The following is a 72,089-nucleotide window of genomic DNA, read 5'->3' as shown; positions in this document are numbered from 1 at the left end:
AGTGACTCGTCCTTGTTTTCCACTCTAAGAGCTGTGGACTTGGACAGGCAACAGAGGAAACCTTCCCTTCCCAGAAATTTTAACCAAGCTGAATGAATTTCTGTGAGAGAGCTGAAGTGGCTGACAGTGATGGGAAAGATAATCAATGCTAGGGTGAATGCTTTGCTTCACTGACTCAGACATTGCTCAGTTAATGTTACATTCATTACTTGCAAGATTCCAGCACAACCCTTGTGGCTTTCCCCACTGGTTTTCTTCACTGAATATCCATTCCTGGTAGGGCTGAAACAGGGGAAGAGAGGCACGCACCATCAGATGCAAGTAATATGGACCCCCACAACTGAGCTTGTGCTCCTTGATAAAGGAACAGCAAAAGATTATAAACTAGGCATGAATAAATTCAAGATGGAAAGTAGGAGCTGTCTAACTGTTAGAGTAAAGAGATCTTGCAACACCCTACTCATAGGAGCAGCAGGAGGCAAAACAACATGATTATTTTTAAGATGGAGCAACCCTGTTCTTGTGAAAGGGAAGTGTAGTAATACAAGGACCTGACCTTTGTGGTCCAAGAAATCCTAGTGCTCTCTTGATTGGTAGGAAAGGTGAATTTAAGAAAGCTTCTTATTCATACAGAGAAAAACAAAATAATTTCCCTTCATTTTGTAGATGCTTATAATGGATTCATGTAATGTGAATGAATGAGGAAACACTTGTAGCTTCAAATGTGGAGTACTTCCACAAAACAAGGAATGCAGCTGCTCCATTTTCTGAATTTGACTTGTGTTTAGTGAAGCCCTGGGAATATTTTCTTTGCCTAATTAAGCATTCTTTATAATCAATGTTTGATGAGAAGTGTCATGTTTCTAGGCTCTTTGTTTTTTACAAAAAATCCCAGCAACGAAACCTTTCAAAAGCAGATATGTTACACTCATCTGCTATTGGGTAAACAAGTATTGAATTTTGGGGTTTGTGATTTCGTGACCTGCTACCAGTGTCTAAGACATGTCATGAGGTTTCAGTTTGGCTCATACACATGTATAAAATCCACAAATGTTAAAAATGTGACTGCCAGAGCACTTACCGTTGTCTCTCATACTGCCAGCCCTGGCCCAATTTAAGAAAGGCGTCAACAACCTCCCCACATTTCTGTGTGAGTGTCCAACCAAACCTCTTTCATGTCTGGTGGGCAGACTGAGGGTGGTCTGCAGCTCCTGGGCTGAAAATTGGTGATATGTTTATTCTTGTCAGGGTGCATTTTTGGAAATTCAATTTATCTCCAATATGAAATATCAGTTAAAATGGTCCTTCTACAGAAGGTCCAACTGGTTGCTGTTCACCACAGTGATTAATTACCTTTCTATGAAATTTAATTTCCCATAGTTGTAGATTTTGTGGGAAAAGCAAAAGCAGTAGGTGTCATGCATCTTAAATATAACACTCATAAATAAGCTGGAGAAGCATGGTCAAGACAAATGGAGGATTCTGGGGTGGGGAAAATCTTCTAGAAAAACACATAATCTGTGGCATCAAAGGAATGCAGTGAGCAGAGTTTCACAGGGTGAAACTCTGCTCACTGAGTCTGATACGATGCAGTATTTCCAGGTCTGACCCAAAGATAGAATAAGGTATTTTACTAAATGTGCAAATAACACCAAGCTGGGGAGAAGTGCAAGGCTAGACCTCAAAGAAATCTTGCCATATTGGAAGGACATAATGGGAACAAAATGAAACAAAACATTTTTCAATGGGGAAAAATGTGGGGGGTGCAGACACTGAGTGGAAACCAAGGCAGCACACCAGTAGGAAATGGCCTACGAGCTGAACATGAGTCAACAGAATTGTAAAGCTACAAGAAAAATAAAAACTGGGCTCTGTAGAGGATGGCCAATAAGACACATGGATGGAAAAGCCCAAGCATTGTGCTACAGCACAACCACAGCTGAAACTGTGTCTAGCTGGGGGGCTTGCACATTAAGAAGGACACAACTACTTGGAAAGAGTACAGAGAAGAGTAATGACAAAAAGCATGAGCCTGGAAAATAAAGTCTTGGAAGAAAGACTGGAATTAGTTGTGTTTTTCCTGAAGAAGGAATGGCTAATCACAAGTTTCTAAACCAAGAAAAGCTGCTGATAAGGTGATGAGAACAATAAATTTTCATACTCATAGGGTAAGAAAAATGTCTATGGGTCGGACATCAGTTAGGACAGTCCTAGGATCATGGGAAGCAAAGAATGAGTAAATGACCAGAGGAAAAATATTTTGGAGACTGCTAGGAGCAGTTTGGTTAAATGCTGATCAGGAATGATGGAGCTAGAGCTGACCCAGTCATGGGACAGCAGAGATGAGTTAAGCAGCCCACTGAGGTGGAAATCACTGACGTGGTAAAACAGCAGTTGGAAATATGGGTGACAGCTCAAAGCTATTTTAAAAATGAGCTCATGCCACTTCAAAGAAACTACAGCTTCACAGCTCTATTTCATGGCTGCCTGGAAATTCTGGGCAGTTATACTCTGGGGAGATGGGGCAGTATGATGCCACTTGAGAGCAATTGACAGAAAGCATGCTTTAATGCTTGGCAATAAAACATTTTATTGTCTGGTTTAGTCACTCTCTTCTCACCATTGCAACATCACCAGGACAGCATTAATCTCACAAGCCTTAGCTTGCAATATTTCATCTTAAGATAGAGAGGAGCAGTGAAAAAGAGATATGAGTTTAATTTGAAGTGGTGTACATTGCAGAGTACATGCAAATTAAGGTACAGATGCTAAAAAGGGCACTGAACTGCACAGAAATATGCTTCTTAAGTAACTTCAGAGGCTGCCATCGAGCATTACCACCACTTTGGGTATGTTCAGTATGCTTGAGTTCCTTTCAGATACCATTCCATTTCGCATAAGAATTGCAAGACTCTTGGGGTTACAGGCAAAAAACGTGCAGGATCAAGATCCTGTGGTCCACTGAGCCAGGTAATCAAAGCTAGAGCTGCTCACAGCAACTCTTTGTGAGCTACTGTTTCCAAAGGTTTTGTTAGACAGGGCTCTCTCATACTGTGAAAGGACCAAGAGGGGAACATTTTCTTAAATCCCAGAAACACATCTTTTGGCCCATGTTTATGTGAAAAATTATATGTGACATGTAGTGAAACAGTGTCCCAAAAAGAGCAAATGTGCACAATGATGTAGCAGTGCAAGTTCTTTCTATCAAACAGCTTTTGATAATGGCTTGGGACAAAAAACAGTGTCAAAAATCTGTGGGGAGTTGCTGTGAAAAACAACACATCCATAACTTTTGGTTAAAAATACTCTGATTCTACATATACCTACTATTCTTTTATTCTATTTTGATGGTTTTACACATGAGATGCTTTGCTGAGGACTGGAATTGCTCCTTTGTTGAAAATTTATTAGACTATTTACTCATCAAGGTTTTACAAGGATCAATAAAACAACAAAACAACAAAAGTTGCGCAAAGATACAGCAACATGGAAGGATTTTGGTTAATCACATGATTACATAGCCTTGTGGTCTTCCTCATCCATCATACCAGAGCAGGCTGCTATAACAGAGATGAAAGAGATTTCCTGACTGGTATTAGCTTCAGTGTCAGCAAAATTATCAAATTACATCCTGCAGGGGAAGGTACTGCTGAAGTGGTCAAGATATTAAAGATCTAACATATTTACAGAGCTGCATAAGCAGGTTTTTACATAAGATTTCTAGACTGAGATGTGCAAATCCCTGGAATGCTTTCATTGCAACCAGATGGTACAAAAGATGGGAAATATCAAGTGTGAAACCATTAAGAGAAAGAGGTCAAATATCAGCCATCGAGGTGGTAACATCTGGATGTTCACTAAGCCTGTGTGGGAAGAAATTCAGAAGTCTGTTTGAGGCAGTATTTAGTTTTCAGTTTAAAGAAGTTCATTGATGATGGAAAAAACTCATTCCCTACTTGCACTAGCAAAATCAAGCAAGTATTTTTTCTTTTCTAAACAACAGTTTCTTTAATGAATAGCACCTTCTATATTCGAGTGTTGAAATTTTCCATCTCTTTGATGATTAACAGAATGAGGCTGATAAATCTGTCTTTCAGCTCCATAATGCACTCTGTGTCCTAAACCTTAGCATGGTGGCCTCTTTTTCCCTCAAATATTTCAGAACAGTCAAACCATAAAATAATGTTCACTGTTGTGTCAGCACCAAGTTAAAACTGCTAATGGAAAGAAACCTTATTTCACAGGGTTCTGTAAGAAGAAGTTTGAGGTCATGTGAGTAATTTTGCTTGGGCATTTATGCCAGTTTACATTGCTGCTAACAGTAATAATCCCTTGACTGCCCTCACTCAATGCTTGGAACTTGAGAACATTTTCATGTATTACACGACAATTTCTGTTGACTTTATTCTCCAAACATCAAGGCATGATGAAAATTGTTTCATCAGCTTGAAATCTGACAGTCGTTAGTCTGAGTTTCAGACCAACAAAAACTGGAAAAGTGATGATCAGAAGTGCATGGTCTTCCAGGCACATCTGGCACACTTCTATTTCATGTAACTTTTTGAACTTGCTGCAATACAGTTCCTTTGGGGTGCTCCTTATGTATGAAAGGCTTATTTTCTCTTTCTTTTCTTTTATTTTGGAATAATAAAAAAAATATTTGCAGAGAGTATTGTCTGGTTTATAAATGGGATGCTAAAACAGCAATCATTCACGTAATCTGCCACTGTAGATTTGGGAAGCCAAAAAAGAGTCTGAGTCAGCCAGGTCTCTGAGGTCCCAAATTGCATTTATTTTCCTAAAGTCCTGCTGAGCTCAAAAGGAGTTTAGCTGCCTAAATAATTTTTCTTAGTTTCATTGGTAAAATCTCCAGACTTTTTAAAACTCGTGTTCTAGATAATAAAACAACTATAAACCCATATTTTTATATTAGCACATAAACTGATCTGCAGATAATACGCTAGTAGTTGTTTGGATAGCGGCAACACTATCAGACAATAAATCCTTCATCGCAATTTCAGTTAAAATAATGCCGTTCGCCTAACCAATGCAAATGGAATTTTAAAAATAAATAAAACTCTCTGAGGGAGAGTTTTAATGCCTTGCTTGGATATGCTACGTTTCTCAATAGGAATCGGCAGGTGAAGCCCTTCCCTATAATGGACGGAAACAGGCACAACGAACAGAATGACAGAAAGAGACAAACTTGTCTAAGTAACTGGGAAGAAAAGGGTGCAGGGAGGAAATATTTTGTTGTCTTAAAAGGGTGCAGGGAGGAAATATTTTGTTGTCTTAAAGTTGGTTTGAAGCAGTTTTTGAAAACGTTTTATGCTTTAATAATATGGCTGGGGGAGTGGGGAGTTTTTGCCTAGAATAAAACTGGAAGAATGATTCACCACATGTCTGCAACTGTTCCTTGATCCCAGTTAAGTTTGACACCACTAACACCTATGAGTCAGCGGAGGCTCTTTGGGATGTGCTTTGCCTGCCCTGTTTTGAGACTGTTGCAGTAGGATCTTTACCCAAGGCTGGAAACTGGCTCCCAGCATTGCCTGTGTCAGTTTTTCCTACCCACTATCAAATACCACCAGCCTCCACCAAGAGAAGGGATCTATTACTACATCCCATGGTCTCTGCACTACAGCTGTACTAGTCTATACTTTACTGTCTATGACCAGGACCTCAATATTGTTTATCATCTCTCTGTAGCCAAGATAACACATGTTCCCATAGGGACTTTGGGGCACAATGTTGAAGATGAACATCTGGAGTGGTCAACATAGCCTAAAAAAGGACAGCTGCCATAACCAGCACTCCTCATGCCATGGGAAGGTTTTGTGTGTCACGCTTGGAGGCTCCTTTATTCTCCTTGAATATTCAGATACTCCGTGCTTAATGCTTAAGTTTAAAAAACTGTTCTGCTTCTAAAATTATATATTGTAATTTGGGGATTTGAGAAAGTAGAAAATAAGGGAGCTCTTCCATGTATGATGCCATGTTACAACCACATCTTATACATCTTTGTCTTGTTTGGTTCCAAGATTGCTCAATCTCTGAGCTGCTTCAGCTTTCTATCTGGACTTGGCCTACAACTCCTTAGACAACTTTTACCACATTTAAATTTTTGGCTAATGGACAGGCATCTATCTTCTGGAGCCATTTTCCAAAAAATGTCTTGAACAAATGGTAATGGCAATACTTGGAAGCACATTGGATTGTTGTGCTGGCTGGCTACATTTATGCAGAATTATAATATTTTACAGTAGTTTTCGTGACTTCCTTCAGTTGTATGCCTACACCTAGTTGCTTGTGGATTTTGGGTTTTTTTGGGGGGTGAGACAAAGCTCTTACCTATCTAACCAGTCTTATCTATACTGCAGAGAATGTACTAGTGGCTGCTCTGCAAAAAAAAAAAAAAAATCAAAATAATATCTCAGAGCCATTTTTCTCCAGCCACCACCTACAATCAAAATTATTTTCTACATATGGCACATGATCTTCTTCTTGGAAGAGAGATGTTAGAGAATATTACCAAATAATTCGATAAATGTAGAAGCAAGATTTACCAACAGTAATAGCAAGTCAGCCACAGATCTGGAACAGAGGACATGGTTTTTATGAGAAAGCAAGTATGGATTCATCTTACAGATTTCTCTTCAAAGTACTAATTTTAATGTGAACTGATGGACAGTGTTAATGAGTAGTCCAGATAGGAAAGTTTTCAAATAAATCCTCATGTCTGTAGTGCTTGCTGTGTAGGTACTGATTATAAGAAGTTGACACTTACTTAAAGTAAGACCAGCTGTGGAAAATACAGAGTAAGGTGTTTAGGAGACATTTGGCAGATGCTTAAAGAACTCCCCAAAACTCTTCAAAGGAAAGATCATCTCCTAAAATTTTCACTTTGCAAAATCTCGTGAGTAGTTTTCCATGCCAGTTGGTCTGAGTAAGCAATATCTGGCAGTGATATCACCTGGAAAAGCAATGATTGAGAGGTTAGTTAACATCCATGTCAATCACATAAAACCATTGTTGTTGGTGATCACAAGTTTCTAGTGCAGAGGAATGGTTTTGTTTCTCAGCTGTTTACTTTGGACTGATTTCTGTGATGCACTTCATCTACACCTGATGCTTTTTCTGAAGTGGGAGCCAGCACAGGATTCAGGTCATAGCTGGGTATGGAAGGCAACATCTTTCCATGGTACATCACATCCATATGCCAGGAACCAAAACACTCATCTGCTCAAAGTTCTGTACAGTTTTGTCCTATTGGGTTTTGTTTGTGAAGCCTGCAGCAGGGTTGTAATTATTTATCTTGGTCCCTGGCTCTTCCTGTGGCTCTTTGTTTTACAGTCATGGTCAGAACTGCATTCCTGTTCACTGATAGAGGATACAGTTTTCTTGTGGAGACAGGGGGAAAACCCACTGGTGTTTGGCTTTCCGGCTTTCCTGAAGGTACAGAGAAACTGCTGCATCTGACTTCAGGCTATACTGAAATGCTTTAGCTGCTGTTTCTTTGATTTATTATTGACTGAACAAAAACAGTGTCTCGAGAACAGATTATTTATTTTCAAAAAAACAGCACAAAACACCCATGTTTTTGAAAAGCTTATGTAAAGGATTTTTATTTTTCTTTTTTGTTTTTAATTGGCTTCAAAATTTACAATCTTGAAGGCTGACATTGAGCACATCCTGCCCTGCCTGAGTTTACACTGCCCTTGAACTTCAATCATGTCTTAAAAATTGAGGGAAAGGTACATCAGTTCCTACAGTCATGCTCTCTTTCATTCACTAACTCAAAAAATTTTCTAAAAATGACAAACGCATTGTTACTTAAAAAATAGGTATAAGAATGAATTCCATTTTGTCTACTCGCCACTTGTAGATTTAACACACTTAACTTAAATGATCTTTATAATCTCCTGGAATTCTAACTGTAAAGGTCAAATCTTTACCAAAGCATGGTCTTACAAGAAAAACTGAGGTCAAATTAAAAAAAAAAAATTGTTCCTGTACTGCAGTCTGGGACTCTTGTACTTCTTCAAGCCCACCCTCCCATTTCTCTACTCTTCTAGAGCTTTGATAGAAAAAGATTGGCGCACACTAAGCTAGAACTTTGGGAAAAGTTATTTTAACCTTTAAGGTAACTTTGTCAGTGTTGTAATTGCTGTTCTCTCAGGTTTTACTATGTGATAATTAATTTGCAGGAAATTTTGGATGTCTCAGTGTTAAAATATTGGTTTTGTTAAAGCCAGAGATCTCATATGATTGCTAAATTTGCAGAACAAAAAGATTCAACAAACTGGTTTGTTTTCAAAGAGTATGTAAAAATAAAGTTTAAATATTATCAAAAGGTTATTTGAGAGGAATTTAAAAATACTCCTGCCAAAAAAAATACATTTAGAAGCTGATGGCAAGGTCAATATTTAAAGTTCTTATTCTTTAACTTCCTTAGCAGAGTCTTTTCAGTACTACAAACAAAGATACCCTATAATTAACCATCCCCTTGGACTGTCCTGTTGGATTTTCCCTCTTGTAATTCTTAGAAATGATCATAAGCCTTCATAAAGGATGGCAATATTTTAATATGCCAAAAATTATATAAGAATGATGAAGGTGAAACACTCATTCCATTAGAGGGTCTTATATTATAAAAATAAATGGCCTTTTAAATGATGCACTAGAATTTCCTTTCAGTCTGGTCTTGTGAAATGTAGTGGCTTTGTCTCTGACGTGGTTTGGGTTGGAGGCCTTTTGGTAAATAATAAGTTTTTTTAGTTCTTGTCCAATTATTCCTTCAGATGCAGTCTAATCTAGGGATCCTTTTGGGGCAACAATAATACTGCAGTAAATGCTCTGTCTTCAGTGCAGAAGGAAATGGATTTTAGGAAAAGACATTCAGCTACATCTAACTTTTGCTCTCAGCTGACCTGCAACTATTTTTCCATCCAAGTGGGTCATTAAAAGAACTTCTAATTCAATACTTCATAAGTCCATAAATCTCCTTATAATGCTGTTGACAGGTGCAGTCCTTGAAGGCATCCCCAGCCATGGGGATATGCATGTCATTGCCAGCCCTTTGTGGACAGGTTACAGACCATCAGAGGAGAAGAAAAAGCAACCCTCCACAGGGTCATTGAAAGGTCCTTGTTGTCAGGGATGCTCAGCACTTAACATTTATTTTAAAGGTGTATCAGTGGTGGTGCTGAGACTGGAGACACTTCCTGCAAGGACCTGTATCATTCTTCCCATCTGGTACAGGCTTTCTGAATCTGGCATGATAAACATCCTAAGGCTTCATTGCAATTCTTTTATTGCTATCTGCAACCCTAGCACAAAGCTGCAAAAATATTGTTGCTGCACTGAAGAGTTGAAAAAGAAAATGTTAGAAATGTGTGTTAGAAAGTGTGTCTGTTTTGTACACAGGGACAAGAATTTATAGACATGAGACAAAAGTTGCTCTTGGTTTCTTGCCTTCCTGAGGATGATGGATCTACCCTGGCCAGAAAAGTTAGGGCTAGAGTTTATTGCTTTGTATTGTACAGTATGGCAACTTCTTAGGTTGTTGGAGGAAGTGTAAATTAAATCTGAAGAGAATTCTTGATTTACCTAATTATATATCCAGGTGCTTTATTTAGTTCAGAGGTAGGTGAATGATTTACTTCGGGTAGAGGAAAATATTTCCATTATAAATAATTATTAGTTATGAATTCAGAATGTGAATTTACATCAGCCACTGAGGTTATGTTTGGAAAAGCCAAAATTAAGGTTTAAAACTTTAAGTTTAAAAACTTTAGGTTTAAAATTAAAATTTGCCTGACTTTTCCGCGCTTCTGTTCTCTATACTCCCAAGATTTATACCACTTTATTTTTCTTTTTAAAGTTATCCATCGATTTTGAATATTTTAATAAAAAACTAATTGCAGCTTTTACAGTTTTGACTTAGCCAGCACTCTCAGGTGATTGAGGAAAATCTGTAGAGACATTGAGAAGTGATGCAGTTCATGCCTGTATACCAACCTTGGTGTTGTGTTTCTGTGTCTGTCACTATAGAAGTAAAAGTCTAAACCATAAACTTTTCTGCCTTGCTGCATCCAAAATTCGAGTATTTGCTGCAGAAAGTTGAAATTTCAGTTCTAGAGGATCTTGCTCAGTCTAAATGACAATGAAAACAAGTGAAGTAAATTGAAATTATTTCCTCTGTTTTCTGAAGGTGATCAACACTGATGACTGCATTTGTGTTTTGTGATATTTTGAAAATGTCATTTGAATTTAAAAGACCTGACTTTTTACCAATGTTTCTAAAAATGTAGCTGGTGCTGTTTAAGTTGTTTCCAGGATAGAATTATTCATAAAGATCCTCCAATAAGAGACCATAAATTACTCCTCATTTCACAAAGTCTGTCTACTGGTTTACCACACTATGTCTGGGGACTTCATCTATTGCAGATGCCTCTTCATTCTTTTATGTGACAAAATCAAAATAAGGTTCCCTTCTGTAACAGATCAACATTTCATTCCCAAATTCGCTTGAAAATTAGACAGCTTTGTTTCAAATGGAAATGACAAATATTGTAAAATTCTGATGAAAATATAAAAAAGTCTTCAAACCTTCAGGTTATTTGGTAATTAATTTGCCATATTCTCCATTCTTTCTACTACTTCTTTGAACACATTTGAGGGACACTTAGAAAGGGAACTAAGATGTAGGAGTCAATAGCTCAGACTTTGTAAACATCTGTAGGTGAGACAGCAAGGGTGGTAAAGACTAACATTTTGACACCCAAATACCCTTGGAGTTAGGAAAAGGAAGATGCTTCCCAGGATTTTGAGCTGTAGGAGCTTTTGGTGCACACCAGAACCAGCAGTCTCCTTGAGTGTCTGAGACTGAGAGCTACCTGTGAGGGCAACTGGCATCACTGACCCACCAAAGCGGTGATAACCTGTCTGAGCTGGAACATACAGAGGCAAAGAAGGATGGTGGCTGTCCTTCACTCCCTGAGGTCTGGTTATAGATCAGATTAAGCCAGGATCTCTGAAGTGAGATCCTTGAGTCAGAGAGCAACAGCTGAGATCTGCAGCAAGGCAGGTGCTAGCTGGACGCAAGGGGGGAAAAGATCCAATGGGTGAGCGGTGCAGCCCTGAGAGAGAGAAGGCTTCATCCTTGGAGATGCATTCTTTGGAGAAGCTCAAGACACAGCTGGACATGGCCCTGGGCACCTTGAATTCCTTTTGGAGTTAGCCCTGAACTGAGCAAAGTTTGACTTGGGGGCCACCAGCAGTCACTTCTAGCCTCAGCTATCGCATGGGAAAATGACTTTCATGTAAGACACCCAGGTAGGGTAGGTGCGCAAAAACTGAAAAAAAACATTCTCACACTTCAGAGAGATAAGGTGAAAGAAGAGAAATGGCTTCAGAAGAAGGGTTTAGAATAGAAATCTTGTTCAGATACTCTGGTTATAGAAAACAGTCTATAAAGTTCTCTCAAGGATGCACTTTTTCCAACATACAATGAAAAATCAGTTGTCTTCTGAAAGGATTTAATTCAAATACTTAAGTCAGCAGCTAACTGACAACAGCACTAAGCAGCTGAAAACTGTTGGGTATTCTGGAAGGTTATGCTCTTCCAGTTCATTATTATTTTGTGGGTTTCATTTTCATTTAAGAGAAAAGTTCTTGTTATAAAACATTCACTGTGTCTGTAACAACGATACTATAATAAGTTCAAATGAGTGCCATTTTTTTAAATCCTCAAAAATGTACTACCTTTTTTTCTCTGAAAATTATTTCCAAAAGTAGGTTTGTCGTTACTTTTACTTTGCATGTTGTCTCACAGAGGAAAAAAAAGTCATTGTAGTTAAATAGGAAGACATAAATCTATTTTTAAGTCCAGTGATTAACATTTTAAGGCTGAAAATATTTTGAAAAGACAGGCAATCCTCTATCAAACTATAGTATAAACAAGGCTGCCACAGTCTTCAAATCTGACATAAGGCTAGGCTTTATGAACATCAGTGGAGGCTTTCTAGCCCTCTACTAGATATGGCAACATAAATTATCAGTTTTCTGAATTTAAAGTCCCACCTAGAAAAAAGAAAATGTTTGGTAAAATCATGACTTAAATGCAAACTAAAAACTTGACTCTATGAAAGTGTCCATGAGTAATGATTTTTTATACTGCTTAGGTTTAAAATTCCTCAGAAACAGTGGTTAAAATGTTTTAAGTGCTAAATTACAAGTTAGCTTTCCAAACTAAATCAACTGGATGGTACAGGAGATTGCAAATCAAAGTTTGCATCTTTTCCTTGAGACACTGATCCAAAGCCTGTTGAAGTTAATTGGAATCTTTCAAGTGAATTCACTTTGGGCCTTGGAAGAGAAACATTATGTTAGCACTTTTACCTTTATAATACCTTCTAGTCGCATGCAGGATATGCAAACAAAGGGGAAACTAAGAATTGGATAAAAGCTGGGTGCTGTGTCTGAGAGGCAGTAGTGACACGTGGTAAATATTCCATTTCAGGGCTCTGGCAAACAAAAGTTCACAAAATCTGCAGACAAGCATGGCCAGCCACCTCTGCTGCTGTATGCACACTCCATCCTTTCAGGCTGGAGATCTTACAGGGCCATTGGGTCACCCTTTGCAAGGGCAAAGTCCTTCCTTGGGTCTGTCCCAAGCCTCCTGCAGCCCCCTCGCTCCCAAAATTACATATCTGTAGGAGACACCTGTAATGTGCCCAGGGTTAACTTTCTCTTACTGATACCTCTAGGTATCTGTGTGCTGAGTTTCACCTCTTTGCTTGGCATATTTGCACTGCTAAGCCTGATCCCAATATTTCCAAGTCATTAAAGTATAGTCCTACATCTTACCATGGAGCATAACAGTCTTAGCTCCATCTCATTCAGCCATCTGCAATGTGCTTTGAAATCAAAAGGCTACCTGAAATTAAGATTTTTTTGGTGCTCACTGGTCTTGTATGTACTGGTGTCATATGGGTATGAGCCGGATTTTCAATTATTTTCTTTTTGCATCAACACAGATCAATTTTACATAGGCAAAATCCCAAAGCATAAAGGGGACCAGGACAGAAGCTCTGGAGAAGCCAGATGCTGCTTCTGGGAGCAGGAAAGACAGGCAGAAGTGGGATTTATTGCTCCTGGGGAATGTCCTCTCCATCCACAGCCCAAGCACTGCAACTCTCACCTCTTGGTCAGCATTTTGCATTTCCATAGCATTTCACATCAGTGTGGAGCAGGGTTGAGTGTACTTTGGGTGGCAGGGTCAGAACTTGGTGAAGAATTTGCATCAAGTCCTGCCAAAACTTTTGCATTTGCATTTCAACAACCTCATAGTGTTGAAAAGTGCATTAAATTGTTAAATATTTTTGCAGGACTGGGGGCTACCAGACCCCATGCTGGGCATCTGAATCCTTTAATGGCAAAATTGCAAGTATAAGACTGTGCTCCTGTCTGCTCCTGTAACAATGAGACATTTCCCAATAGATTTCTGGGGATTTTGATCAAATTCAGTGGCAGCCTTGGTAATAGATGCTCTAATGTAGGTCAATGATTTTTGAAAACCTCTGCTGTGAAATGACTAGCTAGGGCACTGAAACACACCCCTGATCCTGCTTCTTGCATAAGAAACACTCGTGGAGCAAGGCCTGAGCCCTCCCTGCCACCTGCTGCTGAGCTAGCTGCTTCTTGGCCCCTCTGAAAAACTTCTCCCCTCTTTCTTAAAACAAAATTGATGGTTTGGCTTCTTTTGTCCACTTTGTTCTGAAGTTTAAACCAAGGGTTGGGGCACAATGGCACAAGGGTCCCTCAGAGTAAAATTTTGGTATAGTACCATTTGATTGTTATGCACAATCTCTAAATATTGAATACAATTCTTAGCTCAATCTAAGGTATATTGTTTTGTTTTGGTAGTTAACATTTTATGGTAGGAAACCTGAGCTTGGTATCTCAGCTGCAATGAAATGATGTTTATGGTAAACTTCCCTTCCCAAATTTCCTAATTTACCCACTCCTAAAAAGCCCAGACCTCTACAGACTAATGTTTTTGTGCAGACCTGGACAAAAACTGTCAGTGTAAAGCAACCTATACGATGAAAAATACATAATTTACAGCCTGAAACTAAATTTATGTTGCTTAAAACAACTATTTTCTGTTGGAGAGGTGGAGGTGCTAAAACTAATTACAGCCTAGTTTTGCCCCTTGTAAGAGGTCAAGACATGAGACAGACACAAGACTAATGTGGAAAAGTGGGGCTGTAACTTTACTGGAACTAGAAACCTGGCCATAGTCAAAATGCTCCCTGGGCTATACCTCATATGAGTGTATATCCTATCCTTGGATAAAACACCAAATCTAGATTAAAAGCTCCCCCTTGCTTCAGGAAGACAGCCAGAGAGATTAGGCTGGGTGTCAGGACCTACACCCAGCTGCTCACTTTGCTTGAGGGAGCCACGTGGTAAAGGCTCTTCTGCTGCAGGGCAGGATCCAGACCTCTCTGTGTAGAGATCAGCCCTTGGCACTGAGTCCTGGATTAAATATTAGCTTAAATTTTAGCTACCTGCCAGTCATACTCTTAGAAGCTGGCTTTTCAGGAAGATAAAAGCACCCAAAGCACCGAAGAAAAATCTACACTCATTGACAGTGGGCACATGGTCAGAGGAATGCAGTCTGGGCAAAATACAAAAGGCAGCAATAAAACGTCCTGCTGCTGTGAAGCTTTCCCATCCAGCCTCATGGAAACCAGCCTGAAGCCAGAGAACCCTGTCTGAGGGAGGTGGAAAATTTCACAAAGTGAGAAAAACTTGAACCTTTGTGAAGAATCTGGGTTCACCCTCCCAAGTTCTGCAGTAGGTGATAGCCCTGAGCATGGCATGGGACCTCATCTCCTCCCACTGGTGTGACCATGGGGTGTCTTGCAGCACCTTCACCAGCCCACTTCCCAAGGCAAGCCTAAGGAAAGGAAAATCCCTTTGGGAAACTTGTCCTCTTTGGCATGCAGGAGTGCCTGACCATGAGTTGCAAAGAAACAACTGTACATCCACTGACAATCTAACACACTAATTTTAGGGCTTTAACCCACTCTAATTATATTTGGGAGCATTTTTCTTGACATTTGGATGTTTGGGGCTGGCAAAAAAGCCTCAGTGGATGATATCTGGCGCTTCCTGGATTTTCCACACAAGGTAAGCCAACAGGCCTGAAGCAGCTGGGGCTGGCCAAGTCCTCTTCCCTGTTGTGCAGATTCATGATGTGCCAAGGAAGCTCCACAAGTGGAGGCTCAAAGGTGAGAAGACAGTGGGGGGAAATGAAACTTTGGCTACCCATTATTTCACTTCACTTCAAATGACTCTTAACATCCAGGAGGAGAAAATATAGTGAAAATCTCTCCCTGAATTTGCAGGACAGTAAACATGAGACCTTTCTACTGAAGACCCAAAGGTGGTCCTTTATTTGGATGAAACTTGTCTCCCACACCCTCACCACTGGTGATGAATACCCCCAGATTTATCCCAGAAGTGTTGTACCTGGCCATGTGGGAAAGGACAACTGTCTGCTGTGGAAAGAGCAGCAGATTGGGTTGTGGTTACTGATCCTGTCTGCGGCTGAGGGCTCGCTGATGGAGGAGCCTACATCCAGCCCTTAGAGATGCTCCTGCCTTCCAGAGGCGGCTGGCAGAAGTTGCTGATGTCTTTGGCTGCCCTGAGTGCCCCTCATTCAAGGTCCTGCATGGAATTCCTTTCTCTGCCAAGTGGTTTAAAAAAAAAAAAAAGGAAAAAAGAAGAAAAAAAATAATTAGACTTACACTTAAAAAAACAGTTTGGAAAATATGTTGCTTAAAATCAACCCCCATTTAAAAAAATTAGTTCAAGATGTTGTCACTTCCCGAGCCAGGAGACATTGGGAGCACAATGCAGGAAGCCAGTCCAGCCCCTGCACTGCTGTCCGACAGGGACAAGTTATTATAGTGTGGGTGAGATTAAAAAAGGTTCTGAGCACCCAGACAAAATTTTCCTTTGTCTCTGTGCAGTGTGCGTGTAACCCAGTCTGTGACCTGCACTGACCAGGGCATGGAAAAGAGGTTCAAGAGTTTTACCTCTATGAAGTCATTTGTTTCAGACAAATTGCAAACAGCAACACAGATCCATCTGTGGTAAAGACTATTTCTGCCATGTTGTCAGTGGGATGTTGCTAAACAGGGCTGCCACAGACTCTCTTCACCCCACAGGCCGCCCTCAGGACATCAAACTATCAGGAAGAGATGCAGTAGGATGCTGATGCCAAGCAATCACAGAATCATAGAATGGTTTTAGGTTGAAGGGGACATAAAAGATCATCTCGTTCCAACCCCCCTACCTTGGGCAGGGACACCTTCCATTAGACCAGGTTGCTCAAAGTCCTGTCCAACCTGGCCTTGAACACTTCCAGTGTCCACAGGTTCTCTGACAACAGGTTCCAGTGTCCCACCACCCTCACAGTAAAGAATTTCTTCCAAATATCTGATCTAAATCTATCCTTACCCTAATGCAGGAGGACGATGAGTCAGCTATGAGAGACACAGGAATAATGAAATCATTTAAGTGAGCAAGAACTGTGCTGTGTGTGTCTGTGTTTGTAAGGGTATGATGCACACACCAAAGGCACTGAGGCATAAAGATGCCTGCTATCTGTTATTCTGTTATCACAATATCTGTGTTCCAGCATGACCATGCAATCACATTCACAATTTATTTTAGAATTGGGAAAGGAGAGGAGGAATAGCTTTTTTCTCTTAAGCACTTCAGGACCAGATCCAAATCTCTTCAAAATCAATGGGCACCTTTCCAATGCTTTCATTAGGTTTCAGCACATACCCTAGCTGCAGTAGAACAAATAGGGATCATTATTTAGGCAGATAAACCTTCCACCACCTTCAACTAGCAATAAGTTTCAGTGTGACAGAGACATAACTCATATTTGGGAGTCAAAACATGGCTTGCTAACTCTCTAACAGCACTGGGAGATAACGTGGTTTGGAACTGAACATTTCAAGGAGATATCAACTGAAATCTGCAGTGCATAAGCTGTTGCTTTCAGGAGCCCCTACATTTTCTTCTGTTTTTTTTTTTATTTCTCATTTCCTTAGCTTCAGCTTCCCCTTTCTTTAATTTATCCTACAGTCTTCACTTCAGTGAGGCAATGCTCAGTGTACAGAACATGAACTTCAAGTTGAGTTTCTTTGTTTTAAGGCAACTCTAATTTGAGCTTTCTCCATTTTCTTAGCTTTTCAGCTCTTTTCAGCATCTTGTAAGTTAAAATATTGTAGTGTGAAATGAAGGCTTATAAGACACAATAAAAATTTGAAAATTTCATTTTCAAGGAATATTATAGTAGACAAAACCACTGACAGTCGTATGCTACAGGCTGGATGCAATAATCTGAAAGGTTTTTCCAGCCTAAACAATTCTCTGAATCTATTAATAAGTTTAGTAAGTGTATCCTTTAACATGATTTTGTAATTGTTTATATCTGCAATTACAACTTAGAGATGCTTTTTCTCAGTATTATCTGTACACATTTCTGAAGAAATGTGGGTCCAAAACATACTCTAAAGTAACTTTCACATATAGAAAGCATATATAGCATTGAATCTGGATCTCCCCAGATTGTCCGTAAAAGCAATTTATTTCCTTTAATTAATGTTATCAAAGTCTTGACTCTAAGTTTTTTGAAAGTGAATGTCAGAAGTTATGTTTCAAGAGAATTTACAGGCAATTGAAATATTAATTTTTTTTTATTTTTTTCCAGGGGTTGAACCAGTTGAATAAACCAGTCTTTGATAATATCTTTAAAGTGCTTAAATGTGAATTTAAGAAACTGAATTGTGAAAGCTGAGTTGCTTTCATTTACCAATTTTTTAAAAAGATTGTTTCCTGTACATTGACAAGGTTCAATTTCACGAAGTGGTTTGAACAAACAGAAGCATTTTTTTCCTCTCACTTAAAGACAATACACTGCAGAGATTAGCAAAACATATTATTTGCTTCCTCAGATTTTGGAAGAAGAGAAAATATTTGTTTTCTCATCAAGTAATAGATGTCCCATTTTATCATCTGCTGTGGGAGTATTCGATCCATATTTAAGTAAATGAAAAGCATGGCTACAGACTTGCAGGTCTGAATTTCAGATCAGTTGATAACAATAATAATACTCCAAGAAATCAGTTATGTGATAAAGGATAAAAAAAATCTAGGAAATTAATCACTTCATGATATTTCTATCTACAGGAAAATTCATAGCAACTTTTGTTAAAATTTGCAGTATAAGGCAATAATACCTGCAACAACAACAAAACTTTACAACCCTGAATCTATGACTTTGGGGTTTTTTTTTGTTTTACAGATACTGAGCTTAAAAATTCCTGATAAACTGAAATATTTTGTTTATTTCCATTAGAGAGATATGAAATGAGTCACTAAGTCTTTGACCTAAATGCCTGCTTGCTTGCGTATGTTATCTCCAAAAGACAGAACAAAATGTTATTGGGCTATAGGTTATTTTTCAGTCTGTGGGTTACTTTCAAAATTAAATAAAAAAACATTTCTACTTGGTTATATATGTTCATTACCTAGTGCCACTTTGCCCTCTTTCATATGTCCATTTTTCACATCAAAATAAGATTCACGCCTGTCCAAAGTTTCTTCCTAAATTCAAAATATAAGAAGGTCAGAAAATAATAGGTTAAACATAACTTCTAACACTATAAATCCACCCAAGCATAAATAGCAAGGTGAATTGGTTTCTTAATGTTTACTGTGACTTTAAAATGAGTAGTAAGGAATCTCCAGTGCTGGAAAATTGAAGATTAAGGGTAATGAGTATCAAACAGAACTTAGAAATTGGGGCATAAAGCAGGCCAAAGCTGTGCTGGCTCTGAAGAAGTAAGGGTTAGGAGCAAGACTCATTGTTTTATGCCAGAGTTTATGCCAGAGAAATTCTCATTTGAACAAAACATTCCATGAAATCCACTGTACCTTGTCTGTGATCCAGCAGCTTTCACAAAGGTGAGGCATCACAGTGGGACATTTTCCTGCTCACCCCATGCAGTCTGGTGCTGAGCATTTCAGACTGAGATATTGGGTGTTGGGTGCCACAATGACAAAAAAATGGACAGTCATTGCCTGGGAAGGTAAAGCTTGATAAGGAGTTACCTTGATGGCCTTGGGTTAACCTTTGGGCTTGACTTTGAAAATGCCCATTTGCAATCCTCCAGTGAGGGTTTGGGTCTTGTTTTGAGTTCATTTGCCTTGAATAGATGAGGAACTTGGTGTCATAATGTCCTAGGGTTAGCACAGAATTACATTCCAGAATTTCAAGTAGATTATCTCAGCTTTACCCAGCTGTGTTCACATCTCCTCTTGGAATCCTTGCAATACTCTGTGTGGCCTAAATTTGAGTCCTCTCAAGGAATTTCATCCAAATGAAACTGGCTACCTAGATTATTAGCAGAGGATGCCACCATCTACACTGTATGGAAACCTCAAGCAACAGGGACCTTTTGGAGTTTCACATATGCCTGTACATGCATTACAACGTGGGAGGCCAAAGTTTTTCTGTTCATCATGTCAGGATGACCTTTTGTGGTGCTCCAGCTGCACTGAGGTTTGACCTACGGGCCCTGTGCATCAACCAGGACACCCAGGCAACATCACAGAGCCCGTGAGCGATGCTGACAAGCACTGAGCTGAGCATGAGTAAAGAAAATCCAATTTGTGCTGAGCACCAACACTGAGCCTTGGCCTTACGAAATGCACTTACTGGCAGAAGGCTGCTGTTTGCTTCCGCTTTCTTTTTCGCTGGGGCCAAGTCTTTAATCTCAGCCAGTGCCACCCCTGAGCAGTCTGGCCTATGCTCTTTGGGGGCTGCTGAGATCCCAGCAGCCTCCTGCCAGGAGTTCATTAATTACAAGAGCAGGAGCGCTGCCTGAGTGCTGTGCCAGCGTGTGACTTCCAGGTCTTTGACGGTGTGTGTTTATGCAAGTGCAGACCGCCCTGGCTGGCGTCTGCTGCGCCTCGCAGGGTGACAAGGAAACGACAGTCAATTCAGGGGCGTGCTCACGCGTCGCTGACGTGAAAATAGCCTGCCTTCATCATGCCAGAGAGGAGCCAGTGTCACACTCAGAACCGTGAGGTCACTTCCCCCATATCATGTCACATGTCTCCTGGGGTACTTGCACGGACAGAGCCGCAAAGCTGATGGATTCATATTTTGTTTCAGAGGTAGTTCACCATCACTCTGCTGCTGAGGTCAGTGGAAATGGAAACAAGACGGAGCCAGGCTGAGCCATGGAGCTCTCTGATACTGCCCTTGGAGCTGCCCAGCTCCAGGAGGGTTGCTTCCCTGGATTTCACAGACAGAAAGTAGCACGCAAGAGTCAGCGACTTGCTTGGTGCCAGAGTAGCTACACTGGGTACTGTGGACTGACACAGTTTTGCACTGCACAGAGATCTGGAGCAAGGTCTTTTGTGCTTCCTGATTGCTATGAGTCACTCAGATTCCAATTCAAATGTAAACCCATTCTAAGGCAGTTTAAAAATATAAAATTAGTGCTTAGTTTCTTGACTGCTAGCATCAAATCTGGCCAAGGCAGCTATCTGTAATTTTAGAATATATCAAGTAGATTTACAGACCTCATGAAAACACTCTTTTCCATCTCCCTGGAGATTTAGCCTTCCACTTGCTTTTTAACTTCAGCCCATCTTTAGATCCTGTGGAAACAACACTAAAGCTAAATGCAGAACAAAAATGAGCTCACACCATCTGGAAAAGCTTCTTTCTTGGAGAGATCATATTTAACTTAGGAAGACCCCTACCAGGATAGCAGGAGTTCAAATGAAAAGCTTTTTGTAATAAATGTATTTTAAGGGTTTATACAGTGGTAAAGAGCATGACACTTTCAGATAACCTTGCCAGGGTTTGCCACAAAGGAATATCAAAATATCAATGAGTTTCATGAGTAGACATCAACCCTTTTTAATGTTAGATTGAAACAAAGGGTTTGAAGTATAGGAACAGGAGAAGATTAATAAGACTGAAAAAGCTTAATATAATGATGATAGAAGTGATGGAAAGTTCCAAAGATGGTGTTATAACTATTGCATGTAAAATGAAGAGTAAATAACCACAGCAATAGTAATCAGTGTTTTTATGACTTGGCAATTTTATATGTTATCCCTCTATTATACATAAATGCATGACATACAACTGAATATAATATGCCATTAAGAGTGAAGGCTGAAGTCTTCTCAATTGCCATCTGAAAAGTGATCAAGCATCTTAGTACCAAAGAGGAAATATTTATAATATGTCAGTAAGTTCAAAAAATGGAAGCATCAGGATGGAGTAACTGGAAAAACAAAGTGGTGTGAGAGAGCGTGGAGCAGAGGCCAGCCATAGAGCGCATAGAGGAGGAAAGACTTTTGGGAGAAAAGTATAAGCTTAAACTTCAATGAGTGGCAGCTGAGCCCTGCAGCTACTGCAGATAACTTGAAATAAAATACTAGGAGCAATAGAGTGAAGTGGCCTGTGCTCTTCCAAGAGCTGAATAAATTACAGACACTAATTTTCCCTCATCGAGTTTTTCAGTCTTTCATTAAGAAGTTTCACAAGAGGTATTAAAAAATTGCAATGAACAATGAACAAATATGGAGCCCAAATCATTGTCATACAAGACTGGAACCAAAGATATTTGATAGACTCTGCCATGATGCTCCTTCATGCCCAGCTGCAGATTACAGAGCTGTTGATGCCCCTGCTACAGAACATTGCAATATCAATCTTGAACTGTGCACTGGGATGTCTGCTTTCCTGTCATACTTGCCAGAATAATGCGGCTGAAAGTCTGATCTAAAGCTGAATACATTATTTCTGTTATCTGACACTGTGCAAAGGGTGAGACTAAACTTTCATTGTCTGTCAGCAAAATAAAAAGTGAACTATCTCCCACTGACCTTGACTCCATACTTGCATAAACTCACAGAAAGTTTAGGCTTTCAGCTTTCTAAAAGATTAGATGATGCAGTTGTCCAGATGCTCTTCACAGAAGGCTGTATTACAAGGATAGTGCCATTGCAACCATTGAACAAGAATTTTTCGGCATTCTCAAGCACCCTTTTTGTAGTGCAGCTGGCCAATTACGCTACTTCAGCAAGCATGTCACTGGAACCTGGTAGTTTGATGCAGTAGAGGTTCCTGCTGACTGAAAGGAAGACAGTGTTATTCCAGTTTATAAGGGCATGAGGGAAACCTTGGAAACTACAGACCTGTTATCCCAGCCTCAGTGACTGGGAAAATTACAGAGAACATAATACTGATGTATTATGTTCTCTGTATAGCACAAGGCAATCAGACAACACGGGTTCACAAAGGGGAAGTCCTGTATAACTTAGTATTCTTCTAGCATAAGGTCACACACCTAGAGGATGAAGGGAAGGCAGTGGAGGAAGATTCTCTGGAATTCATTTTATAAAGGCTTTTGTTTCTGTCCATCACAACATTCTTCTAGACAAGCCATCCAACTGCAAAGTGAGCAGATACGTGGTGAAGAATTGAGTGAAGAGCAGGGCTCAAAAGGTTGTAGGTAATCTGGCTGGAGGTCAGTCACCAGCATTGTAGGGACAGTTCTGTTCAATATATTTACCAATGATCTGGAGACAGGAGTTGGAAGTTTGCTGATGGTGCTAAACTGGAATGTGCTGTTGACACAGCTGTCTCTTAAGGGACAAGAGGCCTTGCAGAGGGATCTGGATAGATTGGAGCACTGAGCAATCATCAGTGGCAGGAAACAACAAGAACAAATGATGGCATGAAGAAATACTTTCCACAAGTATGACTTGGGAGTGGCATGGCTGGAGAGCAGCCCCACAGGCAAGGATATGGGGCTGCAGGCTGACAGCAGGCTCAATACAAGTAGCAGGGGCAAACCCATCCCGGGATGCACCAAATACACCACAACCAGCTGGTCAAAAGGGGTGATTGCCCTGCTGTATTTAGCACTGGTGCAGAGTCATCTTGACTATTGCGTGTCCCAAAATTTAACAAGGATGTGAAGGTCATGTGTGGGAATGGCTAAAAAGCTGCTTCCAACAGAAAGGATATAAATAATTTTAAGTTAAGTTTCTGACTCTATTTCAGGGCAGATGTTCACAAGCATTATCCCAACGTGCAGGTGTAGCCAGAAGCAGGTTAATGCAATCTTCAGTTTAGCTTGAAAACCATCACTTGAAGACTGGCAAAATCAAAGACAGAATTTTGTAAATCCCCTGCGTCTTGTGGAGAGCCATTTGCTGGTGGGACTGTGTGGGGAGAACAGATTTCTGTCTCACTCACTTGTCTCTTGTGGCAAGAAGTTAATGGCACAGTTTGTATCCAACACAGTTGCTATGGTCTCCACCTCTCCAGGCAAGCTTGCCCATAGAGTTTCTTGGAATATTCTGAATTATGGGCTGTTTATCTTCCTGGTGAGTGTCCTTCACCCAGGCTCTCTCTGGAGAGAGTGAACAAGATGCTCTATAAACATCATTCCGTCACAGGACATATTTTGTTTGACCACACATCCTTCCTGAACCCTACCATATAGAATAACCCAAACAATGGAACTGCCTGGAGCCAAAAGAAGTGGTGCCAGGTGAACCCAGTTTCCTTCAAATCAGAGACCCAGACACTGGGTCAAACCACAGATAATACAAGTCTTGAAAATATGTAACTGATATTGAAAAAAATGCTGAAAATTATCTAAAAAGTACTAACCTGTACCAGAAACAGGAAAGCTGATAACTGACTGATGCACAAAGAAGACTCTTTCTAGGAAAAAAAAGAAAAAACCTCAGAAGTTTTAAGAATGTGATTTTCTCTGTTTGGTAATGTGTTTTTTATGTATGAATTTGCATTTTGTATTTTGGCATTTAAAAAATCCAACCCCCAAACATTCCTACTTTATTTTAATTTTTTTCTCTGTTTTAAAATTATTTTGATTTTTAGCCTTTGAGGAGGAAGAACAATAACAATGTCATGTATTACTTTGGGAGTAAAAGTTGAAACAATTTAGGTTTAGGAATACAGGTCAAGTAGTCCCTGTTTCCTGAAAAGGGAGAATAAGGATTGGTTACAGTTGCACAGAAAAGTGTGGTATTGGTATTTTCCAAATGATGACACACCTTGATAAGACACCTTGATATTTTCCAAAATGCTTGGTATTTTCCAAATTATGACACACCTTGATAAGACACAAACTACACTTTTTGCCTTTCAAAACTTTCTCTGCTTTGGTTGTTGAGTAGTGATGCATGAAAATCACTCCTGTGCCTGCCTGGTGCTTGTGTTATCCACATGGAGTGCTGTAAAGTGGCAGCTCCTCATGGGACTGCAAGCCTGGAACCCTTCCAAGCACAGGCTGTTTTGCACAAGCAAGAACTCCTGGAGAAATGGAGCCAAGGGAAGAGCAGAGCTCGCTCCCACTCCAGGTTTACAGTGGGCCAGAGAGAGCCAGGGCATGTGTGGTTCCTTGGAAGCACAAGTGCAGCAGGCAGGAACAGAGTTGGAAAGGCCCAGAGGAGCCCTGGCAAGGGGCTTTGCTCAATTACACACAGGACAAGAAGCAACCCCTGGGAGCCACCCTCAGAGCATAGAAAATTGCTTTTCCCCAGATGAGGGGCATGAGGGTCACCTTCATGGGGCATGAGCAGCATGCAGCAACCTGGGCAAGAGGGACTCTAGAAGCCCTGACCAATGGTCATGGTTGATGCTGCAGAGGAAGGCCAAAAAGGCACAGAAAACTGTGCCAATCTGTCCCATGGAAAAATTCCTTCCTGATCTCAGCACCAGTACAGGCTATTCTCTAGGCATGTAGGTATGTGTCTAAGATCTGTATTGTTGTCTCACAGGTTGGTCAACACCTCCCAGAAGATGTCTAAAACCTATTACCCCTCAGCCTGGAGCTGTCTCAGGGCATTGTGAAAGCAGCCAAACTCAAATGGATGCTGAACTAGCACATCCTGACCCAATTAGCTCTGGCTGTACTATTTGCATTGCCATCCTGTGCGTATCTAGCAATAATCCAGACTGGAAGTAATAACTTCCTATATAATTGGCACTGAGTGCCACATCAAAATACAAAAATATTCACATCTTTTGGCTGCCATAGGTGGAATTTTTTTCAGAAGTGCAAGTGAGACTTGGCTTTTTTCTTTTACTTTATTTTTTAACTATGGCTGTTGATGGCCTGATGTGAGGTTTGTGTCTCATCCCAAACATTTTCCTATGGGCTGCTGTTACATAGCAGGGCACTTTAGTGTGAGGGTTTTCAGTACAAAGCAAGTGCTCTTTACAGCTGGAGTGCAGTGATCCTGCTCACACCCTTGGGTTCAGGTGCCCAAAGTTCACTGCAGTGCTCAAGGCACCTGACTAAACACACACCACTTATGTCTCCCTCCTCTACAGCCCTTTGCCAGCCATGTTTCAGGCAGCTGCTCTAGAAATAAAGGAGGAAGTTTAAATGCTGTATTGTGCTTGGCCACCCTTGCCTGGTGCTTTTGGCTGGCAGGGACATGTTTCCCTGTAGAGGCAATATCCAATATTTTATTCTGCTTTTTTAAAAGATCCTCTGGAGGAACAGATTTTGTTAGTGAGCAACACATCTGACATCATGCTAGAGCTGCTCTAATATAGGCCACATTGAGCCCCAGTCTTTGAAGCACAATAATGCTTTGCTTCCTGTGGCTTAGCTTTTGCCATTGCCTGTTTCACGAGTCCAGCTCAGGTGGCTCAGCGATGGGAGAGGCAGCAGGTGTATGGGAACTTGTCTTGCATCACTTCATTCTGGACTTCACCCTCTGATTATTACTCCTAATGTTTCCCATGGGGATCATCAGTTCTTTTCATCCACATCTGTAAGAGTGAGACTGTTGGAACAAATAAGGGCAATATCATCTTGGCAGTGTGAGCTAGCGCAAGGTGGAAATTAAATGGGAGTTGGGCGCTTTCAATGTCCAAATTCAGCAGCTCTGCTAAGAAAACTTTTCTTGGAATTGAAAGAACAGAATCATAAGCGCCGACTGTTTATTTGCACCAGCTAGAGATTATTTCATGCTTAATCCATTCACTTCAGTGGGAGGTGCAAATGTTTGGTACTTCCCTGAAGCAAGTGTGAAAGGTCAAATCCATCCAAGGCCTCTTTCCTTTTGCAGGGCACCCAAAAGGCACGCCCTGGTCCCTACAGGGCCATCAGGCCCTGAGTGAACAGCATCTGTGTGAGCAAACCCCAGGAGTGCTCTGTCAGATTGGTGAAGTCTATCAGGGATTTGTATTGCCCAAAAAGAAATGCTCATGTTTAGGAACCTTTGAATATGGATTTGGTCCCCCATAATTAATATCTTTTCTGTAAATTCATAAAACAGGCTGAAAAGGGGCAGGCAAACATGGTTCTCCATCTTCCTTTCTTCTCTCTCTCCCCCACTTTTCTTTGGAGTGTGGTTGACTGGTTTTTTTGGGGTCCCACTCTCTTAGTATACTTTAGTTTTCATAAGTTCTTTTTTCACCTTGCTCTATTATTGTTGTTTTTCTCCCTTCTCACTTACATGAAACATGAACTTTAGAGATTTCTGAATGAGATTCCCCATCTAGGATGTCCCAGCAGGCTGGAAACAGGGAAAAACGTCTTCAGTTTGGGTGAGTTTTCTCCCATGGTAATGGACACTGCCTTTTGCTCATAGCCTCCTCTGTGTTCAAGCAAGAGCATTTGACAAAACAAAAGATCCAGAACAGGTCCTGTGCTGGCATAAAACATCATATTTCTTTGGAAATCTGCAGAGTATTGAGCCAACACACAAGAAAAGAAACCTCATTCCTTTGACAGGACTGGGTCTGCAGGAAGAAACAATGTCTTTAATTAGCTGAATTTATATGGTTGCAAAAGTAGTCAGCTTTAGGCAAGAGCTCCTCTTCAAGTCTACCACAGAAGCAGCCTCTTTCAAAGCTGAATGCGAGCTGAGAGGGATTATTCAGAGTTTAGTCCTTCTGACAAGCTGTGTTATTTATTTACTTTAAGCAGAAGTTCTAAGGCTAAAAAATTTATATTAAAACTATATATTGCTTTATAGATACAGTATTTGTTCCATGACAAATCTTTGGAGCTTTCTAAATAAAATTTCTTTAATTCAAAAGTCAACATTTTCTGAAAATAACTTTTACATCATTTCTGTAGAACGCTAGGAGAAGACATCTTGTTTTCTGTCTCTCTATGAAGCAACTTCTCAAGAATGAATTATGGTCATGCACACAGGATTTAGTACACCATCTCATTTTAATAAAGCAAAAGCAATGTGGGCTAGCCAGCATAGTTGCCCATCTCCTTTGGAGAGATGTGGTGTATTTCCTGGGGTTAAGTGTCTGCAGACTCTGCAGAGCCCGGAGTTTTAACAGTCATCACATCATAGTTGGTAGTCATTTGGGCCACCAGTAAGGGTATCCCTGCTGTCACTTGTCATTACTCTCAGCATTTCCACCTCCTGCGCTCTTGCCAGTGCAAACTGCTGCCAACATGAAGAATGTCCTTCTTTAAACAAGTCACTGATTATGAGGTATTGCAGCAATAAACAAGGGTTGCTACATGGCACCAAGTCTGTGGTAAAAAAAACCCCAAACCCAACATTCATATGAAAAATCATCCCATCAAATTAACAAAAGCAGCTCACTTACAAAGAAAAGGAGAAGAAGGAGAAACCACATAAATAATTTCAAAATGGCACAGCAATGGAAAGGTAGGAAGGACTTTTCCCACAACTTCAAAAGCCCTGTAGGAAAGCGGAGACGACCTGGCCTGTGTGTGGGGACAGCGAGGTCCCTGATAGATCTGAAGAATGAAGATGGGACAGTGGGGACAGGCTGAAGGGCACTGTCTGGCCACACAGGGGCTGTCACAGACTGCTGGACTGGGGCAGGAGGCAAACCCTGCCAGACAGGCCAGGATGGCAGTGTCAGAGGTGATGGGAGCAGGCATGCATTCTCCATGGAAAACAAAACTGAGTCACTGGCCTGGCCTGAAGGATAATTTTAGTGCAGAGGGTGAAACCCAACCCTCTCCTTCAGCATGACATGGGCTGTGACGTAGAGCTGGCAACTCAGCTGCTGCTGTTTCAGGAACGTCAAAGCTGTTTATCAGCCCTGGGCAAGCGTGGGAAAAACTTTGGCGGGGAGCAGGGTGAGCCCAGCAGGTTTTCCTTTCATTTCCTCTCCTTCCCTTTTGCTCATGAGCCCCTTTGCCTGGCGTCTTGGAAGGCTGAGCTGAGCCCAATTAATGGTGACAGCCGGGTGCTGAAGGCCTGAGCAACACCCCCGTGCACAGAGCGAGCGCGCAGGGCACAAAGGGTGAGCCCAGACGGGTAACACACGCACGTAATTTTATTCCACGTTGTAAGGCAGGGGCTGGGAACCCTCCATGACATGGGTGCTACTGCCCCAATGCCTCCAGGCCTCTGAGGGCCCCAGTGGTGGAGGCAGTGATGTTGGCCCAGAGTTATCACCATTAGGAAGGCAAGACCAGGTGGAAAGTAGAATTACTGTTCCCACCTTGCAGGGTGGGAAAGAAAGGAGTCTGAAGTAGATTCCTATGGATGTAGTGGTGAGAAGATTAATTCTTCAGTCTTCAAAGACAGCAGGCAGCTCTCTTTTAAAGGCACACACATTCTTGTAGATAGACATGCAGGTCATCAGTCATGCATTCACGCTTGCAATGCTGGGCTATTTGTCTTTGTTTCAAACAAAATATACTGCAGCTATGTGCATCACTTCATTCAGGATGCAGTTTCAGGCTCTGTGCTGAAACAGCCATACCAAACCACACAGGTCTTTACCCTGGAGCATGTTGAATCAAAGCAGTGTTTGGAAATTTCCACTACCATCTTCAGAGCAGCATCTTGTCCTACATTTCTGACAGTTTTACAGGACTACTAATTGGATCATAAGTTTTTTCCCTTTCCCCTTATAAAGCAGTAAGTGCTCAGGATTGTTTAAAAAGTTTTCCAAGCTTGCTCCATTTGTTCCTATGCCTAAGTGCAGATGTGATAACTAAACCTCTAAGTGTCTGAGTCCATGCCATACATGCAGACTCCTGAAAAGACCGTGATCTCCAGATCTTTATAGTCAGGGACCTCTGTCTATTTGCATTGGGTGCTCTTTTGAAAGCTTTATTCCTTATAGCTAGGGAATAAGCTACTGATGATCCTGTGATGTGCCTTTCTGTCATGTGGGAACATCCTGCAGTTTGCCTCCAGCATCAGTTTGTGGCCAAGGATGCAGAAGATGCAGGATGTGATACAACATACATGCCAAGACCTCTCATCAACTGGTATTTTGGGACAGCAGCAATTGCACATGAGCCAGCTCTGGTCTCTTTGTTGGACACCCTCATGTAGTTCAGTGTATGTTGCTCACATATGGCTGGCACTGCCCCTGCCCTTGAGATAGAACTGCTGGCAAAATAAATAGGTCAAGTCCAGCTCAGATCCATCAGGTATGTAAATGCTCAATTCCTATAGAAATAAATGCAAGTGAAGGTTGCAAACACTGTTTGGAAGTGGGCTTCAGTGACATTAGAAGTAAAGGGTGGTGGGAAGAGAGATGCAAGGTTGCAAGGAGTAACTGTAAGCACTAAAATGTAATTAACTTCAAGGTGAGAAATACACGAATTTTGCTAATGTCCCAAAATAAGAATGTCATACTGTTTAGAGATTTCTTGACTAAAATTGACTTTGACAATGGATTATTGTGTTTCTTCCTATGGTCTTCATGAAAGTTGGCATTTCCTGGTAAATGGCAGCACTTCCAGGGCGTGCAGCATGGCTTGAGGCAGCAAAATCTGTCCCTAATACTAGAGTTATGCAAACTGTTAAAATAGGAACTGAACCAAATGCTCAGATCTCCTCCCCAAACTCAAATTAAACCTTTCTTTGAGGTTCAGGAATGTTTGGTTAACTTTAAATTAAACAATGTTGTGCTTCTACACATCCTGCTTTCAGAGAAGACTCCAAGCAGAAACACAAAAATATGGCAGGCACATCTATGTTTGCACTATTTCTGGCCCAGCTGAAACAAGGAAACACTGGAAATCTCACAAAATCAGCTTTGCCTCACACACTATCCAGCTACCAGGTTCTGTTGCTATAGGCCCACAGAATACAATATAACTCATGTACATTCCAATTTATTATTAACTGTCATAAACAAGTTTCCCAGACTATCAGACATATGTACCCCCCATTTTTATTCAATTGTGGCAGCATACTATATAGATACCTTATATTCCTTCTATGGTCCTTCTCATTGAGTCTCTGGCATAGTTGCCTAAAGACAAGATGTCTCTTGTGGTACATGACAAGAAACCAAAGCACATCATAACAAAGATAACAAACCAGGCACACGCAAGTTGTGCTTCATATTTGGTTTGTGGCTAATTCAAAATATGCAATCCTAAATTTTGCTGCTTGATATCTCTTTGACAACTCTCTGCATTGGATTTGTAGAGCATAAATATGAAGACAACAGCATTGTTTTAGAGGAACATATTTAGCCACATAAAATTGCCCTGCAAGTCAGGGCAAAAATTTTAAAACACGTTTGTGTACCAGACTTTTGCAAATTTGCAAATTCATATTTAAAGGAACACTTAATGCTATTGCTAGAAACTGTATCACTGTCAGCAAAACATAATACAGACACCCTGACTACCCAGCTATCTGCTCGACCGCAACAAAGCCATCCCAAACGATTCAGTACCACAGCTTCATGCTTGCTAGCCAGATTTATTATATTTTCCAGATTCTAACAGGACACATATTAAGAAATGCATGCTAATCATTGTCCTAATGAGAACAATATGCAGTTAGCATTTAGAGTGTCACACAAAAAATACAGAAGGCGAGTACAGAATAAATGCACTCTAAATTCAAGGAAACCCAATCCTTCTCTCCACTAGCATGTTTCAGTGAAATGGCTTGCTCCAAGAGAAATTTTTAATGAACTAGCTAAATTTTAACCGGTATGTATATGTGCTTTCATTAGGCATGGGGCAAAGTAAAATGCCATTCTGACCACAACTGTGAAAGAAAAACAACCACTGTCCTACTTGCTTACGTACAAAAAGCTATGAGTATATAAAGCACTAAAAGCTTGCCCAACATCTCTCCTCTGGAGACACCAAACTTCCCAGTGTTAACATCTGTTTACAGCCAGATGATTTCTGGAGCAAGCAACTACCCAACATGTGTAAGAGGACAAAAATCTGTCTTTAAATTTTTTTGCAAGTAGTAAATAAAACGCACACCTTACAGAATAAAACAGTTAATATCATTTGGTAAATGTGCAAAACCTATCACGCTTCTGAGAGATTCAAAGGTGCATGAAGGTTTGGTTTGAATTTTCTAATGCAAAATATGTGCACTCCCTGCACTTTTTTGGTTATGTGGAGATAATAAGATCGAGATGCGGATGAAAGAGCAAATAAACCAGGCATCAATGGATCTGCTCAGATTGCAGTGCCTCGCTGCCACACCGCACATCTAAAAGCTGTACTTCCTATTCTTCCCTCCCTCCTCTCTACACAGGTCACAGGCTCTGTCTTTCTCTCCATCCCGACCACCAGGCAGTGTGTGAATGCTGATTCAGCTTCTACTAACTATGCACAAAGAACAGCTTTTCTTTTTTCAAACCTCCCTGGAATTATGAAGGTGTTTCCACACCCTGAGTGAAGACTGTTGAAAGTAGTTACAAAACATTAAAGCTGTTTAGAGTGCAGAACCGTTTAATCTCTTTCCATAGGTTAAAACTAGTATTGCCTTGAAAAGTGAGTGCTGAAGTAAAATTTGACTGAAAATTGTCTCACCACACCCTACTGGAAGCCTTCTCCTAAAGGAAGATGCATAAAAAACTTTGGCTTACTTCTTTTTGAAGGTGTACCTCTCCCTCCTTCCCTTCCATTCACACCATTCTCCCAAGAAACAGAAAAGTATTTTTTGCATATCAGCAAAAGAATAAAGCTACTCCAGTTTCTTTTCAGAAAGAACAAAACTTAGCTCAAAAATTGACTACCAACTTCCTGAAGAGCAGAAAAAACCTCAAAAAACAACCAAAACAGAACACAAAGCAAAATAAAACAAAAAGAACAAATTTACACAATTTTGATGTGTACAATTTAAAATTATATTTTTCACTTAGGGATGAGGCTTTACGCAGGTGATCTTTCCCTTGAAGTCTCCAGAAGTAACAAGAAGAATGACAGCAAAATTTAGCTTTTTCTTCTAGACAGTACCATTGCTGCTCTCTGCCTATGCTTTGTCTTCTTGAAAAAAATAAATAATGAAATCTTTGCAAAAGGAAAATCAACATTAAATAAATAGTATCTAGAAATATTATCTTAATGGTAACTATATAATACTGCAAGTACATCACTGAGCAGATTAATGTGATCAAAAGATATCTTTTGTTTTATATATTTTACTCAGTTATATGCTTATGTTCTCTCTCAAGCGAAAACTTACAAACTCCACAGAGAGCAATTATGTTGAAAAATCAGCTTAGATGTCAACAACTGACTACCAACAACCATGCTCTTGGCCAACATGTGTTTGCCCAGGGCAGCCAGGGTCCATACTCAGCATTCCTCTCTCATCCTCGTCAGCTGGGCTGTCTGGCAGGTGCTGGGTGGCGTGAACACGGAGGGGTCTGCGATGCCCGGGTGGATGTCAAAGAAGCGAGTGGAGGTTGTCACACTGTAATTCTTGGTGTAGGTTTCCTGTACTGGGTAACAGTCTTTGACCGTGTAAACGCCGACCCAGGATTCCACTGCAAACAACCAGAAATGTGACTGCTTTAGGTGACAAGACAAGATGAATGGGTCATGAAGATGTCAGTCTCTTTTAACTCATTGCTTCTGTTTAACATTGTCTATTCAGATTCCCATTATAATTTAATTTTTTTAAAAATTCCTATTATTTTCAAACACTTCTAGCGGTTTATTATCTCAAGATTATGCTCAACGCTGATCTCCTCCAGAATGTGATGCAGCAAGTCTGTGTGCCTTTTTTAACTTCACTTTAATTCCACAGTGTGCTAACCTCAGAGGTGTTCCCTTGCTCTATTTCCCTTCTGTTCTCCGTCATCACCTCAGCCTTTTCCAATATGCTGTTTAGGCAGTGGCAGTAATACCATTGAAGTGGTGTCCTTTGAATGCCCTTTGCTTTTATCTCTCTTTTATTATTTATCTCTCTTTTTATTTTTTTATTTCTGTGATCATTCATTACCCCTTCAATCATATTCTATCCTGGTGTTTTATACATTTCAGATCTCTTGATAGCAGAAACTCACAATGTTAAAATTACCTACTGATCACAAATCAGTTCCTCTGAGGAATGTCTATAACAAATTTTTCTAGTCCCAAGAACACTTATTTTCTCCCACCTAGCAGCAATCACACACAGTTATTTTCAGTACTTTCAGTTTTGTGTCATAGGCTGTAGCACAACCACATTACCAGAAATAAATAAATGGTGACATGAAACATACTTATACTGTATTCAAAGAAAGGGTGCCAAGCTAAGCAATATTTGAATATACCTCTTTTGAGCATGCTAATATACCAAAAACATTTTGACCTTAATTAATATGGTTTTGAATACATAGAAATGGATGCAACCTTTCACTAAACAAGCCTTCTCTCAGAATTTAGAATTAAAAAAATCATGGTTAAATATGATGCTACCGAAGTAGCCTGTATCTCCCCCAAAACTTTTTTAATTATAAAAGAAATATAATTTTTACAATTCAAACCAATACTAGCTGAAAGGTAGGTAAGTAACTTTCAGACATTATGCTTATGAACGATCATACAGAACTGGAGCACTGGAGGTACAAAATAATACTGGATAAAAGTCACACATCATTAATTGAATGTATCTGGATATAAAATTCCACAAAAATTCCAAAAATATCAGATCTGAAAAAAAAAAAATTATTGGAGTGAGTGATTATTTGCCTCTTGAAGAATACCAGAGGATATTTCAGGTCTAATGATCTTGTCCTTCATTCTCTACTTCATTTGTTATACTCTTATTCAAGAAAGAAATATTTTCCTCTGGCTAAATGCTCAAGTTTGTAATCAGCCTATATATTAGATGTCCATAACCGTAAGTATTGCACTAGCTGAACTCTCATAAATTTTCATGGAGGTTTTAAAATTATTTTTATAGTTGTCTGGGTCATCAATAAATCATAGATGAAATTGAAGCCGAAGTGCTAATAAATTTCTGTGCATTCAAAATCTAGCATACTATACCTTGGAAAATTCAGCCTCCTTTCTTTCATGATGCAAGTGCTCAGCTGCCAAGTGCAGAACTAAGCCTTGTGAGAAGATATTTCTTACCAATACAGAGGACAACAACATTTAGTCATATATTAAGGATTTCAATGGCTGCAGAACCATGTGTAGACAAACACTGACACCTCCTCTGTTTCTGTTACACAGACTCTAGTTTGAGTGTGCCCCTAATTATAGTACCAATTATTCTCTAGGCAAATTTTGGAAACGGGCTGCCAGATTCAGACACAAAATGATGCGGTTCCATGCCAAACTCTGTATGATACCAAATACAACACAATCAAGTCCTCTCAACATATTTATTCCTGCTGAAATATGAAATTTTCCTAAAAAACACATTGTTATTAAAATGATATTCTGTGCACAGGGCATTTTCATTACTTCTTCCAGAGAACTCTATGGAAATATGGAAACCTGGGATGAAGCACAAATAATTTTATTTCTCCCTGTGCAGCAGAGACATTGATTATTATTAAAATAAAACAAAAGTATGCACATACATTTCCTGGCTGGTTTTCTGTCAGACCATTCCTGTACCATAACTTCATCTCCAGGTCCCCCAATGTAGTACTGATCTTCATAAGTTGAATTGGCAGGAATATCATATGGATCCCATGGCTCTGTCAGAGCAATCTTTGAGCAAAGCTTTGTAACTTGTTCAATCTGAAACATCACTGCATCTTTGTAGAGCAATATATACTCAAAGAACCTGAAACATTAAGAAAAAGCAATTAATATATACATATAGTCTTTTTCTATCCCAAGCAAGGAACATTGCTGATATGTAAGCTTGCCTTTGACTTCTCAGCATAAGAACATTTCCACTTGCATTTAACCTTGCCAAACTTTGAGAAATGCTAACCAGTTGAGCTGAAATTTCCCATGCTAAAAGTTTGTCTCAGCTGATTCTTTCCAAAATAAATAAATCCGGCTGAACTGGTTCAGCCATTTCTGAGAACAACAGAACAACTCTTCTGAGAACAACTGAGAGAAAAACATGTTATTATTCCTAGTTTTGTTTTGGTTTTTTTTTTAAATAACTGTTTCATTAAAAAGCTCCAGTGCCTCCATGTTTTGGAGAAAGGACTTAAAACTTTGGCAGGGAAAAAGTTTTTATTAAAAGTTGCCCAGATTTGGCTAAGTTATAAGTCTTTGAAAAAAATCTGTTTGCATAGGCTGGATAGATTCACTTCTGCACGAACATGGTAGAGCCTTCCTGTGTACTGGTTAGATGTGGTATCTGCCATCCTCACAGATGTTTTTTTCATGGCAACACACACAGCTTAAGTGGGACATGGGGGTGAAGGGGGAAGTACATGGCCCCAAGTGCAGAACAGGGTCACCCTCCATAAGGCACAGGTTCTCCCACAACATAGCGAAAAAAAAAAAGCAGAGGAGCAAAATAGCAAGGCAGAGATAAGGAGAGGTGTGGAGCTCAATGAGCTTGAGAGGCTAGAAGGTGAAGTCACCAGCATGGATAGTTAATAAGGATTTAAAACCAATCTTCTAATGAGTATGAAGTGACCAAGCCAAGCTCTGAGGAGAGATGATAAACATTTATATGGACACTTTCATTTAGTTTCTTCTTACAGAGGTCTGATCTACCACCAGTACTGTGACGTTGCTTCCATACCCTCAAAAAGGAGGCGTTATGGTCCTTACCTTTTAACTGTGCACAAAGCCAGACAGAAGCAGAAAATCAAAATTATCAGAAGTATCAGCTGATCTTGAACATTCAGCTGGAAATAGCAGAAACTTAACTTCTCCAGGGTACTTTGCACTACCAATCAGATGAGAAATTGTTCACAGCATGTCTCAAATCATTGTCATGTGTGCTCTGCATCTTTTGCAAAGGACTTTCTAAACCCTCCAATACTCTGCATTCATTATTAGAGGCTTCCCTTGAATATCTCAACTCGAATACTTGGCTACAGGCTACTGTTATGCAGTGACTCTAGAGAAAAGGAGTCATCTTTCTGTAATTCCTTGTTTCATTCATGATGCTGCCCCCATTTCCTGCAAAAAAAAAAGGCTTTGGACACAGATATCTTCTGCTTCACAAATCTGATGCTAGTCCCTAACACTGTTCATCCTGCGCCATCAGAAAGATGGGAAGCTCGTAGAAAACATTGCATAATTAATGCAATTGAAGAGATGCACAAAAACAAGACCAGACCCTTCTCTATTTCCCAACTCCTGCATGTTTCTCTTTGCAGCCTTCACATTCTTTTGGGGAGGATGCAAAGTTTACATAAAATAGGGTCGAAACCAAAACAATTTACAGTTTTAATTTTTGCACTACACAATTGCACCAGACAGCAATAACTTCACCCACCACTGACATTGTGGCATTTAAAGGTTGCATAATAAGAAATGTCTCAGCATGGTTAAAAGCATCTGAGCAACATTCCCACCACTTCTTGAGAGCATCATTTATTCTTCATGCATGGAAACACGGTAAGGCTAAATGCACTTAGCCAAATTGAACAGTGAAGGAGAATATAAAATGGGACAAGGAATCTGACATGATGTAAACTGGGGCCCATCTCTCACTCACAACCTTGCAAAACATGGGAGGTAGGCTTGTCCTGCTTTCCAAGTGGGAAACTGGGAACTTCCCCCACACTGACAAGACTCATGTAAAGAAGGTGACAAACTGCAAGGCTACATATGACCTTCCCCATGGTAAATCATTCTCCTGCCCATATCTTAAAATATTCCTGCTTTTGTCATGCCTTGCACCAACCTAAACTTGCCTGTCATTTTCTTAGTCAAAGGCAAGGTTTGCACAGTCATGATGTGCTAATGAAGAATTCAGTATCTTTTTAAACTCTTTTCTTACATAAACCCAACCTGAGATCACATATGGACATCCAGAACTTTTATATCACATTTGGTCCAGAGAACATACAAGAACACTAAAATACATTTATTTATGTGTTTTCAATGAGAGTCTACTGACCCAACTACTCTTCAGCTGGCTGCCCAGCAGCTCCCATAAAAGTGGGATGGGAAATGCCTTACAGAGGAATCTATCACCATGTTTGAGACATCTGAGTGATAAAACAGTGATTTTGTAAAAGAACATAAAACCTCAATGTATTAGAAAAGCATTACAAACAAATAGGAATAAAAATAAAACTGTTACATTTCTTTTTTATTTTAAATCCTCACTTAAAACTTAATTCACAAAGAAGTTTTACTTGCATATTTAACAATCCCACAGACACAAAAGAGGCATTATGAAACACAGAAGTAAATAAAAATTAGGAAAATCCAAACAAATCAAACTCAGCACTAATAATCTCTCTGACAGCCATTCTGTAGAGTAAGAGGCTCCACCACTGAGATTTTTGGTTCTGGGAGAGGTGGGTTGAACAAATGTGTAGGAGACACTGGTCCTACACCTTGATGTGCTGCTGGGATGAACTCTGCCTCTGTGGGGGCACGCATACGAGAAGAGATCTGCAGAAAACCTCGTTCTGCTCACTGTGCATGACAGCCCCGGGTAAGCAGGGGCAAGATTTACACTGTCCTTGTTCAACCCAGATGTGCCTCACATCCCAGCTTTATAGAGAATTGCTCTGTGTCCTGGAAATAGCCAGCACAGAAACCTAAGATTACACAGGATCTGAGTTTAACAGCCCACTGAAAATTGAATGGTTAAGTTGTTGTTTTATAAAGAGAAGTACTTACCAGCCAAAATTAACAGCAAAATGTACACGAATATAAAAATTATAATTTTAAAAAAATTAAAATAAGAAATATTTTTCTCTTCTTGTTTTTAACCAGCCAAGTCCTTAATGTACTGCCTCTATTTGTTTTAGGTGCCTGATATTTTATTGGCTTCTTGAGGGGAAGCACAGAGTCCTGAAAATAGGTCTTGGCAAAGAAACAGGAGAGGAAATTATTTTTAATTAGTTTGTTTTTTCAGAAAAATGTAATGTATTTGCAGCCTGCACCCACTTCTAATATTATTTTTATAATAATTTAATTAAACTGTAATTTCAAGAAAGCCCCAACCTAAAAGGAAGTGCCCCAACTAGGCCTCAAATAGGCACCTTGAAACAGATTTGAAGAAGACACTTGGACAATTATCCTACTTGCCTGACTGAGATTATTTCCCTTCCTTTCCTACCCTATTCTACCCTACCCTGTCCTATCCCTCACCCCATTATACACTATGGGACTCTCTCATGATCCTTAATACTCCCTTTGTCTGTGTCTGAAAATGGATGAATTCCAGCACATAAAGACACACATGTTTTTGCTCCCATGCTTTAAAGAATTTCTTAACTCTGGACCATATCCTGCACAAATAATTCCATTGATTTTGCTGGAAGCAATCATGTCAGATAGGTGGGATACAAGCTGGGTTCAGTACTTTCTTCTCCCAAGCTAAGGAAAGTATTTTTCTGACTAAGAGACCAAGTGAGTTAAATGCAAAGCCAGAATACCACAACCACAAAACCCACAAGGTGAAGCACTTGTGTTAAGGATCTTCTGCAAGGGGTGGCTGTGCATCCAAATACTGTCCCAGCTCTGAGACTCCTCATGAAATGTGGGGAGATAGGCAGAGGTCCCTCTCAGGACATAGCCCAGATAACATAAAGACACACTCCTAGACCCTCACAAAGGTCTGAACTAATAAACTTATCTTCTGAATTGGTGATTTTTTTGCATGTTAATAATGTAATTCATAACAGTCAACAATTTTCCAGCATTTGTCAGCAAAAAAGTCAATAATGTTAAGATCATGCTACCAGCTCCTTTTCAGGTGCTCAGTCTGCATCCTAAGCTGGGTCCTTCCCAACCCTGAAGCCTGCTAGCCTGCCCATCACCTAACACATCTGCCTGACTCCCAGGGTTTACTTCTGCACTTCCAAGGGCTTCCCTGTGAGAGCCAAACCAAGAAGAAAGGAGCTGCTTGCTGTCCAACTGCCTTTGTAGTGACTCAGAGGAGCAGAGGTGCTGTTAGTGGCCTGGCAAGACCATGTGATGTATTGAAGAATATCAGACCAGGTCATTTGCTAGAGAGAAGCAAAATAATGGTCTGAGATTGAGACTGGGTAACAGAAACCCTTTCTGTGCTAAACCTGCCTCTGCATAATTTTGCTCTGTGGCTTTGGACAATCAACTTACAGTACCAGAGCCTTAAAATGCTGTTTATTACTTTCCTTTGATTGCTGTAGCACTGGAGAGAGACAAATCTGTGATCACAAATCAGTTGTGTTAAGGCATTGTATTAACAAAGAACAAAACCACAAATCCTACCCCAAAAAAACGCTGAAACAATGGTGAAACAGACTTTACTGCAAAGGTGTACTGGGGTTTCATGAACTTAGGGCTTTAACCTGTTGATTCAGATTTCCCAGCTGTAAATATTGTAACCTTAAAACTCTCATTCATGTTAGCCAGGACTTATATTACCTAGTAGTATAAAGCTACTGAAAAACCAAAGCAAAATTTTTATGCATTATTTCTATCTGAGCTTCTGTATTACTCAGCAGGAAACAGTATTTGCTATTTGATATCTCAAGCTGAGGTCACTGCAATTATTTGCAAGCTAACTTTACTTTCTCTTTGGTGATTAAATGAACTCTTGAAGCATCTGTCTGCCTTTGTGATACTACTTAATTCTTTGCCAGTTCTCTTTGTAAGACGACACTTTTAAACATTTCAAAAGAAGATAACCCTACATCTGACTAGAAGAAATTGCCCTACAAATATCTTAACTTGTCTATTCTAGTGTGCAGAGATAGGTACATCCCTATATTTAATTCTTGAGGTATCTTGTATCCTCTTGATAAAATACCTCACAATGATAATACTCTTTTTTACACATTTTTTTCTGAAAATGGACTGGGAGAATGGGAACCTTTACTAGAAGTGTGACTACATAACCCCATCTTCTCAGGTCCTCAGATGAAGAATAGTTCAAGGGAACAAAGCTGCCAAGCAGACATGCAGACAGTTGATAAACACCCATCAGGTCAAGAACATTCATCTGCTTTTGGAAGGATCTGGCAAGCTCATTTCAAAAGGGAGAAGCATTCGTTTTTTAGTATATTTCTGGGAACTCCTTTCCTCTTTCCCATTAAGTTTTCGGTAATTTCAGACTTGTGTTTTTCTTCTGGTATATCAGACCTCAACAACAACAGTCATTTACCATATTTGATTTCACATGTTTGGCAGTGGTGCAGGACTATGGTATATTGTACAAATACAGGACTGTGCAAATACATGTGACAGTAAATGTAATGTGATATTGTGTAAAAGCTAAAATCTTTTAGTCCAACTTAAATCACTCACAGATTGTGAAGGCTTTTTTTAAAACAAAATTTTTCAAGGAGATCAAGCCCCCTGTATCAGGTATCTAATTAATGAGGAACTTTGACCACACTACCAGTTTCTGAAGCAGAGAGAATTAGCCCATTGAAGTCCTGTTAATAATGCAGTTTGTGTCGAAAGAGAACCTTAAATACAGGAATCAAAAGCTGCAAAGTCAAATCTACACCAGCTAAAGGATGACATACTTTTGTGACTTTAATTACAAAACTCAATAAAAATGATGCAATTTCTTATTATTTTCATTGTTTTCCCATAAATTAGATTAGTTATTTTGGCAAACACTAAGGGCAAATCAGCTCTTCAGCAAGAAGCCTGTTTCCTTTTCTGTCCCTTTTTGGCTATTTGACATTTCTTAATAATCCACCAAGTCACAGCCCTGAGAACAATGCATTGCAATTGAAGTTGAAATTCAGAAAAAACAATAAAGCAAGAGGCTACAAGATGCACTGCCCTTAATAGAGAGCATCTGTCTGTTTCCATAAGTAATAGTATATTCATAACTGGAGCCCTCAGTAGGCAACAATGCAGCTCAAAAGGAAAGGAATGGAAGATGTGGCCAGCATACCATAATGCTTTCCAATGAATCAACGGAATCTACTCCTAGGGAATATGGTATATAATAGCAGAACCACACAATATCAAAATATACTTGAGGTCAGAGATTATTTTCCTGTTATGGGTTTGTAAAAAAGTCTAGTACAATGACTCTTCCATGAGTAAGTTAATAATAATAAAGGTTACTGGAAAATCACAGCAGGGCTTAGAGGAGACCAAAAAGAGTGAGGAAGGCCAGGACTCACCTCTCAGTATATACAAACAACCTTAGGAAAGATGAAATAATAAAGAGGGAAATGACAGAGGTACATTAGAATTTATTTATTACATTTCTCACCCTCTTTGTGCTATATGAAGAAGGGAAGTAAATAACTCAATTGGAAAAGCTGATGCCCAAAACAGAGACATGGAAACGCTCTTTTGACAGTGCAATTATTTTAAGGCTCTCTGTGAGGTTGTAAAGATGTGAGAAATAGGAAACAGAAATTTAGCATGTTGAGAGCCAGAAAAAGCATGGCTACAATGACTGAGAGTATCTCAGAAAAGGAAAAAATCATACCCAAACATAAAAGATGTACCTGTCTTCCTGTTTTTAATTTTATGTCTAGAGGCCAGCCAGGAGCCTGCAGCTTGTGCCACAAGGGCTGGTGGAACCTGGGCAAGGCCAGGAGCAATGGTGGCCAAGCGCCCCTAGCATGTATAAATGGAGCCCACAGGGAGCAGTAGAGGCCAGGGTGTGCTGGAGGGGATCCACCCAAGAGTACTGAGGGACTGCACACAATTGCTCATGGAGACACTTTCCATCATTTCCCAGCAGTCCTGGCTCACTCAGGAGGTCACAGTTGACTGGAAGTTAGCAAACATGATGTTCATCTGCAAGAAGGGCAAGGAGGAGGATACAGGGAACTACAGGCCTGTCAGCCTGATGTCAGTGCCATGAAAGGTCATGGAGCTGATCACCTTGAGGGGCATTATGCAGTATGTGCAAAATTGGGTCCAGCCCTCAGGGGTTTATGAAAGGCAGATCTTGCTTGGCCAACCCAATCTCCTAGGATAAGATGATCTGTTCAGGGGATGAGGGAAAGGATATTGATGCATTCCTGGGTTTTAATAAAGTGTTTGACACCATTATCCACAGCATTACCCTGAAGGAATTGGCTGCCTGTAGTTTGTATGGGTGCACTGTTTGCTGGGTTCAACACTGTCTGAAAAGCAGGGACCAAAGAGTGGTGGTGAACGGAGTTAAATCCAGCTGGTGGCCAGTGATGAGTGGTGTTCCCAATGGCTCATTACTGAGGCTAGTCCTGTTTAGTATCTTTATCCATGAACTGGATCAAGTGCACCCTCAATAAATCTGTAAATGACACCAAGCTGGGCAGGAGTGTTGTTGATCTGCTGGAGGGTACAATTGCTCTACAAAGGGATATGGACAGGCTGGATCAATGGGCTGAAGCTAATGGTATAAGGGCAACAAGGGCAAGCGCTGGGTCCTGCACTTGGGTCACAACAACCATAGGGAGCACTTCAGGCTGGGGGAAGAGTGGCTGGAAATCTGCCCAGTGGAAAAGGACCAGGGTGTGCTGGTTGTCAGCAAACTGAACATGAGCCAGGAGTGTGCCCAAGAGCCCAAGAAGGCCAATGGCATCCTGGTTTGGACCAGCAAGGGTGATCAAGGCAGGGACTGCCCCATTGTACCCAGCCCGGGTGAGGCTGCACTTAAAACAGTGTTCAGTTCCGGGTCCCTCGCTACAAGGACATTGAGGGGCTGGAGGGCGTTCAGAGAAGGGAAATGGAGCTGCTGAAAGGTCTGGAGCACAAAGCTGATGAGGGGCAGCTTAGGCATCTGGAGAAAAGGAGACTCAGGGGGGACCTTATTGCTCTTTACAACTTCCAGAAATGGGGTTGTAGCCAGGTGGGTGCCAGTGTCTTCTTGCAAGGAACAAGTGAGAAGAGAAAATGGCTTGAAGTTGTGCCAGGGGAGGTTTAGATTGGATATTTAGAAAAATTTCTTCCAGCATCATAACAAGCTCAGCAGGGTGGCTGAGTCACCATCCCAAGGGGCATTTAAAAGACCTGAAGATGTGGTGCTTAGGGACATGGTTTAGTGGTGGCCTTTGTTGTTGTTAATTTAACTCTTGGACTCAATGATCCTAAAAGTAATTTACAACATAAATAACTTAATGATTCTAATTGTCAGATTTATCTGGAGTTTTCACATCTTTCTCTTAACCAGGGTCTGAGACAGGATATTAAACTGGATGTTTGCTCTGCGCCCTATGAAAGTAGCTATTTTACACATCAGAAAGGCATAGAAGAATGAAGTTCCTTAACTAAATTAAAATACTCTCCCTTTTTCACATACATATTTTAGAATAAAATAATAATAAAAGATAAAAAACATTTTTTCAACTAGAACTGGGTACTGCAGCTTCTTACATGTCAACTTCTGTTTAAAAACAGAGAAGCATCTTCATATACCATGAACGGGGATTACATGCATTTCAGGAGCCCTATAATGATCTTCATCAAGATTGTAAATCCCATCATGCATACACTTGGCCAGTTAGCTGCTTTTCAGTATGCATTCCTGCAGAAAAAGTAATCATGAAGCAGTCTGAGGAACAGATTGCCCTTTGGAACAGATGGGGATGAGGTCCCTATTCTGACAGATCAAACTTTTATTTCATAATGGAATATTCTCTGGAAAAATTTGTGAGGATATGTGCTTGTACCAGATTGCTGTCCCAAGACGTAATGATTTCCACCTTCCATCTGCAGTGCTTTCCTTAAGAGGGATGATTCAGGTCTTTCTGATATCTATCCAATATAAAAAAATAAAAAGACTGTGACTGTTTTCAAGGGAGTTTGGAAGTCAGGCCAGATAATCAGATGCAACAATTTGAAAGCTAAGTACTTTTCAACTTTCCAACCTCCATCCAAAGATCTGAGTATAGCTTATTGTTAAATAAACTTTGTGAAAGATGGAGATTCATTTCACTGGAAATACACGCAACCTGAAATCATAGCACTGAACTACATTCATCCTCCCCACCTCCAATGTAAAAATAACTTCATTTCAACCAGAAGTCTTTGTGCAGGTCTTTGTCTTCTTCCTTCAGCAGCTATCAATCAAAAGTCATACTGTTAGGTGAGTGTACAAATTAATGACTGGATTCAAATACAGTGTGTCAGTGTGTTAAAATTCCAGGTGGAACTGACTGAAAGTGTGCAAAACAGAAGAAAAAGGAAAAGAAGCGAATGCCTGTGTGAAAGAAAACATATAGTTAGGCAAGATGTTAATTGCTACATGGTTGTAAAGGAAATGGCATATTGCCATCCTTCCATACATACCCACTGTGAAGTGGTGCAGGGATGATTTAGAAAGGGAAGTTTACAGTTCTGGGTCCATTAGTGAGGTCATTTATTCTGCTCTGCTTAGTCCTGATGAGACCAGAATGCTGATGTTGCTCCTGGTTTTGGATGCCTTACTTAAGGGAACAGATAAACAGATAGGACATAGTTCAGAGAACAGCAAGGGCAGTGGGATGTTTAAGAAACAGGACCTATGAAGAAATTGAGCATGTCTGGTCTGCAACAGCAAGACTGAGGTATGATGATAAGATGGTCAGTATATCAAAGCTAAAAATGAATACCAACTTTTTTCCATGTCACCTGAAGCAAGGAGGGCTTACTTAGGAAATACTCTGAAAATGCCTGTGTCTTCTTATACTCCAGTTTTTATAAGAGCTGGTAAAAATATCAGGGACAACCCATGTAAAGCTTTTCTTCTCCAGGATGGAGGAACAGCTTATATGGCAACTTGGAGACCTTCCCAGCCTTACATGTAAGTGATTGGAGAATATTGATGGCTGCTGGTCTTTTTTTTGTAACAGACCAGCTCAATCAATAAATCCTGATTTTATAAGACCTGAATTCTTGACACTGCTACCTTCATAAAGATGGTGAACAACCTTTGAGGATGACTTCCTGAGACCTCCCAAATGCAATAGTGGCACTCTCTGAGGAGTCTCAGCAGAGGGCTCCATTTTATTTCACATAGGAATTTCAGAGATGGTGCCATCTCCTGCACACTGGTGACCTTCAGCTCTGCCTTCCTGCACAATTATCTCTAATTACACCATCACACTGTTTTCAGTGCCTGAATGAATTAAAGACAAATAGTGTCTAAAATCAGGACTGGTGAGATAGGTGTCAAATGAAACATGTCCAGCATTCACGGGAATAATTAGAAGGTTGAACTGTTAAACTTGCTCTTCACAGAACTGTTTTTCTTTGGTCCTCTATTAAGTTATTGTGCTTTTTGTTATGGCAACAACTTTTCCACCTTCGGGGGGTGGGGAGTGGCTTTCAGCAGTCACCACAAGCCTACTGCTTGTAGGAAACCTCCGTAAGCAATAGCCATGATGCAGCACAAGAAACTGGCATGTCCTTAAAAATCAGCTGGGCTGAAAATATGTAAGCAATTAGAAGATGAAAATTCATTTCAAAACCTTTGTCTTCAAGTTATTAGGACCACATCAGTGTTTTTGATAAAGAACTATTTCCCAGGTTATCTGTTAGTCCATCACAGAAACAACAGTTGCTGAAGACGCTGCAATCAGCTAAAGGAAGCATGGTTAAGCATACATTTCTATTTTTAAGAATGTTTATAGCTATTTCAATTTTATTAAACCCCTGACATGTTTATTTTTCATTCAAGGACAGTTCTAAGAAGCAGTAGCAAGGAGGTCAAGGCCTGTAAATAATATTGGTATAAATATACTACATTGGCACAGCTGAAAGTTTTCCATTACTCGGGAAAAGGTCACTAGACCTATTGAACATGTTTAGACTACCCATGCTGCTTAAAACATGACAAAAATAGCTTTACCATTTAGAATCTGACACAAATACAAACTGAAGTCTTTAGCAGGCTGGTATGTTTACCTAATTTTGGGGTGTTTTCCTGACATGGAGCCCAGTGTCCTACATGCACACAACACAGGGAGCCACAGTTTTCTTTGAGCTTTGCCTAATCATATGAATTTAGAACTTTTGTGCATGCTAAAAGTCTTTTCCTTTACCATTCCTATAATCATAACAGATATTAACATAACTCTTGTTTTAAAAAGAGAAAATGACTTTATAATTATTTCAAAATTACACAGTTTCATATTTGCATATTACAGTTTTTTTGCTGTTCTAATTGCATTATTTTATATACTTAATGGGCAGAATTTTCAAAACTGACCAGTGATTTTTAATAGCTTCCTATTTTGGGCATTCAACATGAAGATACTTAAAAAGGGCAAATTTTCAGAGGGACAGCATTTAGTATTTTCTAAAATTCAGTGTGTCAGAGTAATCATTGCAAAATGGAGGTGATCAATTTTACTAGACACTTTTTTTTGTATTTGAAGACTGCATAAGAAACTCTTGAATTCTCTCTCCAGAGAAGCATATGAGTGGAAATCACTTTCTGCCCATCAGATTTTCTCTCTCATCCCTCATGTTTCCAACTGTCAAGAGACAATTGCTCTTTCCACATCACAGGAGCAGATCCTCATGTAACTGCTACTGCTTGCAATTTCCATCCACCAGCTATGAATTAGAGGAAAAATATGGCTTGATAACCCCTTCTCCAAAATTATACATGAACCTGACCCAAAGTCTTGTGAAATCAGCCAGAAAAGTTTCACTGATTTTCACAGATGCTACACCAGGTGTTCCATTTAGAAGAGAAAATAAGTTGAAAAAAGTTTAAAACCTAGCATGGCAATCAACTTATCTCAAATGGGCATCAAAAGGAGATGCTGAAAGGCAAACATAACATTTTATGCAATCTCAACTACAGAAAAATATATTTCCACAAGTTTTACACAACTTTTTCATATTCTGTGCTTTGTGATATTTCTTTTTTCTTCTCCCTTACAGTGTTCTGGGCCTTGTTTTTAGGCAAAGTAATTAATATCTTTATATCCGTAACTCCAAACACCTAAATTATATGAAACACCTTTTTTGTCATAAAAACTCTCCTTTGGGAAGGCTTTTTTATGTAGTCTCTTGCTACAGCTAACTGGACAAAAATCTTAAAACTCTGAGAGTATGGAGACTCAGAAAAATTAATTTGCTTATGAGAAAACTTTGGAGCATTTTCATTTATCCATTTGTTTTCTGGTCTGCTGTATTGCTTGGGGTACTTGATCTTCCACATTCTCTGCATTGCACTAACCATGTAGTTGGACTCATCCAGGGAATAGGAAAGTGTTTTCTGAGGGAGGGAGGTGCTACTGAAGCAACCAGTGGGAGAGAGGATGGAAAAAACCTTCTTCATCAACCAAGCCTTATGTTGTTACTGCCTGCCCCAGTGCTCTGCACTGCAGGTGTATCTCAAGGGCATTGTACCTGGAGGCTGCTATGATCAGGTCTCACAAAACTTCATTTCTACATGTGCTACTTCACTACAAACAGTTTGGGCTAATGATTTGAGCTGACTTCATTCCTTACACTTGATACTTGTTCATACACTGTACTAAGATCCTGGTAAACATCATGTACATATTGTAATGATGAGATGTTCTTTTGCTTTTCATAATATTTTAGAGGACATTAAAAAACCCTCAAAAACTATCCACAAAAATAATCTATGGAGTTTTGCAGCCTGAAACTGCATTCACATATTTGGGGGCATGAATCAGGCTTGTAAGGCTGATTTTTTTCCATTCTTTCAGACGAAGGAAATCCAAAGAACGAAAATGTGTTTCAGACGTGTTAGACTTCCAAAACACAACAAGACCCACCATGGATCCCTCTACCTGGCTCCCACTTGACCCACCATGGATCCCTCTATGTGGCTCCAGCTAAGCAGCTGTGGTACCTACATTTTTGAGGCAGTGCCTGGAATATCATCTGACTGTACATCACTTTGACTTGGCTTGACTATGCTAGCACAACTTATGTGACAGACAAGGTGCTCTGAATGCCTCTAGTGACCAATTGTTTTCTTCTTCAGAGGACTAGATGACTTTAGGAATTTAGGAACTTACAATAACCTGGGTATGAGGTATATATCTTGTGAAGTCACCTACTCTTAACACTCAGTGAAACTAACAAAAAAATGTGTAAGTATGTCAATAAACAGATAATACACATAAATGTACTGAGAATCAATATCTTCATGCTTACATTTGGTTTAGAGATAGGCAGAGCAAAAGTTAAAAAAATGAGGAACTTTTTATCTTCTGCTGTGTTGAAGCAATTAGGTGGTCTCTCACATTTTCCCTCTTCAATAGCAAGGGGATAAACTTAATGCAATAGGGTGTCTCTGATCTCATACTCTTATCTCCTCTCACTCTCCCTAATTATTTTTTTTCATCTATTAAAAAAGCACAGGAAATATCTCACACTTTATCAACATGTTATCTGAGTTTGTGCGTTCCTCTATTCTCTGGAAGAGACAGGATAACAAACCAGTCTGGCTCTGTAAATCCTGTGCGGTTTTGGGCACAGGTACTTAAAACGATACAAGGAAGTGTCCAGATAATCACACAATCACAGAATGCTTTGGGGTGGAGGAGACCTTAAAGATCATCTAGTTCCAGCCCCCTGCCATGGGCAAGGACATCTTCCACTAGACCAGATTACTCAAAGTCCCCAGGTACTCTCACAGATAAGAAAAAGAAATTAATTTCTTGTACAGAAGATGTAAGTTAACAAATCTGGATCTAATAAAATAGTGATACATTAATTTGGAAAATAATTCTACTAAGAATTCCTCAATCTGTACATAATTCTGCTCTACAAGTAAGCATCCTCTGAGAATTACCATAACTGCACAGTATGAGTACACTTTCCAGTGTTGGCTGCCTAAAAGTATGGCAGAATTTTAAGTTTCCTGGCAAGAAAAGTATCTGAATATGATAAAACCACAGTTGCAAATAGTATTAGGAGATACTGAAAGAATGAAAAATGAAATCTTTCTTCATTGTGTTTACTGGGTGGACTCTGGTCTCTAAGAGTGTTTAAAAACCTTTAGCACTGCCATGCACAAAATTGCCCTTGGAAAATTCTGGGGAAAATCTGGCCATTCCCCCTGAGAAACATTAATTTCTGAAAAGACAGGTATCCATACAAACAGTAGGTCTCCATGCAGACAGACTACTTAAGAAATTTCCAGCTGTTTAGCAGCTATACAGGTCTCATACCAGCTTTCCTGTGTATGGCTTCACCAAATTAAATAGCAAAGCAAGACACATTTTCAGAAGCCCCAGTATCTACTGAGCCATCTCATTTGCAGATGTAGTAGCAGCCGTGAATTCCCACAAAGAACTGGCAGAAGGACAGCAAATTAAGGCTTGCTAAGTGTGAAAGTACCAGAACTGACAGAGTAAGGGATGGGTAACATCAGAGACCAAAACCTCAGTGGAAAGTCTTATTAGTGGTTTATCTTCCTTGCTATCATTTTTTAAAATTTTTTATTGCAGTTGGTCCCAACCTCCGAGTAAGAACAGGGCAGAATGAAGACAGAAGTTTTTGTTCTTTATCTTGCTGATAAGGATTACATTATTTGGAGGTATTTTGGGGCCCTTTTCATCTTACTCCATTAAAGCCTTAAAAAAATGTACATTAGAAAATGGTTTGTTCCAAACAGACAACTTAAAAAATTAGTTACAGACATCACAAAACTTTTCCTGCTAAGGCAGTTGACCGTGTGTTTTGAACATACACTCTGAAGTATGAAATAATATTTGGCAACAGCTATAAAGGAACAGATTCTGAAGAGCACATTACTGCAACTAGAAGTCAATCATTAAGGGTCAGTGAAGCCGTTTTTGGAATGATTTACTTGTGAACTATTCAACTGACCAAAAGGTAAATATGCAGGGTATTATTACAATGTTATTTTTTAAATTAAGTGAAGAAGTAAGTAACCTTAAGAAGAGATGTTGCAATACATGTGGTAATATTGGTCTTCTGCATTGTTTGCTATCTATCATATTATCACATTCCATTATGAACCATCCTCAGGAAAAATAATACATATAGAAAATAAGATAACTAGTATGTAGACAATATCACTTTCCATTTGAGAAGGGCAAATGAGTTTAATGAACTTGAGGACAAGCCACTTCTTAGATGTTTCATATTAAAAATAATTTGAACAGCAATGAAGAAATTGCTTTTGTTTATGATTTTGGGAGAAGCTAGAGCAAAGAAAGTTTCAGTCTTCTGATATCTAAAAGAAGGCAGCAATCGAGATATTTTCTACTCTTTTAGAACTCCATAAATATGATGTGCGTTATCACTCTTAGATTACTCTTTGGGGACAGTTGGGTTGAATCACACAGTTATACAGTCCTACATGCATCTCTATTGAGCTTTGAAACATGTTCCTTTTTTAGTTACAAAACAAAACAGAAATAAAAAAAAATTCAGACAGAGCTCCAGAATCAACATGACTTGGTATCTCTCAATGATATTTGACAATCTACATCTTCTTCACTGCTGGAATCTTACAGGTTATTTTTTTCAGACAAGAAATGAACAATCCTGAGATTGTTGACTCTCATATGCCAAAGAAATAAGCTATACACACGTAGTGTGGCATCTGCACACGTTACCGTAATTTTTCAATCACTCCTTCAATATGGCAGTGTATACCACTGACCCACAGCCACAGGGTTGATTGAGGTGATTTCCAACCTATGTATCCAGTCTCTTCTGCTCCTCCCACATGAACAGAAGGGCAGCAATTCAGAGGGATCCAAATTTCAGACAATCATTAAACCAACAAGGAGCTATTCAGTGGGGAAAGGCAGAAGGCTGGATGGAAGTTCCCTCTGGGATGGATTTAGCCCACAAAACATAGTCTGGATGATGCCAGAATGGAAGGGTAAATTTCATAAGGAATGAAAGGGATAAAATAAGCTTTCATGGAATGAATAGCAAAGTAGCTCCCCAGACATATGAACTCTTAGTAGCCAAAGACTGAAAAATTGTAGTAACTACAGTGTGAGCACTGTACAAGAAGAAAATACCTGCCAAATTCACATTCTGATGCCAGAAATTTTTAAAATCTTGAAAACACATAAACACAAATCTGTAAAAGCATAAATATGGTCATTGTTAAGTTATGGGAACAACCCTATTGACTGTAGGAATGTTGCTAGTAAAATTCTCACAGCAAAAACAAGAACTGCAGAAGTTACCGTACCTTTCTGACTTTTTGTGATCCATGGGAAGCATCTTTTAATAATTGAGTGGGACACAAATCCAAATGTCTGCACATAATACTCAAAACAATGATTGAACTGATTCTCAAATAAATAAATTCTCAAATAAATGTTAGCCAGGGATCTTTATTAATGAAAGATGAAAAAAAAGTGTGAGTTCACATGAAAACAAATAATTCCTTCTTTGTTACTACCACCTGTAGTAAGAAAACCATAAATTGGTTTTGGACAAGGACATTTAGGCTGCGGTTGGAAACCCCCAGTTTACTCCTGAGTATGAATGTATAAGAGGTACCAGCTCCAGAAATTAATATACTACTTAAAATAAAGAGTGTCTCCCGTGTTGAACCTTCAACACTTTCACAAATAGGAACAAATTCTTGGCAGAAAATCCTGTCCCTGGCCCATGACACTCAGGTATGAGAGAGTGACCATGATACAGGCAAGGAAGCATCCTCTGGAGCCTCAGGACAACACAAAATTTCCCTGTGGAATCTCAGATCTCAAGTCAACATACATATATCTCCCCTGGGGCCATGAAAGCGAGGCAGTGAACAAAAACAACTGAAAGAAGCAGGGCTGCTTGGCAGTGGTGAGGAGAAGTTTCACTGGCCACTGGTACCTTCACGTTATGCAATGCCATGCTGGGCATAATGCTCCTTATTCTAGTAGAGCCAAAATATTGCACAAAGTGGCCCTGTTTTACCCAGACATCATCCCCTCCCCAGCACATCAGACACTGTACCATGCCTTGAAAACACTCTGGAGAAAATAATTTCCCCTTTGAGTAAAGAAGAGCAACAGGTAAAAATACCTCATGAGAGAGAACTCCTCAAGTTGCTAAGCATGCGATTCCTTGCAAATCTACGGGTAAGGCCAAAATGAAAGTCATCTGAAGACAGGGATGAAGCTGATAAAGATGAGGTTCAGGAGTTGGATTGTTGCTGCTGCAGCTACACAGATTCACAGCTGGATGGCCTCAAGTCTGAATAGCTCAGTATTATTTATTATGCCATGCCAAGGTTAGCCACCAGTCAGTTTATAGCAAAATAGAGAGGACAGAAGGATACCTGAACCATAACTTTTAATTTTGAATCAACCAATGACTTGGCATACCAAAAAAGGCATAATAAGGTACCATTTCACTGACTTCACTTGTCTGGGAAAATGTCATCCAGTTGAAAACCTGTCCCATGAAGCTAATAAATGGATAAGCCTGCTGATATGCAATACAAATCAGATCTGTATCTGGAAAAGAAAATAATTTTTTTACCTCACAGAAGCCCTATATTAGAAAATTCTGGTTTAACCTTCAGAGGAGATACTTTTTCAGATGAATGGCCTTTGGTCCTGTGAGAATAGGTGTGATGTTGTCAGTTGTGACATCTGAATTGCGTCAGGCCTCAAGCTGAATGGAGTCCAAATTAAGATCATGAATATAAAGATGTCTTTCATTGTGTCTGTTTAGCCGTACAGTCACGTCACCATCAGCTGTCTGTGACCACAGAACACTGAATCTCTTTCTATTCATGTCCACTTTAAATCTCTACCAAAAAAGAAAAAAAAAAACAAAAACAAACAAACAACAAACAAACAAACAAAACCCCCATAAATCAAATTTACAGTGATTTATCTTCTGAAAACATTGGTCCAAGTTATAGATATATAGGCATATTGTATTTTCAGTGCAGTCCTGGTCTTGCCTTAAGTTTTTGCCATAATGTCCAACAGTACAAAATGAGCCAGAAGTTTCAATGCAAAAACACATTATTTCAAAAAGTTCAAATAGACAAGCAAGAGATGATAAGAGGGAAGAAAGAAGTAATTCCCTAAATGTAAAGGGTTCAGATGGATAAAATGCTTAAGCCAATCCACTAGTATCAAGTACAACATGGTGTTAGTGACTACCATTTAACGTCTTTTAGAAAAACAAAACTTTTTAATGAGAACCTCTGTTTTTTAACAATATCCAGGAAACGATATCTAGAACTCATGTGGTAGTAATAACCCCAGTGAGTGTCTGACAGTGGTTTTTAAGTACACCAACCAGTGCTCTAGCAAATTATCAATTTGAGGTTACTGGACATTTTATCTACATTTTTTCTCTAGCTTTAAAAGGTTTTGTGGATCCTGCTATTTTGAATTTAAGAGCCAGTTTATTCTGCTCAGTTTGGATATGTGCTGTGTTTGGGTATTGTATGAAATGGCTCCAGAGCACTTAGCATTAACAATGGTTTCAAGAACACTACACTAAACAGAACAGCCATCTCAAATCAATGGATTTGCTTTATTCATACTCAGGTGGTTTTTTATGTTTTTGGTTTTTTTTAAACTAACAAAGATGCTGTTGTCCAAGGAAGCATAGCACACAAGACAGAAAAAGCTTTGCTAAGCTAACAGTTCCCAACTTCCTCTAACAGAGTCCACTTGTTTGTTACTGATGCAGTTCAACGGCTGAAGAATTTCAACTGCCTCCCACGAGCAGTGTTTTCATCTCCCCAACCAACCCACCTGTAACAACAACAGCAATTAACTCCAGTGCCTTCCTGAGCTGTATAGCCTGGCCGACTTCCAACAAGACCAAGAACTTGGAAGAGGGAATGATTGCTGCTGCCTGGGGGCAGAAACAAACAGAATGAACAGCTGGAGTCAGACAAGATGCTCCCCCTTGCAGCCATCACAGATCACAGCCCTGTTTGTACAGTGCTCTTCTCCAAGGAACAAGCTGCCTTGGCAGGGAGCATCACTGAGGGACTCAGTAAACTGACTTGTAATTGGGCTTTGATGGAAATGCAGGAGTTAAGGCTTTTACAGCCAGCCCTTCATACCCCACCACATAACTCTCATTAGAACAACTGAGGCTTGCTTCAGGGTATTGCCTGGCATCTGACAGTCAGTGTGCATCCAGCACAACAGCTTTCCAAAGCCATCTTTCCAAAGTCACAGCCATTAGCAGCAGCAGACACTTGAAACCCCTGACACCTATAGGAGGAAAGTAAATGCAGGACGTCTAAGTACCTTCCTTCAGTTCTTGTTCTCAGAGGTGAGTTATATATACAGCAGCTTATGAAGAATTTTAGGTCCCAAGAACTCAGGTTACTCTTAGAGAAACTGCGGAAAATTCATTTCTGTTTCACTGCAAATTAAGGGTCTCACAAGTCTGCACATTCTACATAATCTTTAAAAAATGGAACTTGGGTTCCTGGGCAACTTGGCCAATTCTGAAAATTTTACCCGTGACAGTCTTTCATTCCCCAAAACTTTAAACTGCAGAAACCACTCCCAAAACCAAGTCTGGGAAACAAATTTGCAGTTGCTCAGCGTAGCTCAATACTTAGCCTATTGAGTCACCACAATGACCACAGAACGGATGGATTATATGATTTTAATAGGTCAGACACTGCTGTTTTTTCCTTTATAATCACACATCCTAAAACAACTAAAAAGTAGTTGAGATAAGTCAGACACGTGTGCCCACACTCTGTTTATTTTGAAAAGTCATCACCTCTTCTCCAGATGAATGTTGTTGTATTTGCACCTGACCTTATGCTGCCTCTCGTCAGTCAAGGACAGGGATTGACACACACAGGAAAGAACCTGTCAGAATAAGAGACTTATTTCTCTAAACATAGCTTTGTCACTTCTCTGTCACACCAGCAGTCTGTGTGGCCAGGTGAGGAGTTTATCCTCCCCTTAACTGTGCCTATCTTTTGCAAATATGATAGAACTAAAGGAATTTAACCACATGCAGTTCTGTTTTTAAATCAACACTGAATCATAGGACATCTCCTGATTGTTCTTCTGCTGGGCAGCTACAGTTTTTAAGACACTAACCCTGACAGTTGCAAATACAAAGGCATCTCAATGTGCTGAGTACTGTACAACAGGCCATGGAGGTTACTGTTAAAATATATGCATAGAAGAAAAACAAAAAAGCATTTTCTTCCTCCTACTCACTTTCTTGACCACATGGAAATTTTTTTCTTCCCACCATCACATTTCTCATAAGACAATATGTTATTGGGCCTTCCCTGAAATCTCTCTGTGGAAAACAGTATGGAAGATAAGTGTGAAACTGTGAACACACCATGTGGCAAGTAACACTCCAGCTGTAATATTTCTGCTCTGCTCCTCACTTCATGCTTTTCTTCTTCATAACTGAGCACTAACACCTGTTGAGTGGCTTCAGTAGTGCTGAAGAGCACACCCCTTGCTCTCTTTCTCCAAGAAAATGAAAGGTGATGGATGACATTAAGTTCTGGCCACAGTAGTCAGTAGGATTTTTTCTTTGGACTCTTTTGTGCCAGGATTTTTCACCAGTTTGCAGAGATGTCATACTCAAATCTACAGCATTTGAAGTTACCTTAAAAAGAAACTTTTGCCCCAACTGCAAACCATGCTGGTGACTGCTACCTATTTTAAGTGTCCTGAGATAAAGGCCAACAGAAGGTTGAACAAGAGTGAGGAAGGTTTAACATCCAGAGAGCACAAAAGGAAGTAACTTCATATAGTAGGCCATAAAGGACTAAAAATCACGTTCTGTGTTTAACAGCAGGAACTCAGCTTTGCCTCAAGAGGTCTAGGGAGCTGCTTCAAGTGCTCCCCTTATATCTGGACTGACCTAGTCCAAACAGGAAACAGCACAACATACTCAATGTTTGTTTTCTTTTCTCTTCTGCTATCAGTATCAACTGAGCACCACACAAAACTTTAAGATTATCCCTGCTTGCCCTGTCTATCCCCAAAAATTCAATCCTGAAGGGGCAAGAAGCAGCAGGGCAAGGCATGCTGGAGAAAACAAAAGAAGCAGAGTGTAGCTAAGGCGGGGTCTGTAAAAGAAGTGAAAAATAAAGCCCAGAAATTAATCCAACTGGAATAGGTTCTCCTTGAAAAATCTCAGCCTAGGATCACTGCTGGTAGCTTTTACACTCCGAGCCAGAGTGCAGGAGCCAATTGTGTGACCTAGAGAAACATCCACCCAACAAGCTCGTTTTCTGAAACCACAGCTATGACTTCCCTAATCAGAACTGGCTCTGTTGGTTGTCTGGCAAGCGAGGAGTGTGCCCAGGCGGCAGGTGACACAGTGCAGCCGGACAATGGGGAATGGGCAGTCTTTACCAATGTGGTCACTGCATCTCAGCTGATCTTGAAATAACTGATGGACAAAGAAGTGATGTTAATGAAGCAGCAACTGGGTGTTTACCTTATGGCTACTTGTCTGGAGTTGAGGTAGGTATGTTTTACTGGGCTGATGTAGGTATGAAAATGCCACATGGCAGAACACATGAATTTGAAACATAGATCTACAATAAAACCTGAAAGTTTCAAGTTTTCCTGCGGTTATGAGCCTGCAAGCCATTCCACACAGGCAAATCTTTGTGTCCTTGATTAACCTCAGCCAATAACTCAAACAGGGCTGTGTCTGATTAAGGTCCACATTTGCAAGCTTCAGAAAATGCTTTGTAGAAAAATGTGGTTGTTGGCCAACCATGATTGCTGCACATAAGTTACATCTGATAGGAGCAAAATGTGAGAATTTAGACTGAAATTTCCTCACAGACCAGGGCAGCACTATTTTTCTTGTTGATTTTCTTGTTGATTTTGTACTCCCTGCCTGGGCATAATTACCCCTTTCTTGTCAATGTCAAAACAGGGTGGAGGAGAGGTTATTTTTCAAAAGACAGGATAAATCCCTTTGCCTCTAACTTTTGAAAACTTTGGTTTACAAGTCACTGTGTCCCCACTGAAATGAAGTTGTGATCACAATTCTAGACCTGATCCAAAACATACTGAAACCAATGGGAGACTTTCTGTTGACTTAAATGGAAGCCTGGGTCATGCCCTGAGCAGACACTACTGCCCATATAACAAAATCAACCCCTCTCCAATTTTGAATGGCAGAAAACATGGACCTGGAAATATTTAAGACCTCTGAGGTCAGAAATTTGTCTACAACAAAAATCTAATACAAGAGAAATCAACAAGTTCACCTGTCTGCACTCTGCCTCTTTCTAGTGCTACCAACCCAGACAAAACTGCATCCACAGCAGGTATTTTATCAAAACTGTAAAAAGATAAGATCTTGGAAAAAGACAAAATCTGGCCCAGAGTCTAAAATGTAGAGTAATTATTCAATCTTAAAATAAACTTTTCAAATAAAGTAAACATAGGCTTGAGAAATGAGTGTAGTACAACTCAGAAGCTAGAAAAGACTGGCGTCAGGCTTTGTAGCACAGTTTTATACTTGTCAAACATTAAAGTTAACCTAGGACTTGCAGAAGAAGGCAACATGAGCACCCCATGGCCAGTGTCAGACTCCATGCTGTATGTCAGCAGAACCACCAGCAAATACCTCTATGTTGCTTTTAACATTCTTCGCATGGCTCCTATGCAAAAACAGTAATGAAAAAAGCTTACAATGAGGGACAGTTAAGCCTGAAAATGAAACACACAGAACAGTTCTCCAAGTGTCAGGGGATTTGGAGAGAAAGGATCACAGAAGAGCACATGCTTTGGAAAGATTAAAACAATTCCGTACAATGTTGGTATGAAACTGATTGTCAAGGAAAAATACAGCAGGAAAAAGGAATATTGATCTTTTAACAGGAGAGACCATTAGTATGGATGATACAGCATTTGTAGGCTGGTCATTACCTTGTCTCACACATCCCCAGGACGGATGCATTATTATTTGAACAATTCGTAGGTGGGAGAGTGGAGGTATGGGCAGACCTGCTACCCTCACACTGGCAGGAATGCTTTGTCATGTTGTCTGAAAGTGACTGACACAGTAGCCAAAAATGTCTCACTCAGGGAGGCCTCTCTAGGCCAATCAGTTCTTCCACCCAACCTGAGCTTGGCAGGCTGAGGAAGGAAAAAGAGGCTCTTCTTTAGTCAGCTTTTTTCTACATTTGTTTTTCAGCACATCAAGAAACAGACAATGACACGGGGATTTTTTTGGTATAAGTTATGGGCTTAATAGATACATCCTGTATAAATGAAGAACAGGAAGGTCTGCAGGGCTGTGCAGTGGGAATGAATACACTGTACCACAGGTAATGGATGCATCCTGACACCCTGGCACTGACTTAGGACCAAGCACTGAGAAGGACCAAGAAGGCCCAGAGAACTTGTAACTCAAACTTGTTAGCAAATTATTGAGCTAGAACTTCCTCCCTTACCCCATAGCATTACTCACATGTTTGAGTATAACCTATTCATTATACCTCATGATACCCATTATACCACAAATTTTGGAATTAATTTCAAATTCCATTTGAATAGCAAAAGAGCTGGGAGGGGAAGAATATTTCTGAAGGTAAAAAGCTGACAATGTTGATCTTAAATCTCTCAATATATACACACATATATATACACATATATCTACACGGATCTAAGCCATGCTGGTGACAGGTTTCCTAGCGCCAGCTGTTTCTACCACGCCGGTGCCTCGCCCCCGCCAGCCCCGCGCTGCCCCGACTCACGCAGAGGAGGAGCCGCCTGCACGGCGGGGCCCGAGAGAGATCCCCCTTCCCGGCTTCGCATCACCGCACCCCCCCCGGGAGGCGCCTCCGGGCTCTGTGCCGACCCTCACCGCCCCGCCCGGCTCGGCCCGGCCCCGCCGCAGGTCTCGCCGCCACCTACTTCTTGCAGGGGATGAGCGCCTTCCTCTCCTCCAGGATGCGGAGGCGCTGGTTGGGGCCGTCGTAGGAGACGGCGGCCCGCGTGTTGCGGCCCGAGCCGTGCTCGTAGAACACGGTGCGCCCTTCCCACTGTCGCGGCGCCTGGCACGGCTCGGCCCCCGCCGCCGCCGCCGCTCCGCCGCGCAGCAGGAGGACGCCCAGCAGCAGGAGCAGTCGCAGCGGCGGCCCCGGCCCCGGGCACAGCTGCCGCCCGGCCGCCGGCCGCGCCATGCTCCGCTCCGCGCCGCGCTGCCTCGGCGCACGGCCGCCCCGCACGGCGCGCAGGCGGGCGGGCAGGCTGTGCCGAGGGGCGGGGGCGGCCCGCCTCCAAACCCGCATCACCTCAGAGGCGAGAGGCGCCCTCCGCCACAGCGCCCGGACGCCGGCGGGGCACGAGGCAGCGCGGCGACAGGGACCCTCGCCCTCTCAGGCCTCCCTCCCCGCAGCCGGGAGGGTCTAGGCGCCCTGGCCGTGTCCACTGCTCCGCGAGGGCTGCCCAGAGGGGCAGCTGCGAGCTCCAAGCCCTGGGCACTCTGCGTGAGCCTGGGGAGGGAGGGGATACGCGAACAGGAGTGACCTGCTGGGACAAACCGCTTTAATGTTGCCCTCGAGGGGGGCATTTCAGTGCCTCCCCTCAGGGAGACAGTGTCACCAAACATTCCTCTACCACATGCATTCCTTCATCTCCCACCGCCCTCTTAGGTGTATCAGCTGTTGTTTCCTGCCTGCTCTGGATGTGCTTTCCTCACCCACTAAGGGAAGGGCCGTGCCCCACAGGTGCTCAGTCCCTTGCAGCTCTGCTGCGTCTGCCGGGGACAACACCGGTGGCACCACGGTACTTGGCCGGGGCAGGTACCTCAGAGCCACGCTGCGGCTCTCTCAGGTCACTGGGATAACCTGACACTGGGTTAATCTTCTTATCTCAGCGGGTCCCTCAAAGACTGGGGAGCGGCATTTCCCACAGGGAAGAACGGGCCCGGAGGTCTTTACGTGCAAGGGGGAACACAGGTGGGCTGTGAGGGATGAGGGAGCCCTTTGGCCCTGCCACCCCTCTGCACCAGGGTCCCGTGGCCGTGGAGCCCCAAGGAAATGAAAATAAAAAACAGCTTGGGAAAAAGTCTGAAACCCCTTCTTCCGCTCGTGTGCAGATGCGATTGGTGGGGAACAGCGGCGGGGAGAGCGGGGCGGCGGGCTGACTGCCCGCACAACAGCCCCACAGCGGCCCCGCCGCCCGCTCCCGTCTCGGCCCGGCCGCCGCCGTTTCCCCTGTCCCGAGCAAACCGGGCCACGAGCCACCACCCCGTCTGTCCGCCCGTGCGCTTCACGCCTTTCCCCGTCGGAGCCGAACTCATGGAGGGAATTCTGCAACTCCCTGGAGGCGTCGGGAACAGGCGCCGGAGCTCCCTCAAGCCCGCAAAAAGTTTCTTCTCCCTTGAGAAAATGCGGCGTATAAAGTTCAGCCCCACGGGAAGAAGCCGCGGTTCCTACCGTCACCTTCCCTCTCCCCGCGCCGGAGCGCAGAGCCCCGCGGCAGAACCGTGTAGTTTGGGTTTCCTTCCCTCCCCCTTGCCCCCCTTCCACCTGAAGGAATTTATGACACAGATGAAAACTGAAACGGAGCTGGAGCGGCGGCCGAGAGACGCAGTGATGTCGCCGGGGGATTAAACGGGGTGGAGGTGATGTCACCGTGCCTGCACAGCAAAACGCACACATACACGCACACCCCCCACCCCCCGGAGGAGCGGGGCTGCCAAGGGAGCGCGATCGGCCCCACGTCACTCGTGCCACTGGTATAAATGCGGTCCCGCGATGTCCATGGCTGTCGGCGCGGCGGCTCCCGCGACTTGACTGCAGCCGGGCTCCGGGAGGCAGCGCCGCTCCGCGCCCTTCGGCCGCCGGGACCCGCGGGGCGGCGGCGGGCGGCGGCGGACAAGGAGGAGAAGGAGGAGGAAGAGGATGCTGCGCGCCTTGGTGGCGGTGTCCCTGTGGCTGCGGGTGAGCCCGCGGGCGCAGGGCGCGCCGTGCGAGGCGGTGCGCATCCCCATGTGCCGCTCCATGCCCTGGAATATCACCCGCATGCCCAACCACCTCCACCACAGCACCCAAGAAAACGCCGTCCTCGCTATCGAACAGTTCGAGGAGCTGGTGGCCACCGGCTGCAGCCCGGTCCTGTCCTTCTTCCTCTGCGCCATGTACGCCCCCATCTGCACCCTGGAGTTCCTCTACGACCCCATCAAGCCGTGCCGCTCCGTCTGCCAGCGCGCCCGCGACGGCTGCGAGCCCATCATGCGCCGATACAACCACAGCTGGCCCGAGAGCCTGGCTTGCGACGACCTCCCCGTCTACGACCGCGGCGTCTGCATCTCCCCAGAGGCCATCGTCACCGACGTGCCGGAGGGTGAGAACCCTGGGGGCAGCGAGAGGTGGGAGGGAGGACTCCCTCCACCCCCGCGGGACGCCCCAGGCTGGGACGGGGGGGCTGCGGGACCCCCACGCTCCAGTCCTGGAGCCTCTACCGACAGTTTTCACTCTCTGACGCGCCTCTGTTTGCAGATGTGAAGTGGACGGACTTCACACAGGGCTTTATGGTGCCGGACAGACCCCTGGAGCCTGACTGCAGGAGCCGTGGCCAGGGTGAGCCTAGGACGATCCCCCTCCTCCACCTCCCTGGAGACAGGGTCCATCTGACACCTCTCAACCTTTCTCCCTTCTCTTCCTTTGAAGAGCGGTGCAGGTGCAAAAAGACAAAGCCTACGCTGTCAACCTACTTGGCCAAGAACTACAGCTACAGTAAGTGCATGGGGAAATGCTTCACTTGGCCTGCCCCACATCCTCCTTGTGTCCCTGCAAGTTAGGCAGCTCTGTGTGGGTGCTGAACCCACATCAGGCCCCATCCAGCAAGTGTGGCATGGGAAGACTGCTCCAACACAGCCTTTCCAAGTGAGTGTTTGCCAGGGGATACCTAGCTGTAGCACACACCATGTGCAGGCAGTAGTAGTAATGGCACAGATGATGGTGTGTTTCTGACAAATGCAGTAAAATGTCAGTAATGTGCACCCTTCTGCTCTGCAGAAGGGGTGGTTGCTGCTGCAAAGGTCACTTTAGTAAAGGCAGTTATGCCTTATGTGAGTGTGATGACTTTGGCCAGCTCCTGTTTTCATCCAGCAGATAGAATAAACAGGGGTTTTCTACCCAAATAAAACTCGTAAATGTGAACCAGCTGCATCAAAGTAAAAAGTTTTTAGAAATTTGTATATGCTTTTACTTATTAGCCCGAGTTCTGGCTGGTGCACAATTGTCAGAGATTAACTGAATTCAGTGACAATTTGCACCATCCAGCCATGGAGATAGCTGATAGTTTTATTAGATGTTGGGTGACATATTGGCAACAAAAATAAGTATTCAGCCCTCTTTCCCCTTAGCTTTCCCCTGCCTCAGTTTTCTGATGGTGTGAGTCAGGAAGAATTCTAATTAAGATTAGATAAATGCCAGATTAAACCTAGTGTCAATACAAAGCCCCTATTAACTATGAGTTTTATATGCAGTATTGCTTCATTTTGCACTTTGTGGGTATTTTCTCAATGGCACTTTTTTTCCCAGTCATTTATCTAGTTCTTCTGCAGTAGGGTTATAATATAGTTCAGTTCCTATTTGTTTGATATCAGATAAAAGCAAGTTTGTAGCTATTTGCTTCTTTGTTAGCATGTTTGGTGGGAATAATCAAGCTGAACCTCTAGCTTAGGTAGTTGTACAATTTTTGTTCATTATAGCATTTTGGTGCATTTACATGACTTACTCTTTTTATATAATTCTTTGATCTGTGTCAGTACAACATAGAGATATGTTTAGGTGGAACAATGATTTTTTATAGTTGCCTGAAACATATGAAAAGTAGTGATATCAAATGTCTGTTCCAAAATGAAAGACAGGTGTTATTTGTGTAAATTCTGATTCCAGTGGTTTCAGTAGGAGTGTTCCTTGAGTAGAACCTGTATGTCGGGGTCCAAAATTTAATTCCATTGAATTTGTGAAATCAAGATTTTTCTTTTTGAGATGTAAGTATTTATTCAGCAGCCTGTGAGAGAAATAGACCTATTTATATGGAAAATGAATGGAGGGACAAGATTTAATGAGTTGAAAATCAATCTTTTTTTTTTTCTGAAAACCTTTAAAATAAGACATACTGCCAAATTGTACTTTCAATTGTACCAAACAGACTTGAAAATGGATTGTGAGTCTCCAAAACTGAAATTCCTCACATGTTTTGTGTCTGTTATACATGTCCTGATAAAGGTAGCACATAAACCCCAGACTGCATTAACAGTGCTGGTCTCCTGTTTTCATTGTGTGAAGTTTATTCGAAATGTTATGAGGTTTATGTGGAAGCTTTTGACCCCGTGGCTGGCAGGGGCAGGCTGATCATCCTGTGGTCTGTACACTTCTCATGCTTCTTTCACTGAAGAATTTTTGGACAGTAGAACCCTTTCTATTTTGACATTTCCTAGAGACAAAATCCTTTATGTAAAAATCATACTTAATTTATTAGATCTGGTATTTTTCACAAGAGAGAAGGAATGAAATGCTGGAGTGGTAGGTGATGCCAGAATTTTGTAGGTACAAAGTTAGCCCAGGGATCATTTCAGAGCAATCTACAGTGCTTCAGCTTCTTGCATCTGTGCAGATATGCAGTTTTCCTCAATGAAAGGTAAAAATACAAATGATTGTGTATTCAGAGTCAGAAGAACCTTTTTCAGTATCTCGATTATATAAGGATCTCACTATTGGTAGAGAATCCAAAGGCAAAAGATGAAAAAAGGTATAGCTCAAGTAAGTCATGGAAATCCTAAGCCTCTTAGTTTTTTGACTATTGTTTCTAGCCTTGCCTTGTTTCTTATATTTAAGAAAATACTATATTTCCTGGTTACAATCTACAGGAAATGATTTTATTACTGAAAAGATTGAATTTGTGACAACTGTCTGTGAGGTAAATTATTCATTACTTAATCAGAAATAGCCAGATGTGGCTGGAGGATGGCTTAGATTTATGCAAAGGGTTCTTCAAGTCTGAGTTGAAGGAGCTGTTTGTGTGTGTGATTCCAGGCAAGATCAGTTGGTCTGATCTGGCAAAGATTTAAGCACATGTTTAATTTTACAGTTGTCAACAGTCCTACTGAAAACCAAATTGAGATCAGGCCTCTGTTATTCTAAGCCACTGTTCATGCCCACACAGGCAGAAGTAGTTCTAGTTTCACAACCAAAACAACAGCTTCCAATTCAATATATTTTATTTAATTTTGAGATGCATTTAAATTTCCAAGACTGTTTATTGTTCTCGCTCTTCTGTTTTTCTATTTGCAGTCATTCACGCTAAAGTAAAAAGCATAGAAAGAGGGAACTGCAATGAGATAACCACTGTGGTTGAAGTCAAAGACATTCTCAAGTCTTCAACGCCAATTCCTCTGTCCCAAGTGCCTCTTCTTACAAATTCCTCCTGCCAGTGCCCGCCTCTTCAACCAAAGCAGGATGTTCTCATTATGTGCTATGAGTGGCGCTCAAGGTGAGCCGTGATGTGTTGCAGAAAAGTGTTAGAGCTGGCTGTGAGGGATGGGAAGGAGGACCAGTAAATCTCTCTTCCTCATCATAGGCTTGTTTTAGGAGAACTCATACATACACTTACATATTTCCATTACCTTCACGGCTGACTTTCATCAGCCTCAGCTCTGTGCCATGATGTGTTTACAAAATTTGACTCACGCAAAAAGTATAAAATCTGGTGGCATTAGGTGCTGACGTCACATTGATAAAACATCATGCAGCAGTTCAGTCACCTCCAGCTTGGGAGTGTTTTTCCAGGACCACTTTCCATGGGGATGAGCTGCTTAGTGTGCAACAAGCCCAGTGGTGCCTGTAGATGATGGTCTGTGTTGGCAGGACCACATGGAAGGCATGTGGTTCTTCCTCACCAGGGGAGTGGGCAGAAGATGATACACATCCTCTGTCAGCAGAGCTGCTGGAATCAGAGCCAGGCCTTCTCCACTGGCCTGTCCATACTTTGGACCAGTGCCGTCAGTGAGATGTTTCTGATCCCGCAGCCGTACCGGGACCAGCCAAAGCTGCAGCCATTGGAGCTCCAGCTCCCGGATGGCAGATGAAAAGTAAATACTCTTAGAGCAGCTTGCCAGTCCTGCTGTATGATTAAAATTAAAAACAAAACAAAACTAACTTTACCAGACCTTTCATCTGGCAGTCAGCCTAGCCCCAGGCATGGAAGGAAATCCAGCATGCTGGCTTGGATGGGAAGGAGTGATGAATAACAGCTCCCTTTTCTCCCTGGTTCCTTGAGGCAGAAGGGAACATCCCATCCACATTAGCACCCCAAGCGCACCAGTAGATGCCAGCAGAGCAGGTTGTGGTGTTACAGGTTTTTTGTAGGCCTGGGTGTTGTAGTTTGGAGGCAAGGCTGTCTGTAAAATGTGCAGGCTGGTTTTGCATACTGTGATGTTACTGTTAATTGGCCACACATGCTTGTAAGGACCACGGAACATCCACATGTGGGACGTGGTGGGCCATGCCCATATTTTTAATGAGCTTTATGTTGATATTTTGGGAGCATTTTATAGGTGTTTCTAAAATTTGCCATCTGATATCTTACTACTTTGTCTTGTTTTTGTCTTGTGAGCTAGCAGACACAGCATTGTATTACTACTCATCTCTTTGCCCCTCTAGGTCTGGAAGTATTTCACAAATATTAATGTAGAGCTCTCTCTTTGTGTTAGTGATTTTAGGGATACAAGCTCTGACTCATGTAGAAGGACTATGACCAGAATGGCGATGGAGGAGCTCTGGGTTGCAGAGGATCCTCTGGAGGCTGTTAGAAAAGGGAGATTTCATAAGTCAAAGATCACAATCAGCATCTCCATTATTATGGAAAAAACCACGTGATTCACTAAATGTCTTGTGATGGTTTTTAAAGGTCATTGAGGTTTTTAATTTCATATAGTGTACTAAAGTGGATTTGAAAAAGAAACATAAATTATTATATGTGCTTCCTGTTGAACTTAGTGGCAGGAAAACAGAAGGTTTTGAGTTACAGCAGCTTTTTAAAATGACAGAGGCAGAATGAGTGGAAGCTGTACCTCCTCTGCAGTCAATGGCAAAATACCTATTGCCTGTTGTTAGGGTTAGAGCCTCACTGGATAATTTGACCTGAACAAAGCTGTGCCAGATGTACTCCATGTTGTGGTTTCATCCATGGCAGTATGGCCTTGGCATCAATCCTGTTGCATTAGTACAGCATATTGGTCCTGATTCTCCAAGGTTTGCACTCACATTAGGCCTTTTATGTGTGGTCAAACTGGATGCACAGAGGCTAATGACTACAAGAGGCAGCATTTTGTACTGTGTTTGAGCTGCTAAGAGCAGTGATGCTATTCATAGAAACTGGAGGTCAGGTCCTGCTACACTATTTAACCTTCACCAGCCAGAACAGTGCTGTGTGATCTTATGTGCATTTATAACTATGTCTTGATGTTTCCAGCCAGCACTGGTGTCTAAATACAACCAGAATTTTAGTGGAGTTTATATTAGGGCATGTTAAGGCCTGGTATCTCAACCAACCAACCAACCAACCAACCAACCAACCAACCAAAAAAACCGTCAAAAAGTTGTCACTGGGCTGGAACGTGGAAATTGTGACATCAGACTGCTTTAGAATAAGCTGCTTTAGGAGCTGTTTAAGGCATATATATTTAATAGTCACATTTTTGCTTTGTTCATTTCATAACAACTAGACTCAGTGTTTTCATGCAGGAGCTAGCCAGATTGTACTGGTAGGCAAGTATGGCAAGTATCACTAACCATGCATCTTCCAAATTCACCTTAAAGGACTCATTAAAGAGTTAGATGTAGGAAACACATACTGCCATCCTTATGTATTTATAGGTAGAAAAGGATACAATTGTAAGTGATCATATCATTATATTACTGTTTTTCAGCTAAGCTGTATTAGCTGGTGCATATGAAACAGCTTCTTTTTTAAAGTCAGAAGTAAAATGCATCTGTTTAATCTACTCTTCACATAAACACACAGAGAAACATATGGTATCCCATCATCCCATCCATAAAACCTGTCAGTACCAGTACCTGTGGGTGCATTTCAACTCTTCTGTGTCAAATCATTTGGAATAGCATCTCAGGCATCAAAATCAGCAATATCTATAATTTGTGTGTATTTCTTAATTTCAGGTTGATGCTTCTTGATGGATGTCTAGTTGAAAAATGGAAGGACCAACTAAACAGAAGATTTAAGGTAAATACAACCAAAGAAAAGAATGCTGAACTTCTTGATAAAAAGTTAAACACCTGTGTTTTACTTCAGATTGATTAACTTTGATGACTTTCAGATATCTGTAACTCCAGTGAGTATCATTATTTTCACTTGAACATTTTTAGCCTTTATAGTTACTCAAGTATAGGTGAAAATTTGAATACTTTAATCTTGTGGTTTAGGGTCTCTAAAATTTTATTTCTCTTTAATTTTACCCTGTGAGATGATCTTTGTATGAACTCTGGTTTCTTACAGTAATGTCTCTAGGAATTTCTTTCATTTCCCTGCTACCACAAGGAGCAGTGATATGAAAGTGAAGGTAATATGCAGATGAGTACATAGCCCATATTAGATAAGAAAGGAAGTTAAAATCCTCTGCACTGGATGAATGTTTTTTTGCTGCATTAAAGATTACAGGCTGGAGACACACACTTCTCACCAGGTACTCACTACTAAGACCCAGCCAAAGGATTGGGCATTGTCTCTCTGGATTCAGGAAACACTGGAAGGAAGAGTCTTTAGTATAGAGACATGGGTGGCAGGCACAGCAGATGCCCCTGCTTTTTGGGGCTTCAGGATAGCATTTGATATCACTCTCTGCTTGTAAACTCCTCTTTTTAATGTAAAGAAAGGATGCATTGAGAGAAGGTCTGATTCTTCCTCCCAGTTTAAGACATGGAAGAAAGTTATTTTTGGAAATCAGAAAGGTTTTCAGAGCATTAAGGTCATACATGTATGTTTAAGGACATACATGTGTGTTTTAATTGTGAGTTGAATGGCAGTTGATAGAGAGGAGGAAAAGAGATGTAGGAATCCATAAGAAAAAGCTTTCAGATTACAGACCAGCTTCTTGCAGGAAATTGCATTCAATGCTTCTCTCCTCCCTCTTCACTTACTCATCTGAAACCTATGTGTGGAAAATAAAACATGCTTTAAATCTTTAAAAAATAAATACATGGCAATTGCAGAGGATGCCATGTGGGATTTAGAAGAATATTGACATATGACTTGGATTCCTGAAATCCTTTAGCTGTCAACTTAATGGCCTGTTGCTGGCACACATTGTGTTTTAGTCACCTCCTCACACTGTTTTGTCATTTCTAATTGTGTCTTGAATCATGTTTGGGCTTTAGTTTTCAGATTGTCAAATAGATGCATGACTGCCAAAGAAATGCCCTTCAAAGCACATGTAATTTCCTCTCATATTAATAGTTTCAGAAACTAAATCCTCATTTAAACATATTTGAGTGGGACACAACTAAATGTGTGCTGATAGTTTTGGTTTTATAAACATGCATAAAATAACTCTGACCACACAGAGCCAGTATGGAGCTAGGTATCACAGTGGCTTCATTTTAATGCCCATCATTCATCTCTGAAGACTTGCATCCAAATTTTGTGTAGAGTTACCACTTACAATGGATGTTTTGAGCTGTCTGTCAACCACAGAAGACAGTTGTTAACATAACCACAACATTGCTGGTCTTTTCTTTAGCCAGGACAAGAGTCTGAGCTACAACAAAGTCATGCAGAGATATTGAATAGGGCAAGCTGGAGAACATTTCTCTTGCTCTGATCACTGGGTAAATCCGCTGCCTTTAGCAATTTCAGAAGGGAAAGATAATAGAGGGGAGAGGTGAGATCCTTTCTGGGTTCTACTGCCTACCTTGTTTTCCTTAAAGTAGGTATTTCTGTTCCTAGAGGTGAAAGTCTGCAGTCTCTATTGCTGTTCTACGGATCCCTCCATGTTTTGGAGAGTTGACCAGTCAAACTTACTGTAAAAACCTATTTTGTAACTACTGCATTATTGGATATGAAAATCTGACAACTGTTATCAGTGCTTTTCAAAATTTCTTGGGTATGCTGCTGAGTAAAGCTGCAGGTGCATTATTCAAACCATGCTATTGCAACTCTCAACACTGTAGTTTCACTGTGATCATTGCTATTGCCTGTCCATAGCATAAGCTTGTTCCTGCCCAGTCCTTTCCACCCCAGGGAAAAGCAGAAGCAGAAAGTAAATGCTAGCTCCCCTTGTGGCTGTGTGCTTAAGTGTATATTGTGAATAGATGGTTTGATTCCTGTAGACTTTTCTGAGGAAAAGTCAAGTAGCACATCCAGCAAGACAGCAAGGAAGGGCCTTACGAAGGAGCTCCAACGTGCTGGTCCTGACTTTTTGATGGCATGATGCCAGCTCCCCTCTATTTCTGAGAAGGTACTCACATGCAGCATGCACATGAGATGGGCAATTGTAATTTCCATCAACTGATGCCCCTCTAACCTAGAACACAGTCCCTGCAAATAGCCATTACATGCTGACATCAATGGCCTTGCAATATAGAGCATGAGGCTGTTAAAGGTAGCACTAGCATCAGTGGTTCTGGATAGCTTTGATTAGGATGTAATTATTTATGATTATGTCCTTCCCTAACTCATCCTCTTTGTCTTCTGCATTTCTACAGAGGTGGGAACAGAGGCTGCAAGAACAAAAGCGGCGAACTGCGCGCAGTAAGAGCCAGAATTCGGGACGCAGTGGTCAGAGTGGAGCCCTGAAACCACAAACCAAGAACACCAACCCACTGATCAGTGGCCCCAAAAAGCCCATTAAAACAAGAAATGGCCAGAAAGAAATCAACCCCAAAAAAGTATGAGTGTGAATTCCCAAAAGGAAGGACTTTCCCTGCACGACAAGGGTCACAATCTGGCTTGGTCAGCATGTTTTATTAATCTGGAACTCATTGACTTAAAGAATTATGTCATTTTATGTCATACATAGACCTCTTTGCTGCACTTTACTGTTACAAGGTTTGCTTATCCTTTCACTGCAAGCCATAGAGCATAGGTTTGCACTAATATGAGGTAGGCATATTCCAGCTGACTGAGCTTTATCTTTGGGCTCTGATTTCCCATCTAGACAGAACTAGCCTTGGCTGCTAGAGGTTTTGACTCCTTGTACCAGTGGCCTGGTCTGTTTCCCTGCCAGATGTTGGAGAGCTGCATGGAGTTTCTCTCTCTCCTCAGCTGGTGTAGTAGTTGGTGAGTTAGTCTGTGAGTTAGTCTGTGAGTTAGCTGAGAGCTCACTAGACCAAGGCAGCTGAGGAGCAGCAGAAGGATGGTAACCTCTGGCAGATATCTCAGGCAGCAATGACTGCAGCTGCTGGAGCTGAACATATCTGCTATTTGGAATCACAGTCCTTGTTCAGAGTGTTCAAAAGCATAGTTTACCATTAAGCATCTGGGTATGCATTATGTGATTATTTTTATGAGTGTGCCGAAAATATGCTTACAGTGATATTATTTGATCTTGTGGGTTTGTGTAGTAAAAAATGCATTCAAAGCAGACATTTAATTTTTTAAATTGTACTTCAGGCTGGCTTCTGTTGTTCTAATTTCAAATATATTTAAACATCTAATTGAAAAATCTGTATTTTTTTGAAAGGACCGATTAAAGTGAACAGATCTGTAGAATTCTTAAAAGTAACACATTTGCTGTAATATAGCTTTGCTATGAAAACTGGAATAGAAGCTTTATTCTAAAGATAACTGACAGCTACTGTACAGTATTAAGGAGAAGATAGGGCTTCAAGTGGCTCAGTAATCATTTGGATAACTTTTTATCATTTGATACAATATTTCTAACCTTTCTCTGAGATCAAATAAATAAATAAATAAATAAATAAATCAGCTTTGTCCCTATTAATGAGCTTCTCAAAGCAACTGGCTATCTGCAGTTTTTCTTATCAGAAAGTAACATTTACTCTGAAAAGAGTGACAGGAAAACAGATTTTTTTATTTATGTGTTAAGTTTACTGACTTAACATTTTCTGTATGAGGTATTAGAACAACAATGGTGATATAAATCTAATCAATATAACTTCAAGGTGGCATTTGTGCTATTTCTTCTGAGGTGTACTTCAATGAGGCAGCATAGACAATACATTCTGATTTCATTTTCATGTAACACGCAAGAAGATCACCAACGTTAAGATCAGAAGAGCTCATGATAGATGCCTGAAAGACCTTCCAGATTTCCTGTAGGAAGACTAAGAACTTGTCAATTCTGGTAAAATGAGGATTTTTATAATAGGAGCAGTTCTACATCAGAAAAAAAAAAAAAAAAAGGAGTTCTGTGTAGATTATCATAAGGAATAACAATTGGTCATACCAGTATGTTGATCTTTGCCATGACAAAAATTCCAATGAAATTTGCATGTGTGAAATTCACAGCAAAACATGCTGGAGTGATTCTGGTAGCAGAATCATACTTGGTAATTTGCTAACGCGAATTTGGGACATAGATGCCAAGTTACGATGTTTAAGACAGACAGACACAAGTGTTACAAGAAAATGGAATAATAGCATATAGAATAATTTGAGGGGGAAACCAAACTAAATGGTCATTGTTGAGCTTTGAGTGTAGCACTACTGATAATTCTGGGCAGGTGCAGTACTTTGTTGACATGGAACACCTGCAGAATTAGATCTAAAATTTATTCCAGGTGCCAGGAATGCTGAGCATATATAGGAT

The 72,089-nt window shown here is 41.1% G+C and overlaps 2 protein-coding genes across 2 annotated transcripts; one reads left to right on the top strand and one right to left on the bottom strand.

Moving 5' to 3' along the window:
- Positions 1-30,829: 30,829 nt before the first annotated feature.
- EPDR1 (ependymin related 1) lies at positions 30,830-59,592 on the bottom strand. Its single transcript, XM_071429663.1, has 3 exons — positions 59,201-59,592; positions 34,919-35,127; positions 30,830-32,887 (listed from the first exon to the last, which is right to left on the bottom strand). The coding sequence occupies exons 1-3, from the start codon at positions 59,575-59,577 to the stop codon at positions 32,697-32,699; spliced, it is 777 nt and encodes a 258-aa protein (XP_071285764.1). The 5' UTR covers positions 59,578-59,592; the 3' UTR covers positions 30,830-32,696.
- A 1,228-nt stretch (positions 59,593-60,820) lies between these two features.
- On the top strand, positions 60,821-71,242 carry SFRP4 (secreted frizzled related protein 4). Its single transcript, XM_071429662.1, has 6 exons — positions 60,821-61,636; positions 61,792-61,872; positions 61,963-62,028; positions 64,597-64,795; positions 67,483-67,546; positions 70,024-71,242. The coding sequence occupies exons 1-6, from the start codon at positions 61,195-61,197 to the stop codon at positions 70,210-70,212; spliced, it is 1,041 nt and encodes a 346-aa protein (XP_071285763.1). The 5' UTR covers positions 60,821-61,194; the 3' UTR covers positions 70,213-71,242.
- Positions 71,243-72,089: the final 847 nt, after the last annotated feature.

Source organism: Agelaius tricolor, unplaced genomic scaffold (assembly GCF_023055355.1).
Source record: "Agelaius tricolor isolate 1412-34295 unplaced genomic scaffold, bAgeTri1.0.p SCAF_6, whole genome shotgun sequence".
Taxonomy (NCBI): Eukaryota; Metazoa; Chordata; class Aves; order Passeriformes; family Icteridae; genus Agelaius; species Agelaius tricolor.
The sequence above is the reverse complement of the archived record's forward strand: the minus strand, read 5'-3'. Positions and strand labels throughout refer to the sequence as shown.

Bases quoted from the DNA above. Each gene is read 5' to 3' on its own strand.
- EPDR1 (XM_071429663.1), bottom strand. From the start codon at position 59,577: ATGCGGGTTTGGAGGCGGGCCGCCCCCGCCCCTCGGCACAGCCTGCCC. The intron at 35,128-59,200 runs GTAGGTGGCGGC...TTAATGTTTCAG, and splicing joins GCGCTCATCCCCTGCAAGAA to GTTCTTTGAGTATATATTGC. The intron at 32,888-34,918 runs GTATGTGCATAC...GGTTGTTTGCAG, and splicing joins CAGAAAACCAGCCAGGAAAT to TGGAATCCTGGGTCGGCGTT.
- SFRP4 (XM_071429662.1), top strand. From the start codon at position 61,195: ATGCTGCGCGCCTTGGTGGCGGTGTCCCTGTGGCTGCGGGTGAGCCCG. The intron at 61,637-61,791 runs GTGAGAACCCTG...CTCTGTTTGCAG, and splicing joins CGTCACCGACGTGCCGGAGG to ATGTGAAGTGGACGGACTTC. The intron at 67,547-70,023 runs GTAAATACAACC...GCATTTCTACAG, and splicing joins AACTAAACAGAAGATTTAAG to AGGTGGGAACAGAGGCTGCA.